The sequence below is a fragment of the Diadema setosum genome, chromosome 15, assembly GCF_964275005.1.
Source record: "Diadema setosum chromosome 15, eeDiaSeto1, whole genome shotgun sequence".
Classification (NCBI taxonomy): Eukaryota; Metazoa; Echinodermata; class Echinoidea; order Diadematoida; family Diadematidae; genus Diadema; species Diadema setosum.
Window position 1 is genome coordinate 31049789 of NC_092699.1, and position 56674 is coordinate 31106462.

At 37.9% G+C, this 56674-nt stretch overlaps 2 protein-coding genes across 2 annotated transcripts; both read right to left on the bottom strand.

Moving 5' to 3' along the window:
* Positions 1 to 443: 443 nt before the first annotated feature.
* Positions 444 to 9501, bottom strand: LOC140239105 (echinoidin-like). The gene is made up of 3 exons (XM_072318996.1): positions 9365 to 9501; positions 4906 to 5077; positions 444 to 683 (listed from the first exon to the last, which is right to left on the bottom strand). Exons 1-3 carry the CDS (start codon positions 9499 to 9501, stop codon positions 444 to 446), a joined length of 549 nt encoding a protein of 182 aa, XP_072175097.1.
* A 3568-nt stretch (positions 9502 to 13069) lies between these two features.
* LOC140239254 (echinoidin-like) lies at positions 13070 to 21744 on the bottom strand. The gene is made up of 3 exons (XM_072319131.1): positions 21620 to 21744; positions 16150 to 16321; positions 13070 to 13309 (listed from the first exon to the last, which is right to left on the bottom strand). Exons 1-3 carry the CDS (start codon positions 21742 to 21744, stop codon positions 13070 to 13072), a joined length of 537 nt encoding a protein of 178 aa, XP_072175232.1.
* Positions 21745 to 56674: the final 34930 nt, after the last annotated feature.

Sequence of the window (56674 nt, forward strand, 5' to 3'; positions counted from 1 at the left end):
AGTAAAGAACATACCCATAGCCCTATATCATCACTAATAATTTTGAATTTTGCCGCTTTCAGAGACTCTTAGACGGTTGAAAGATTAAAAAGGGCAATAAGATTTGTATCTTCAGGAAACAGACTCTGCATAATTAGCAGAGATGAATTAAATACTTTTTATGTGTACGAATTAACATTTTTCAGCAGCTTTTACACGAAGAAAAATAAACTTTTATATTTCATATTGAACAATAATTTTCATCTTAACAATTCATAGGTACACAACAAAAAGTCAACGAAAGGGTGGTATGACACAGTAGGCCTACAATAATATCACGTACTAGTATTTTATGCGAAGAATCGAAATCAATTTTACATGGAATGGAAATGCCCTTTCATGTTCCATGACGTCAACTCCCTTCCCCCTAATTTGTTTGTTTGTTTGTTTGTTTGTTGTTTTTTTCACCAGCGGGGGAGTTTGCAGATGAACGACTCAACGGTGAACTCGTTCTCAATCCCACAGTGGAGATCGTTCCACTTGTAATCGAATTCGTAGTTGAACGATGCACAGTCCTGATTGCCGCCATAGCTGTTTGGCTGGCCAGACCCCCATGAGGTGAAGGTGACGTCAGAACCATCGCTCCATCTCCATTCGCCCTCAACGTCTTCATCGGTAAGACCAATCCACACTCTGGTAGTCACCTGAAGAGGGGAACAATATTTATAGGGGAATTGCCCCACACATAATACACGAATTCAAATAGATGCAGAACAGCTGATGCAGAACAAACTAGAAATGTCGCTATGGCGACTGGTATGCCTCCGCCAAAATACATAGTTCTCCCTATCGTTCTCCCTATAGATATACAGTACATCTTGACAATGCGTGAGTCAGTTTGACAAAATTGGCCAAATATTAAAATTACATGTTTGTCACAGATGTTTGGAGTGTTCACTTTCCTTGGACAAGGTTTGATTGGTGGAATGGCTATATTGTCTACGAGAGCAGGTATTTGGGGATTTGAGGATTTTTACTTGACCTTTGACCCTTTTATAAGTTTATGCATTGAGCAATTTTTAAGGTATGGGGAAAAGAAGTGTAATTTCAGTATTAAATAGTAAAATTTTAGCATTTCAACCTGACCTTTGACCCTTGACTTTTGACCTCATGACCCTAAAATCGCAAGAGAATCGCTGTCAGGCAGTACATGCATGAATATTTCATGATACCTTGAGCCACTTCCGAGATATGGAGGAAAAAGTGATATTTATCATTTTTACTTGACATTTGACCTTTTGATCTTTGACCTTTTGGAAAAAAAAAAACTTTCCCAAATAATTTTTAATGGGTAATGCATGCATACACCAAGTCTCGAGAAAAATCCTTCAGGCATTGCAGAGATAGGAGTAAAACAGTGGCATTTTGACCTTGACCTTTGATCCCATTACCCACATTCCCCGAGATAAGCACTGCCCGTCAGTACATGCATATTTACTAAGTTCCAGAAAGATCCCTTGAAACATTTCCGAAATATTGAGAGAAAAAGTGGCATTTTAACATTTTCACTTGACCTTTGACCTTTGGCATCATGACCCGAAACTTTCTCTAGATAATTCTTATTGGATAATACCTGCATACACCAAGTTTCAAGAAAATATCTTCAGGCATTGCATAGATATGCCTTGGAGAAAATACTTAAATTTTGAGCATCAGATGTTGACATTTGATCTTTGACCTTGAGCATGTGCACCCAAAAGTTAATAGGCGCAACTTCGCCCATTCATACACTATACATGCCAAGTTTCATTAGAATACCTCGAACAGTAGCTTCATAAGGATACCTCAAACAGCTTTTTTTTTTTTTTTTTTTTTAAATATACCACAAAATTGATTACGGATGCCTCCGAAGGACGAACGGACGGACGGACAACCCGAAAAATGCCTCCGGCGACACTCCCCGGCGGAGGCATAAAAACACACGTATGACTTTAAATTTCTGGAATATCTGAAAATCCTTTAAAATTATAGTGTCTTTAAAGATTTGGCTAAACATCAATGTCCAGTAATCGCGGGATAAGAAGACTAAAAACAGATCGTGATGTCACAAAAGTGGAAAAATAGTTACAAAGAAAAGGTAAAGCGATTTCTTTTTCGTGTCGTTGTTTTGTTTTCAACTTCGTCGACAGCGCAGCAATGTTATTATTAGGTCTCATGACTATATAAGACCAATCACTAAACCAAATGTCATTGATAAAGCATATAAAAGCTGCTAATCAATTTCAAAGAGAACATGGCCACCAAATTACGAGAATTTTAGGAACACTGGTGTCATAAACTGTTAAACATTGGCATTATACTTATATTTATTGCCACTGTATTACATGTATAACCGTGTTGCTGACAGACTGTAAAAATTCAGCTAGATTGTCACTGATGGTGGCATGTTCATGATTTCAAAATGATGATTTGACACTAGGATTTTTTTTTTTTTTTTTTGGGGGGGGGGTATTTATTCTAAACATCGACTTTAACCCTATAAAGCCCAAGGGGGGGGGGGCACATTGTACCCCCCTACCAGATTTTCATTTGCCACTCCTTCGCCCTTTATCCGATTTCAACCAAATTTGGTGACTTTTCCTAAGATCTTATTGCAAACATTTTGATATATAATTTAGCTATATTTGATGTTGCTGGTTGCCATGGTAACCATAAACTGACAACCATGTAAGTCAGATTTTGCATCTTTTTTCTGTTCCCATTTTATTTAACAGCATTACAGTGGATGAAATGGGTGTTTCTTGGCTGAAATTTGTTGAAGGAGCAAAATTTGAAGTAATTATGGTCCTGGAAAGTTTTTCTTATTATTTCCTTTGTTTTTATGAGACAAAGGCATAAAACAATAGATATGATAGAGATAATTGAAAACAATAATATTTTCTAAAGATTGCCCTTCTATTTTGTGTTATTTTGATTCCATCACCCAAGTTATGCCTCTAATATGATTAGTTTAACATATTATCAATTTGCAATCTTGAAATTCCACTATTATGCAAATATGAAGTGTCATAACTATACATGTACCCATCCGAAACATTTCATCTCAGGTCTCATAATGTATTATTATGTTGACATGAATAGTGCCCCCATGTGGTGACCTTGAGAAATTTCAGCTGTAACAAGTCATAAGATTCCACTTATCATTTGTGACAGATATGAAAATGATTGGTCTATAATAAGACATATATAATGGGGATAAAGAAATTATACAGAAAAATCATGGTTTTAGCATATTTCCTATGTATTTCTTTATATTTTGGAAAATAGCGCCCTCCATGGGTGACCTTGAGAAAATTCAAATGTACGGTCATGTAGAGTATGAGTTACTCTACCCATGTGCCAAATATGACGATGATACATCAAATAACAAAAAAGTTATATAGGGGCACAATGTGCCCCCCCCCCCCCCCTTGGGCCTGCGAGGGGTCAAAATAGCTTGGGCTTAATAGGGTTAAAGGGATGGTACGGTATTGGTGGGGATGAGAATTGGGCTTTTAACTTTAGTACAAAGCATACCATTTTAAGAGGAATTCAAAGTTTATTTGATGAAAATCTGGTTTGGAATGACTGAAACACCTAAAAACAAAGTAAAACAGAGCAGTCGCGTGGGTCCCACACTTGTTAGAATCGCTCTGTTTTGGATATCTCAGCCATTTCAAAACCAATTTTCATCAAATAAACGTTGAATTACTCATGGAATTACATGCTCTTTCATATTTCATTAGAGGTTTCTCATTATCTCACCAAAAAATGTTAGAAACCTGAAATTAGGTCTCAACCAAAACTATACGACCCCTCTAAGGCAATGATTTCATGCTGTAAAGGTCGCAGTGTATTACTACAACAACAACACTACTACTACTACTACTACTACTACTACTACTACTACTACTACTACTACTACTACTACTACTACTACAGTGCACTCCCGTTATAACGAAATGCTCGGGACCGGCAGTTTTCTTTCGTTATAACGAAATTTCGTTATAACCGAACAATTGATACAATAACGAAAACAAGGAAGCCACGCATATATCATATTCTGTTTGTTGAATACTCGTCATATACTGGAAAGCTATGTTAACAATAAAACAAATAGTAAATTCAATTTCAGATTATTGTATTACAATAACGCAAGTTCCCCTCGGAAACTGTGCGTGACACACCAAGCGAACACACAGTGATGTGACGCGTTCGCCCATGCAGAGATGCTATAAATGCTTGTTCCACTATGTATTTTCGGAAGCGATCCTCATTTCGTTATAACGGAGCACATTTCTTTTGTTTTTCTTTGTCAGTGGTGCTCGGAAAAGACTTCGTTATAACGAAAATTTCGCTATAACCGTGTTCGTTATCAGCGAATTTTGTACCATAGACTTTAATGGCGATAATTTTGGGGCAAGACGTTTTACTTCGTTATAACGAAATTTCGTTATAACCTTGTTCGTTGTAACGGGAGTGCACTGCACTACTACTATTATTACTATTACTATTATCATTACTATTATCATTGTTATTATTATTATTATTATTATTCTCATTATTATTATTATCATCATCATCATTATTATTATTATTATTACGGAAGTATTACTGGAAGCAATTTGGGGCGCTTTAATAAATAGGAGAGTTGTCGACAATTCCATAGACCATAAGAGGGGACATAAAAACAGCGGACGGCAATATTAACATTAATAGTATGGTCTTATGTACCAGGGTAAAAACATCTCGTTCAAAGATTGTAAGGACGTGGGAGGACTCGAACTCGGGCCCTCCGTTTCAAAAGCAAGATTCCTATCCACTAGACCACAGTACACCCCACCTCCCCCCAACAAAAAAAAAAGAAAAAAAAAAGAAGATACTTACTCTCTTGTTTCGAGTGGTATCATAGAGTACTCTAAGGAAGTCGTACTCTTCTTGGGAGTGGATTGAAGTCAGATGCCCCAGGCTTAACGTCCTCGTTTCCGAACACGGCACGGAGAAGGAACGGCAGTACATCTCTGCAGCATCCCATGTCACGTTCTTGAAAGTAAAGAATCTGTAACAATTTAAAGAGGAAATGTACTCCATAACATCCAAAAGAAAAGAAAAACACACACACGCTAACTTTGAAAGTTGCTTTTAGGTTCACAGAGTGAAAGTAGTTCCTAAATAAACAGAATGGTGTACTTGGTTCGTGGCAGCTTGACGCACACTGCGACAGTTATGGGATTTTGAATTGTGATTATAATGTTTCAACTTAATAGTGATAATATGACATCATACAGTGCGTATCAAAAAAAGGTAATCCAATTTTGGAGGACTACTCTTTCATGATTGTCTGCTATGAAGAGCAACAAATTACAAATTACACTTTTTCAAAGTTTGCATTTCCGCAGAGGCAAATGCATGACTATTGTCTTACTGCATGAATGAGATCTATCAATGAAAGTGGCCAAATAGGCCAGCCTGTATACATAATGCAGGTTTGTGTTTAGGATTAACCATGTTCAGGGTTTCTCCTAACTTTTATCTTCCATAACTTTTAATAATATGGCCTTCTGCCTGATAACTTGGTCACTCTCACAGAGGTCAACCCACACAGTCCATTTTTTCTGCTCATTTTCATCACAAAGCTCGCAGCGACACACCATGTCTTGAATATGAAGAGAGACACATCGGTAATGGTTTAGCCTTTATGGGAAGGACCAAGGTATCGACAACATGGTCATGATGGTCATATTGAAGGTTACAAAGGTAAGAAACCCTTAACACGAACCTGCAGTCGTGCAGTCTGTCCTGATAATTTGACCACTTCCACTGACAGTTTTCATCCATGCAGTGAGATATGCATTGTTCCTTCACAATAACACACAAACTTGCAAAAAGTGCAGTTTGTCATTGTTGTCTTTAAAGTTCATGTGCTCAGTCATGCATGACGTTTGTCAACATCGCGATAGATAGATAATAAAATAGTAGCCCTCCAAAGTTGGATTACATTTTTTTTATATACTCACTGTAAAACAGGGCCATGGAAGGGGAGGGACTTTTAATTTTCTTCAACCTATACCTTTGACGCTAGAAATTAAAAAAAAAAAAAAAAACTTAGAAAGGAGAAATTTCGAAAAGAAAAAAGAAAGGAAAAAGCACTAGAAAACCTATGACCGTTCGAGGGCTCTACATTAACATTACTCTCATCAAAATATAGAGGGGGGGGGTTGTTGACACAACAAACCACGAACCGATGAATAATGCAAAATCTTTAAGATGAATTCCAGCAATGAAATCAATTACAAGAACCCTGTATGGTAACATTTGCATCTATCATGTCTATAGATGAGGAAGTGTGTGTATAGTTGTAGAATCCTATTCATCCCCCCCCCCCCCCCCGTCCCACGCTTCCGCGAAAAATGTTTTCATATGGTATACGAGATGACACAATTGTGTTTCTGCCTATAGTCTCGCTCTGGAACTTTTGTCGATTCTTCTTTCTCCAGCTATAAGCGTTAAGCCGAGTGATGGCGCGATCCCGAGATTACTGCTGCCCCGAGCGAGTGAGTGTGTGCCATGGTGTGTGTGACTCGGGGCAGCAGTTCTCGGTATCGCGCTATTACTATAGTTGGCGGAAAAAGAATAGATAGAAAGGATCCAGAGCTAGACTAGTTTCTGCCTTTCCTGAGTGGATGCTCAAATTTCAAGGGTGGAGCACTCTTCTCATTTATCAATGGCAACAGGGTTCACTTGCGTATAAGATTTCATGGCCATCCAGGCCAATTGAACCGTATTATTTCAATGACCACGGATCCTATCAGAATGTGTGAAGGAGTGAACGTACCTGCATATGATGAAGAAAATAAAAATTCTGCGTTTACCTGACCTACCAAACGCATTTGAAGCTCAGTTTAATGTTTCTCATGATATGCATAATTTGAACCCCGTGATCAGGTGTCAGACAACAGATGGCCAAAATTGCAAGGTGTGGACATTGTAGGGTTCCAGCTCTTTATTCTGAAGGCTCGTAATTACCGAAAATGGAATGAGGTTCGATATTGCGAATGTTCGTTAATCTGGAAATAAAGGAATGTTCGTCATTCGTTATTTCCAAATTATCGAACTTATGGAAAAACGCTACAAAATATCTGCGTTCGGAAAAATGAACACTGTAGCTTCGGAATTACCGAAGCAATTGGACCCTGTTGCTATTGATATGAGAAATGTGCCCGCCCTTGAAATTTGAGCATCGGCTTAGGAATGGCAGAAACACGATAGTGTCATCGCAGAATGAACAACAGGATGAGGGAATCTATTTCAAGCCATTACCATTACAACCATTTAAAGAGACATATTGCTTTCTGTTCATAAGGCAGCTCCTGAACCCACTCTATAAGGTCTTCCACCGCACTCCGTATAGTGATGTAATTTATTATGTAAAATATCATAATTGATGGTGTCGAAGGACTTGGTGAAGTTCAAGAACAAACCTATCAGATGAGAAGATTTGTCATAGCATGTGCCATTTTTTCTATATCTATATTTGCCTTGTCCGGCAAAATGTGACAGGGGCATTCGTATGCCGCTGTCACACTTTGCCGGAGAAGGCAAACGCACGAGAAACGAATGTCGATTTTTGGCATTTGTTGAAATCTTTTAAAATGCGAGTTTTTTTTTCCTTTTTATACTTTGAATGGACGTTTATCATCCGGTGATTTCCGTCAGAGAGGTCAAGAAACTCTCTCCAAAAACGGATAGCGTGAAGTGACCCTTGTTCGATAGTTGTACATTTTCTATACAACTATAAATTAATTTATTTTTTATATGAGTGTATCATTTTCCATCAGATGCACTGGTTGTTGCGTGGAATATGACTACGGGTCAAATGGCTTCCTGTCGTTGCAGTGAACATGTGTAGCGTTCTATATCTATATACATAAGTCTTGTATGTACGCCACTCTAGAACGGAAACTTTACACTTTGTCCACCGGTATAACGAATTGAACAACGGATGAGCAAAATCTCGCCCGTTTCTTTTACAGTGGGCCTGCTTCTGTTACAGTTGGCAAAGCGGCCAAACAGAACGCACCTTGGGCGATTGTGTACAGGAGAGTGGAACGCGCGCAAACGCATGAGAAAAGAATAAGAATCGCATGCCCACAGGACATAACGCATAAGGAACAAATGGGCATGAGACGTACATCGAACGTCAGAGATTCTTGCGTACGCGTTTGATGTGCTGTACATAGCCGTTCCATCCGTTCCATTTCTTGCAGCAATACAATTGACTCTACAGGAGGCCTACTGCGGATTGAAACGTGTGAAAAACTTTCAACTTTCAACTTTCAATTTTATTTTTCATTTCCATTAAATAAACAGAGAAAATTGTATGAAATGCATTAACGACAAAGTACAGTACAGATACACGAGAAAACGTACAACTATCGGGCAAGGGTCAGATTGCGGTATTCGTTTTTTGCGAGAAATAAACGTCCATCCAAAGAATAAAAAGGACATGAAACGCATTTTAATGCTTATCAACGGATGCCAAAAATCGACATTCGTTTTTAATGCGTTTGCCATATCCGGCAAAGTGTGACAGGGGCATTACGCATCTGAAGATTCTGTACATAATTACCTTTTGTTCCCTAGAAGGTACAGCAATATTTCTCTCATTTCGACATCTTTCTTAATCATGCAAACAGTTCACTGCATGTTTGTTTACGTCTATAAGTTTGAAAGCCTATATTAAGACTTAACCAAGATACTGATGTGTCACAGAAATAATTCTGACATGCTTTTGTTGAACTGTTACCTCTTTCAAATTATGTTATTAACTATTCTTTTTTATTCATGTTCCATATTCCACATTTCATACAAGTTTTATATTCCATTTGATTTGAAGCAGAAATGTTTTTTCACACAATGGTCAGTTTGAACCGATAATGCACAAAGTAATGTATAAGGACATATAATTGGCGTGTAATATGAGGAACCCACTAAAAAGCAAAGCTTGTAGAATGTGGGCTCCAAAAATATAACATAGGTTTTAGTACAGTATATCATTAGTATTGTATTCTATATGAAAACAATAAAAATAGTAAAGCATAAAACTTTACAAAAAAAGCGTGCGAGCGGTTTCGAGCGTTTTAGGGAGTAATCTGACTTGCGATTTCGGACGGTTCAGTCACTAATGGGATAACGAACCTCTTCTTATTTTTGCATTAACGAACCTTCGGAAATAACGAACATCACCCCATTTTTTTATGGTGTAGAAAGTAGGTCATATACCTATTTCAAAATATAACTATGATACCGCATGATTGTCAACAACAACAACAACAGCAATCCTCACCGATAGCAATTATCGCCAAAGGGGGTCCAAAACGGAGGGCACCCACAACCGCCTGCCTCCGACGACGGGGGAAGGATCACCAGCAAAGCCGCAGTAATGGCCAGGCCGCCGAAAAGGACTGATTTCAAGTTTGCCATGGCTGTAAGAAAATTAAACACGCACAATTTGAGACTGTAATTATCAGCTCGTCGACTATGTCCTTGTCACAATGATAATGTTGGTGGATCATCTGCCGATATCAGGAGGTAGAGTGCTATTTCAGACAGCACTACATTTTTTCTATCTTGCAAACAAACGAGAGCACATGTCACGCCAATCTTATAATTTTGAGGACTTTTAAAGAGAAAAGAAGAGAAAGCATTATGAGGTTACGCCAATCAACAAGTCAAGCACTGACAGTCATATTTCAACTCTAATGTTTCTCCACATCGTCTTAAAAGCAAAGAAAGAAACATACTTGCAAACAAAGGAGATCCAATTTTCTATCATATAGTTTTATAATTCAAGCTCTTGAGACGACACTATACGAACAAGGCGGCGCAGTAATAATCTTCCATAACTTAATCATAGAATGACATTATTTGCCATATGCACATGAAACAAAAACCCAGCTTTAGTGCTTCAGAATAGTTCTATAATGTGAGCTAGGATCGAAACAATCATTGTAAAAATCTGAATTAGTATAATCAATATCAAATATCGTAAAATAAACAAAATGTGAACAATAGTTATTATAAAAATGTTTCTTACACTAAACCGTCTGCAGTTATAATTTATTGAGAAAAAAAGTGTTATCTCATCATTTTTTTTTTTACCATTTATAAATGGAAGGAAGTTTCGTGATTCAACTTACCTACACATAATCATCATTAATTCTATGATTATAATACTATAACATTTTTAAAATCGCTCCTCCCAATGTAAAACAGTACCTTTAACCTTTAACGTATTGAAACGTGTCATTGCATAAAGCAGGCGTTAAACATATCATACAGACCATAATACAAACTCATCAACACGAAATAAAGCCCTTGCGGTTAGAAAAGAAGTTTTTTCCAGAAAAACAACAGAAAAAAAGTCTGGAAATACAGACCAACACGCCAACAGAAGTCAAAAGAGCGAGATTTACAGTCAGAACGAGGTGCAGTCTCTCCTCACTGGATGATAGTACCCCAACGGTTTGAAACGATTTCAACTCTGCTCTGGGATATAGGTCGCGAACTTTTGCAATAACTAGGTCACTCTCAACTGCCCACTCCGACCGTTGGTCCAGGTGTGAAATTCAATACGACATTAAGTGTTGAGATGATTGCATTACAGGTGTGGTGGTTGCAAAGGCGCTATTGCACGCTACACAAACAACTGCCAAACACAGAAATGATGTCAGCGAGATGTCATAATCAATGTTTTGTCCAATTCGCTCACTCATCGGGCTTCTTCACGGTTAATGTGCGAATCCTCGAAATATTTACTTTTATTATCTAAGTGTCCATAAACCCAACGTATCATGTGGATAAAAAGTTGATGTATAGAGAGAAACGTTGGATAACTATATAAGAGAGTGGATGCAGCATGCAATCGCGTGTTGATTCGACTGTGTAAACACTCCCTCCATCAAGACTGATAATAAATCATTATTGATGTAGGCCTATTGCGGAGGGGTGGGGCTCGGTCCCCATCTACTTTTTTTTCCCCACCATACACAGAAATACAGAAGGTATCACCACGTTGCCCCCCCCCCCCCTACATTTTTTTTTAAACCCCTGAAGGGTAGAAAGCTCGAAGTGTTTACGCTGAAGACCTTTTTTCTTTTCTTTTTCTTCGCTTGGTAGCTGATGAAACCCGGAAGTGGCACCAGAAGTCTGAAGTGCCCCCCCCCCCCCACCCCGCACACACACACACTTTTGAAATCGTGGCGCCGGCCATGTGTGTCTATAACTTGCCTGATGTTACACTCTTAATACGCCTTGGCAAATAAAGATCATTTACCTACCAACATAACCATTAGCGTATCGTGATATTTACTGTAAGTGCATATCAGACAAAATTTAGATCGCAGAGCTCAACAGGATATTACAGTCTGCAAACTTCCTGCTAACGGTATGTATAATAGTGATATGCCCTTCCTAATAATGTGAACTTCAGCTCCTATACACGTCAGTACATTACGTGCCATACACTTCCTGCCTCCTGAATAGTCCAATTCCCTATTTCAGCCATATTCACAACTAAACAGACATCTACACGTGTATTCTTGTACATTTTTATTCTTTGACATCATAACAATAAGTAACAGAATGTATCTACACTGGACAGCAAAAGAAAGTACCCACTTCTGTCGAAGGCCGCACACAAAAATTCATCCCCTAGAATATACAATTTTTGTACACCGGCAGGTCAAGTGAATATCTTCATAACAAAGAAGAACTTGACATGCACAGCATCTTGGTCACTGAATCAAAAGTCCCACACAACAGCACTTTCCACCATACAAAATGGCCACTGAATGGATAACATCTTTAAACAACCAATATGTCAAAGTGAACACCTGTTTTGTCAAAACGTGTATTCTGTATTCAGGGATGCTATCCTTCCTGATTATGCTAATTCTCAGAATAAAATCAGTTAGCTCTTTAGACTGGACATAATTTACTTTACTCTGCTCTAGGCAAGCTTCCATCAGGGAAATTATGCTACGTCTTGTCAGACTTGTAAGGCTCATTCTGTTACATTTTGTGACTTTTGATTCAGTGACCAAGATGCTGTGCATGTCATTTTTTTCTTTGTAATAAAGATAATCACTTGCTATTGGGTATGTGATTACTAATGGATATTGCAGCATACCTGTGTACAAAAACTGTTTATTTCTAGGTGGTAAATTTTTGTTTTCAGCCTTTGATAGAAGTGGGTACTTTCTTTTGCTGTCCAGTGTAGGTATATAATCATCAAGAATATAAGAACCCTCACGCGATTGCTATTACAAGACAGGAATACGTAATGTACCAAACATATTTCACGACTTTATCGAAGTGAAAATGAAATGAAATGAATGAAGTGCCACTGTCGTCTGTCCCCGAATTAATATCGAAAGCGATATATGACATTCTTTGGCATTAATGCTCTCGTATAATTAGAAGCGCAAAAGTTGTGTATCATCTCAGAATATAATAATAAGCTTTCTATACAATTTAACATTTCGCCGCTTTCAGAACTTCACAAGAAGTTTCAAGAGCAAAAGAAACATCAGGAACACATGGAACATTGAAATCGAACCTATATCTATGTAGGGAATGTAGTCTTTTGCAAAGGCGGCTCGCAAAGGACTCGCATAATGGCGTGCGTTGGACTCGCGCGCACACAGAGATCGGATGGGAGCGAACTGTGCGTGTGCTGAAATTATAGCGAGACGCCTTTGCAAAAGGCTATAGAGAATGTGGATACCACACAATGATAGCAGAGAGAAATATCCGTGTACTTGTTTGTATACGAACTTCTTTCAGCAGCTTTGACATAGATGAAAATACGATTTTATATTTCTATCAAACAATGACCTTCATCTTAATAATTCAGAGGCGTACAATAAAAAGTAAACGAAATTATGACGGAATTATGTCAAAAATTGGAAGAACCTATATCATTTTGAATATGGACTGAAAATACACTTTATCGCTCGATGCATGACGTCAAGTCCCATCACCCTTTTTTTCACCACAGGGGGAGTTTGCAGATGAACGACTCAACGGTGAACTCGTTCTCGATCCCACAGTGGAGATCGTTCCAGTTGTAACCGAACTTGGTGTTGAACGACGCACAGTCCTGATTGTCGTCATAATTGTTGGGTTGGCCCGATCCCCAGGAGGTGAAAGTGACGTCAGATCCGTCGCTCCATCTCCAAACGCCCTCAGCGTCTTCGTCGGTAAGACCAATCCACACCCTGGTGGCCACCTGACGATGGGGATAATATTCAAAAGGGAATTTACCCAACCCATGATGAATTCAAATAGATGCTGAACAAATGAAAGAAACTTATGCTTTTAAGTTTCAGAAAAAAAGAAACACACACACACATGATGTGTGCCTTTAAAGGGATCTTATAGTTCTGGTTGAGACCTAACCTCGGGTTTCAAACATTTTAGGGTGAGATTATGAGAAACTTCTTAATTAAGAAATATGTAAGAACATGTAATTCCAAAAGTAATTCAACGTGGTTTTTTGATGAAAATTGATTTTGAAATGGCTGAGATACCCAAAACAGAGCAATTGTAATAAAATGTGGGACCCAGCTTTTATTACGATCGCTTGTTTTATTTTATTTTTGGGTGTCTCACCCATTAAAAAACTGATTTTCAACAAATAAAGTTTGATTTCTTCTATAGAAAGGTATGCTCTGTACTATTTTACAAACGGTTTCTTGATATCAAAAAAAAAATAAATAAAAGCGCCAATTCTCACCTCTACCGATACTGTACCATCCCTTTAAGTTTCAGGAAAATCTGACAATCCTTTAAGAGTATGAGGGGTTTTTGAAGTTTTGAGTATAACATCCACGTTATCATGGTTATCAGTCATCACGGGATAAAAAAGACTAGAAAACAAATTGTAATGTCACAAAAGTTGAACAATAGATATGAATAAAAGATACAGCAATTCTTTTTCTTGTCGTTATTTTGTTTAAGACATCGTCGACATCGCAGCAATGTTATGGTCACATGACGGTATACGTAAGAATAATGATTTAACCGAATGCAATTGCTGAGGAAGTTCCAAAGTCAACATACATACCAACGTGGTGACCAATACAACACGAGAATTTCAGGACTACTGCTGTTATAAACTATTATACAAACCCGAGATTCAATTATGGCCCTTTTTTATTGAAACCACCATGTATATTATACGTGTTGCTCAGGACGAACTATTAGAATAAAATGAGCTAGATCGACATTGATGGTGAGATGTTTATGATTTTAAAATGTGATGATATGACACTTGGTCGCTATTTTTACCCTTTAAATGTCGGAGTTTTCCTATCATATTTGCATGCAAGAGTATTATTTAAGAGCAAAGCTGTATACTGTAAGCAATTTGGGCGCTTGGGAGAGTTATTCCACAAACGAAAGCATAAGCAGGCGCGGTGGAGCACCCCAATTTGCATCTCATTATCGCCCCGTTCTATTTGAATTTCCAACGGGCATCCACGGCTGCCCGAAACTGTGTGCATGAAAAAGTCAAATCTTTACCTTCTCCTTGTGCCGCTATGCGTGCCGCTAGTAAACTCAAACTTCCCACACTATCTAAGTTTTTAAAAACCTTCCTTTTGATGAAAAAATTATGAAATTTGCTGCTCTAGAACTTGAGATATTAAAGCGTTTTGAAAATCACCTCTCGCAAAACATGCTCTCTGTTTTTTTCCGACTGGACTATGGCCGGGCTCCAATGTGTCCGAAACTGGCAACATAAGTTCATCAGGCCTCAATCCATCTTATGGTGAAAGTTTTCGCTTTGTACCACCTGTACTTTTTGAGAAATCAACTTGTTTCTACAGGGTTTGGAATAGAAAATTGTAGTCGGCGAAACAATTGAAAATGACGTCATTTCTTTTCCCGTAATATTGGGCATGCGTGGTACGTGAGATTCAGGATTTCGTGCTCATTGTTGGTTTGCATGTGACGCAGTCAATTTTGCTGAGTGTCGCACGGCGGTGAATGCTGAGCTGCTGCCGCGCACGCTGCATGCAGCAATGCGTTGTGTGTGCTGTGACATGCAACGCCACAGTGACGCGATTAATTATACATGGGACCGACCTGTACGCTTTGCGTTCGTGTCATTTTTGACATCACCTTCTGTTTTTTTCCGACACAACCATGGCCGGGAATATTATGGTATGAAATTTAAAATGCAAGCAGATAAATAAATTTCGGTGTACTTTGTTTGAATGGCGCTTTTGTTCCGCAATCACACTTCGTGAATTTTAGGATGATTTTCGAGGCATATTTTTGGTAATTTTGCTCGCCAGGTTTTCGCTAAAATTTCACATTTTATCATAGTCAAATCCTTTAATATGTTATATGTGCATATTCGGACATGTTTTCAAATTCAAACTAACTCAATTTTAATCCGAAAATAGGTTTCCTGAAATTGTTATTAGCTTGAGAAGTTGTTTACTTTTTCTCAACTACGCGAGTACATGTTGTTTACTTTATGCAAATGAGGCTCGGCTGCCGATGGATTTCTGCGAGATAATTGGGGTGCTCCACCGCGCCTGTAAGAACACAGAGAGAGAGAGAGAGACATCGGAAGAGTAATTTTAGCAATTATAGTATGGTGTTACTTTCTCAAAGATGGCCCGGTCATCACTATTCTTTCCTGGTTTCATGACATCTGCCCCTGCAGCAGTCGCTCCCGTGAAATATCTGCACGCTATTAAAGCTCAACATAAATTCTATACCCACAAACATAACCCTATTAAACTCTAATCCCAATTCCCACATTAAACCAAACCTAAAACCCTATCACAACCCTCACCCTAACCCCAAGTCCTTGGAGAAAATAAGGACAGAGCAATTGCTACGTCACCTCTTTCATCGAAATGGTCCCTATCATCAACTCAGCATTGCCCGGCAATAATGATTTCTACACCGTCCTATGTCGAAAGGGACGTGATAATTATCATCGGTAAAAACATCTCAACCAAGAACGTAATCACAGGACTCGATCTCAGGTCCTTCGTTTCAAAGGCAAGATTCCCATCCACTAGACCACAGTGATACCCCAAAGAAACTTACTCTCTTGTTTCGAGTGGTATCGTAGAGTGCTGTGAGGAAGTTGTGCTCTTCTTGGGAGTGGACTGAAGCCAGATGCCCCAGACTTAACGTCCCTGTTTCCGAACACGGCACGGAGAAGCCACGGCAGTGCATCTCTGCAACCTCCCATGTCACGTTCTCGAAAGTAAAGAATCTGTAACAATTTAAAGAGGAAATATAATCCATGGCAACTAAAAGACAAAGGAAAAAAGAATACTGCATTTCAAAGTCGTTTTTACGGTTCGCATATTGAAATTATAGGTCCTAAATAGGCAGGATGGTCAAATACATAATTCGTGACAAACGGACGCACACTAAGAAAGTTATGGGATTTTGAATTGTCGCGATACGTACGGTTTAACAAAATAGTGCTAATATTTGTGATAACCACATAATAACAGGACCATGAAGAGATCAATCAATTCTGCGTCGTTGTTCTTTTAACGCTAAAAAATAACAGGGGAGAAAATTCGAAAAATAGAGATAGAAAGAAATAAGCGTTAGAAAAACCCATGACCGCTCGAGGGCTATACGCATCCATTTATTATTTCCATTAATAGAGGGGGATCCGATCATTGACCTTTGACACAACCAATCATGAGCCTTTGAAGAATGCGATTTTGAAAGTTTTATCAAAGCAATAACAAGAGTGTGTATTCTTCACATCAATGGAGGAAAAAAAAAAAAAGGTTGAAGTGGAAGATTCCTCCCCAAAGCCTTTTCTAAGCGGATGTTCAATTGAGTATATCATGAATATAAGAACAACCCAAGTCCATGGAAGAACATTTCGAGTAAACTAAAAAAAAAAAAAAAAAAAAAAAATCATATCTTTTTTATATGTCCAATAATATTCTATTTAACTGTGATGGGAAGGTAACATTGTATATACAAATTAGAACATATATCATTATGACAATTAACATTTACATTAATTCTGGAGAGGCCATTTTGTGTGGTGGACTTGGGTCGTTCTTTGATTCATATGGACTTGGGTCGCCAGTCTTTGATTCATATACATGATATTCTGCTATAGAGATGAGAGAAGGATGAGAGAGGGCGCTGTTATATGAATGTAAGAATGACCCAAGTCCTTCATTCTTACATTAATATAAGATTTAACTCATTCATTTCAGGCACTTCCGGGGGTAATTAGTATTTATCATTTATACACAAGATGAGTCCATGCATAAGCTACAATTTCCCATGTCAAACTGAATTTGGCCAAAAATTGGACTTGGGTCGTTCTTATATTCAGGTCTTCAATTTTCAAAGGCGAAGCACACTTGCCATATAAATACACTCAGCAAAAAAAGAAAAGAAAGTAAACACTTTGCAAGTTTATATTCCCCATAGAATTTTTGGCTAAATATTAATGTATTACATACCATATGAAAGGTAATTTAGGTGGCTATCAACGTGGCAAGCCAATATACGCTTGAGTGAATACTTTTGTTTTTCTCTTCCAAGGCACAAAAGGGCAATTCCACGATAACACCGTGACACTTTTGAGTATAATTTCACTGATCAAATGTAAATAATAATCAAAATGTAACACTTGAGAAAAATGTTTTAATGTGTATCTATGCATATCGTCATAAGCAATTTTGAAAGCAAATGAAAGGAAGAAAAACTGCTGTGGTAAATGAGTTATGCACGATTAATTACCACTGTAACACCGTGACGCAAAATGGACATGGGTTTTTGTGCACTTTGTTTACTGACAAAACTCTGTGAAGTTAATGAACATTTTGATAAGTGGATGTGTTCATTGGATGTACTAGAGACTCAATGATAACAATGAAATAAAATTTTATTAAAGAATCAATTGACAGGAAAACTATGACATAGATTTTAAATAGGTGCACCCTAACACCGTGACTGTAACACCGTGACCTCTGAAATGTGTGTAGAAAACCTATGGAGAATCCTGTTGTCTTACTTTCAGCTCATAGTGTTTCTCCATTAGGTAGAATGAAATGATGATTCATGATGAATGTTTGACATCACAGTATAACACTTCCAGATAAAACAGAAAATTATTGAAATCATAACATATAAACAAAAACAACAAAGTAAAAAAAAAAAAAAAAAAACTTTGCACTGTAACGCCGTGACATGTCATATACGTTTGTACACGTTACTGTCAGGAACACTGCTCTTTCAGTAAAATATACTTTATGTTTTGAGACATAATTCACTCTATCATCATTGAAAGCTTGTTAAACATTTCTGGGTGAACTTTTGGGTTTACAACTACTCTTTAAAAGTCCAATTTGTATATTTAAAGATGACATACAAATTTGAAACTTTGATTTTAATGCCTTTGGTCACAAAGCCAGGTGAACCCACTTAGCAATTTCAGTAGCAATAAAAAGAATCACTCAAGCAATTTGTGTGGTACAAAATGTACCATAATTATTCTTCTTTTTCGAAGATGTACTGGAAAATGAACATGTACATAAAAATGATTACAATGCAAATTCTCATTCATACACATAAATCCTAGTGAGTGTGGCTCTTTTAATGGTGAAACTTGTAAGATTGTGCACAGCACCATGCACAGGAAAGTAGTATTCCAGTGAGATTAACTTTTGGTGGACTCATCAATCTAGCTCCAGTATGCCCTTCTTTAGGATACCAGGGAAGCTGCAGCAAGATTTCAGACTGTTTATCATGTTAGGAACACATTTGAGTCTACAAAAGAAGAGTCAAACCATGTGATAAAATGGTCAATTATGATAAAATATTAAACAAAGGGTATCAACTCAACTGAAACTGTTGCCTTTACCATAATTAAAAGTTCAAAACCTTCAGAAATGTTTGCTCTGGAATATGAATCTGGTAGGTGGCACACTGTGAGTGGATTGCTTCCATTTTAACCCACCATTGTGCTCTGAGTGTTGATTGGCATATCAAACCCCACTGCACTGTAAACACAGTTCTCGATTTTTGGCACAGAAAGGGTTAAAATTGCATGATGTTGGCAACAAGTACAAGGGATAATCCTTGTGGATATAGCTTGACCCATCTGTTATGAACAATCCTTGAAAAACCTCTATCCTTTGAGTAAATGTGACAGAGAAATCAGATGGTCACTTCAACAGTTATTATCATGTGTAATCCGGTATGTGTCCTGTGTTATTGCAATGCAAGTCACGGTGTTATAGTCACGGTGTTACAGTTACTGTAACACCGTGACACATTTTAATCAGCTTTAATTAATTAACAAAATGAGTTACCATCAGTTTAGTACGTGTATATGGTAGCTGCATGTGGTCATGATTTGGGCTATCAAAATCAACCCTTTTGTGTTTGTCATTTTCAAACAATACTAAAAACATCAGTTTTTACCGTAACACCGTGACATTATTGATGATCTTATTTGCGATGTTCGCTGAAGCTTAACACATAGAAAATCTTGCACTTTGATGATTTGGTAATGATGTTCAACCCTTAAACTCTGAAAACAAAGGCAAAGTTTTTTATTCCTTTTTCATTTTCTCATGCTACATTCATTTAACTTCATTATATTTTTCAGATAATTATGTCAAATTTAATTATGCTGATTTTATGCACATATTTAGCAAAGTAAATGATGTAATTTTTTAACAAGATGGTCAAATATGAAAAATTCAGTCCTTAAGCTTTCATTTGATACCAAAATGAATGAGATTTGACTATTTTGAAAATTTGATGGTCATGTCCACTTTATCGTGGAATTGCCCAAAAGTAAAAATTGCAAAAATGAACAAGTTGTCATTCATGCGTAATGCTCTTCCATGTTACAATAAGAACAAAAGACAAATTTAACACAATAAAAAATATGAACTCAGTGGCAAAAATATATATGATCTCCGTATTATCTTTGAAGCTCAAAAAATCAATAAAGGCTAAAAATAATGGAGGAAAATGAAAAGTTATCTGTCAAATCCAAATTTAGATGAAATGAGAGAAGCAATTTTAAAAAAATGGTAGGATTTTGAATTGATTCATCTGAAATAAGGAAAATTGTAAATTATCTTTGGTTCTTGCATTTTTCTCATGATTTTTATATTACTAAATTGAATGAATGAAGTAAAGATATTCTTCTCATTTAATAATCTTTGTGCCCTTACTGTATATGTCATTTGAAGTTAGAGTTAACAGAAAATTCTTATTTTCCCCCTTAAGTTTCCCACTTTGATTTTGCTTAAGGTTATAAAGAGATAAAGACAACGAAAAACTTATTTTTACTATTTCATTCATGTCTCTCATTGTGTTAAACTGGTCTTTTGTTATCATTGCTATCTTAAAGGGCATTTGCAAATGAAAGACAATACGTCAGTTTTTGCAATTTTTACTTTTGTGCCTTGGAGGACAAAAAAGAAGTGTGTTTACTCATGCGTAAAGTTTCCCTTTATATTAACCTACTAGGTTAGATGATCAATTAAATTACCTTTAATATGGTATATAATACATTGATTTTCATCAAAATCTTCAATGAAAATTATGAACTCAAAGAAGTGTTTACTTTCTTCTTTTGCTTCTTTCTTTTGCTGAGTGTAGTATATTTTTTTATCTCGAGGCTGTACAATAAGGCCACATGCGTGTAATATTTCATGGCATTCAAGGCCAAACGGCGTAATAATATGCAGTGGTAGTACGGGTCCTATCTGTGGAGGACCTACCAGCATGTATGAAGAGTGATTATACATTGTAATTCAGTTGACCTGTCGCTCTGCTGAAGAATTCTGCGTTTTCCTTGATACCTACTTGAAGCATTTGAAACTGACATAAATGTTCCTCAAATATAACTATTCTAATCTAAATACGGTGATCAGGCGTCAGACAATTTAGTAACAGCAGGCCGAAATTGCAAGGTGCGGACAAAGCGTTACAGTAAATTCCGAACGTTCGTTATTCTGAAAAAAATAGAGAAAAGTTCGTTCTTCGGACTTTGATTTGTTTTCGAATTATTGAACTTTCAGAATAACTAATTTATTTCTGAAGGTTCGTAATTCCGAAATCGGAACGAGATTCGTTATTCCGAATCTTCTTTAATCCGAAAATAAAGGAAAGTCCGTTCTTCGAACTTTATTTTATTTTGGGAATATCGAGCTTTAGGAATAACAATTTCACTGTCGGAATAACGAACCTTATTTCAGGACATCGAACCTAGGGAATAATGCCAGAAACAACGAACCGTGTAGCTATTTCATTTTTCGATTCACGAGAATCGAGGTCTAGGTAATTTGTGTTCTTAGGAAGTAGGCCTAGGTCCTATAATACCTATTTCAAGATGCAGCTGATACCGCGTGAGTGACACCTCTCAACTATATCTCAAAAAAAAAAAAAAAAGAAGAAGAAATAATCCTGCTCAAAATACCCCTTGCCCATTGATTCTTTGATGATAAGATTTTACTGGAAAGAAAAATGACGGAAGATTATGTAGGAGTAAAAAAGAATGGCTCACCGGAAGCAATTATCACCAAAGGGGGTCCAGAACGGAGGGCACCCACAAGCGCTTGCCTCCGACGACGGGGGAAGCGTCACCAACAAAGCCGCAGTAATGGCCAGGATTGATTTCAAGATCGCCATTGCTGTAAGAAATGGAATTCGTTGAATAATGGTAGATCTCTGCTTATGTTTCAGACAGCACTATATTTCTGTATCGACAACTCACACATATTATGTCACGCTAATTGTGTATACATGTAGGCCCTACTCTAATGTTGAGTCATGCGGAATAAGCTAAAAGCATAATGATTATTATCCGAGCAAGGCATTCAAATCAAACACCGACAGTCATATTTTAACACTAATGTTTCTTCACATATAGTCTTAAAAGAAAAGAGAGATACAAACTTGCAAACGAGAGTCAATTCTGTATTAGTTTTATAATTAAAGCGATTCATCTGACACCATGAAGTGATAAACTTCGTTAACTTTAATGCATAAAAATGCGTATCATTCCAAGCCATAATACAAACTCATCACCACCAAAGCCCCGCAACGGAGTAAGAATGTTTTACAGAGAAACAACAGCAAAACATCTGGTAATACAAACCAACAGAATATTGATTCCGTGTGAAATTCAGAGTGAGAATGTCAGAACGAGATCCAGTCCCCTCTATATAGGCACCGAATGAGAGTACACATTAAGGAGTTAACTCTTGTAACGCAACGGTTAAAAAGAAACGATTCCATTTGCTTGGGCTTAGATATAGCTCGTTCGGTGAACCTTTACGTTAATTAAGGCTACTCCCGCGCCGATCGTGGGTCCAGGTATGAAATTTGATAAGACACTTTGTAACTGGCTCACGTGCCCATCGGTACAATGACCTTTTTGTCTTCTCGGTTGGTTAGGCACTTCACTGGTTTTGAAAATGACATGATGCATAAAGGCCGTGTCACACCTTTCCGGGCAAGCCTTGCGTGCGACTTGCAAAGAGCATTTTTGACTACCCGGAGGTCCCCGTAGATGATCCGCACATGACAGTACCTAGCATGTATCTCAACCGTAGGACCTTCGCCCGGAGGTGCGCACGCATATATTTTTACCCGTAACAGTGTTTAGGCCCTGTCACACCTTTCCGGGCAAGCTACTCGGGCTTGTTACGTGTAGGGATTTTCTAGCATACCGGACATTTCTGAGGGCGGAAAAGGATTTGAGCGAGTCAGCGCATGTGTCTTACTTGCTGGACGCGTTCTACTTAAATTATACTTGCGAGTATACTGTGTGACCTTTGTACCAGTCGCGTGGGGGCTGACAACTCAGTGAAGGAATTCCTCTAATGGAATGGCTGAAATCCCACAGAATTTCATTATCTTGGCTGCATACGGGACTGCGAAGTACCTGCGTGGGAGTTGCCTGGGAAGTGCTGCCGCTAAGGGCCTTCTACTGGCGTTCTGCGTGGACCTCTACGGGCATTCCCGCGACTCACCCGGAAAAAGTTTTGGTCATGCTCAAAACTTGGCTGCGGTTAAATCGGACTTGAGTGAGCACCTCCGGGCAACTACGCGCTAGATACTGTCAGGTGCGGACCAACTGCGGAGAGCTCCGGGGAGTAAATTTGTTTCCCCGCAAGTCAAGCCGCAAAACTTCCCCCGTACGGTATGACAAGGCATGAATGAAAATTGCAAACATTCTTGATCGCCCGCTGAAAATCTTCTACGTGCTGGAAACTACCTCCTCGCCACAAGCCCGCGTAGCTTGCCCGGAATGGCGTGACACGGCCTTAAGCTTATACCCAACGTTACAATTTATATGGAAGTCATGTTCAAACAAAGAATGAACTTGCGCAGGACGGGTACTTCGCAGCTGTAACGCAGGTACTTCGCAGTCCCCGTATGTCGCTCGTAGCTGAAAATGCTCTCACGCAGGTCACACGGAATACACACAAGTAGCAGGTAAATAACACGCGTCTCGATAGCAGTAAGACGCAAATACGGAACTCGCCAACATCCCTGCGTGCCCTGAAAATCCCTACTCGCAACAAGCCCGCGTAGCTTACCCGGAAAGGTGTGACAGGGCCTTAAAATGATGAAGCAGATCCTTGTTGTTTGATAAAATCCCGCTGCGCGAAATGAACTCATGAACAATGAACTCTCGCCCTTTCACCTAGGGCCTATTATTAGGCCTATATACCACGTTTTACCTCACACGTAATTCTCATTATGACCGGTCATTAGGAAAATTACGTGTGAGGCAAAATTAATGCCTGGTCACGTATACGCTCTCAACCACTGATTTTTTTAGAATCTGCCTTTGCATCGGACATAGATTTCTCATTTGTTGGTCTGACTTGTACGAAAATTTGATAATGATCTGTATGGGCTTATTCTTCTCATTACATTCAATGAAACACCGAAGAGAATTTACCTTCAGTAGGCTGAGGCTGATTAATATTCTCAGAATATTTCTGATAAATAGTAATCGTACATAAGTATAATCTCAGTGACAGGTACGGTGAGGTGGAAGAGATATCTCTCTTTCACATCCCCACTAATTGGTGTAAAGGGGAGGATGGATTCCAATGTCTTTTGTTTATCATGTTAGTTTATACTTAAGCAGTGAATGACAGATAATGCAAGTGGCAGAATCTTGGTCTTAAATTCTTAAAAATTTCACGTTTTCCCCACAAATAATCTTTGCAGTGCCTGAAATTATTTTCTTGACTAAAGATTCTCTAGGGAAAGTTATGGGCAATGGGATCAAAGATCCAAGGTCAAGTGAAAAGGCTAAAATTTCATTTTGTTTTTCCTCCACATCCTTTAAAAAAGAAATCCACCCCCAGAATAAATAAATTTCAAAAGTAACAGAAAAGTATTTCCTACAGAAAGACACAAAAATAACAAATATCGGATAAGAAATAAGCAAGATATGACATTTTGAAATTTCACAATTTTTCGGAAAACATTTCTTGACAAGTCCTTACGAATATTCCAATGAGCAAGTTGATGAAGTAAATACCCTCGCATTTTTTCATGTATGTTGTATATGAAATCTTTGGGGAAATTGTTATTTTTAGATAATATAGGTAAAAGCATGTTCTCATACCAAGATATATCAGAGTTAACATTTGTTCTTTTTTATCCTGGGTAATTTTAAGGCAAGTTTTATATCTATGCAGCTGAAATATGAGATTTTTTTTGGTCGATTCTGTATATGATATGAATAAGAAATTTTGAGAGCATGACATCGTCAACTTGAACATTTGAACATTCATAAGGATTGGTCAAGAAATGTTTTCCCCAAAAATTTGAAATTTCAAAATGTCATATCTTCTTGATTTCTTATCCGATTTTTGTAATTTTTATATTGTTCTCTAGGGAATATTTTTCTCTTTCTTTTGAAGTTTAGTTACTTTTGGGGTGGATTTAGTCTTTAAATGGTTTGAGGTATATATCCAAGCTGCCAGACAATGATTATATGACTTAAATGACAATGACACTCGAAGTCGTGTGCAAAGACACGTGACATAAAACAAAACACAAACATATACAACAACAACTAAATTAATTGATATTTGCAAGGAAAGAAAAATTATTATGATAATGAATCAAGAGCACTTTCGAAATTATTGCACTCAATTAGCGTGTGCAAAAAAAAAAAAAAAAAAAAAACCTCTCTCACACACACTATGCAATTAAACAAACATGGTCCGATAATATGAAAAGTATAATTTGTCAAACATTAAATTCAAGGCCAACTTTACCAGGTGATTACATTGAAAGCTTGACGGGAAGGACGATACGAAAGCCTCTTTAGGAAAAACCTTAAAAATGACATGCTATGTAAACCCTCTCTCTCTCTCACACATACACACACACACACACACACACACACACGCATGCACACGCACACACACGCACACACACACACACACCTCGAAGAAACGATAGTTCCGCTGCCCCCTGATTATCCAGGGCTCCACCTCCAAGCACTGAACTTTCCTATACAGCGTGTCCCAGAAAAAACGAAACCGGGTTTCAATGTACTTTTGTACTATCGAAATCATACATTTTCTTTATGCGATATATATCAATGGAAAGATAACTTTTCTTCTTTCATTTGATGCACAACTCATTGTTCAAAATTCGTGCATGACTGAGTTAGAACAATAGACAGTGATGCTACTAAATTTTCATTTGCACGAGCTAATAGTGACTTTGGATGAAGTTTTCAAACTTTTCCAGCAATCTTTTGCAAAAAAAAAAAAAAAAAAAAAAAAATCATAACCTTAATATCCATTCTTTTTTCCTTTCGTATGATATCCCAGGCATTAAAAAAATGATCAACGCCTGCTCGAGAAAACTTCATTTGAAAATATGCTTCCATTTTACCCGGATATAGATAGATAGTAAATAATGAGCCACTTAGCTTTCCCTACACCTGCCCAACTTGGCAGATAACAATGGCATTCATGCTTCAATGCATTTACACAAACATGAAGGGAGGGGTAAAAAGGATTGTTACAGACGGTTCGGTTGTGAATAGGGTCGTTAATTAGCACATGATCATGAGCTTGCCTGACCTTGCAGCTAACTACAGAACAAAGGGTGTTCATCAGCAGAATGTTTGGGAGGTGGGGTGGGAGTAACGTACCGAAAAAAAAAACCTTCCACCCCCCCCCCCTCCCAAACAAAAAGACTTTCTGCCCTGCTCTAGTACCTTTGAAATGTTAGAAGTGATGTACTCTTTCTTTCTGCTTCACCTCCCCCTTCGAAAACTTCAAAACCCTGCCAGTGATGAAGGACTAACCACGCGTAAGGGAAATGTGGGGAGGAATGATAACAGTGAAATAAGTTTGAGGTACAAAATCATCAAAATGTGTATCATTGTTGTAATGTTGATTTCCCATAGCCATTAGACTGCGTGTAGCCTGAAAATACTCACGACATTATTGGTTATATCTCATAGCTTATTCTGAATAAATGATAACAAAGGACTTTCCGTCTCATACAGCATTATCTGTAAATACCCCCCCCCCCTAACATTCATCGTAGCACTACGGTTGTTTTGTTTGAATTCAATGGTGCACATGAGCCTATTGTCTAATGCTAAGTCGGGAGAGCTGAATGCTCGTTTTTCGACTATCCGTAGAATTGGTAGAAATGAAGCATGTTTTCATGCAATTTATTCTCAAGCATGCGTTATTCATATTTGACGTGTAGGGTCTCACATGAAAGCAGAAAATATGAATATTTTGGTTATAAACTTTGTTTTTAAAAAACGTGACGTTAAAAGTTTGAAACTTTCACTTCAAGTCACCCTTTGCGCGTGCAAATGACATTTTGGTAGCACCACTGTTCATTGTTCTAACTCAGTCATGCATGAACAATGAACGTTAAGTTGTATAATGAAAGAAGAAAAGTTTATCTTTCCATTGATGTATATCTTATAAAGAACATGTATGATTTCGATAGTAAAAAAGTACATGGAAACCCGGTTTCGTTTTTTCTGGGACACGCTGTACATCGTATATGCGTTGTCTCATAGCAATAATGTCAAGTATAATGTGTGTTGTGATAGGTTAGATTGCATCACGTGATCGTGTGCAAATTTCGGCTTGGGGCCCTGCCGTTATATCCTATTCCGTTATTTTGGCACGTAGAATCATGTGTTTATATCAAATAGGAGAAGTGGATTCAAGATTTCATTGGAATTTCAGCGCTTCGAGAATTCAATTTCAAGTTTTTGGTGTTTAGAGTGTTCCGGGATTGAAGAGCTGACATTACTTGTATATTGGAGTTCATTTTGTTTTAAAGGTAAGAAACTTCTGTATCTGAATAGTTGAAGAATGGGAAACCCGAGTTTCATCCCAGCCATATTATTTGAGATAGGAATCTGCAGTGAAGATTGTTTGGTATTCGATCTGCAAGGGAATAGAACGAAAGGAACAGTAAACAAAATGTTGTCGCTCTGTTGCTAATAATTATAATAATGTGGATGGCATATGAATCAAGTAATACTCATGCATGCTTGTGTGATTATTTGCATTTCCTGACATGCATATAGAATTGGACATCTCTTGTTGGCATTGTGTCTCTTATTGCTTTTATAGTATCTCGTACCATATACACTACACTTGGATTTATATATCTCAGTTACATATTAATGAGCAACGAATGAATTGTCATGATTCCGTTGCACAGCGAAAATCAAACATTGAGCAAGCCCATTAAATGCTTAGAGCTTGCTACTATAACGATGGCTGAAAAATATACAAATTCTATCTATCTCACATGTAGTTTTATACAATGCACTGAGTTATCATGCTCATCTACATTTTTTATGTAAAATTAATCGAAGTACCGTTTATTTAGTATTCTTACCCAGCTGTATTGTGCATATTCTGCCTCACATGAACTTATGCACAAACATAGAATATCGTACAACTGCAAATACGTATACAGTCACTCATTTTAATAGTGACATGGCTTTATGCTCACAACTGATACGGATATGAAACTGATCTTTCAAAACAAATCACCCATACTCATTTACGTTGAATAGCATTTGCATGTGCAATCTGATTGTACAGTAGATTCTAATAATATCACACAGAGCTAAATAAAAGATGTTAGATATAACCTCTAACAATACAAAACAGTTCTATGATGATATTAGTCAACATCGTTACCTCGCGGTATCTGGTACTACATTATGACTGTTCTACCCCAGAAATGCAAATTAAACCTAACAGCTACTTATAAGTAGCTCCCGAAGAGGGATGACCTGTGCACGACATGTACGAACTACAGCCTTCAAACTACGGTTCAGTAATTGTTTCCCCCAGCATGTATGCGGTATGCCGAATTATACTTTGAATTCAGCAGCGTTACGATGCCGCCGCCGCCGCCGCCGCCGCCGCCGCCGCCGCCGCGTCACATTCTTGTGTGCACTCTAGCGGCCACAAACCTTAACGGATTTCTTTGAAATTTCGTATGGAAGTTTATATTGGTTATATCTCCACACCTATAACTCTGGGTGATGCTGCCCTTAGAGTTCCGTCTTTTATAGGGTCAAAGGTCATATTGTTGATGGATGGTTTGTGTGCGATCTATAGGCTACATTTGTTAACGGATTTTGTTCAAATTTGGTATGAAGGTCTACCATGATATATCTACAAGCCTATAGATTTTGGATCTGCTGTCCCCAGTATTGCGTCTTTATAGGGTCAAAGGTCATACTGTTGGTGGATGGCTTGTGTGCGCTCTATAGGCTACATTTCTAGACGGATTTTTGCTCAAATTTGGAATAATGAAGGTCTACCATGATATAATCTACAAGCCTATAGATTTTGGATCTGCTGCCCCCAGTGTTCTGTCTTTTATAGGGTCAAAGTTCATACTGTTGGTGGCTGGTTTGTGTGCGCTCTATAGCGCTACACTTTCTTAACGGATTTTGTTCAAATTTGGAATAATGAAGGTCTATATAATCGACAAGCCTATAGATTTTGGATCTGCTGTCCCCAGTGTTCTGTCTCTTATAGGGTCGAAGGTCATGCTGTTGGGGGATGGCTTGTGTGCCCTCTATAGGGCTCACACCCGTAAATACAATGGAATGTCCCAGACCCCTTCACAAATTCGTACCAAAGATACCAAAATAAATTAAGAAAAAAATTGATTAAAAATCAATGAAGTAGTTTGGCAAAAAACTGAATAGCTGTAGATACTGAGTATGAATATCTCTACAAATTGCATTTTGGTTGGAAGATGAAAGCTTTTTTGGTGGAATTTGAGGGGACTATATTTCATTGGGTACGTGTACGGAAAATGGGTGATTTTTTGAGTGACAAGAACTCGTAGTCTGGCTTTGCGGACCCCTGGACAGAATTTGAACTGATTTATCCACCCTGAGAATTTGATGGATGAAAGGGTATATCTAACTTATCCAGGTAAGTGAAGCTGAAACACCTCATTTCTCCCAGCTATTTTACAGAATTTTTTGAAATTTGATTTTTAACACACATCCCTATGGGGAAATATTTATGGGTGTGAGCCCTATAGGCTACATTTCTTGACGGATTTTTGTTCAAATTTGGTATGAAGGTCTACCATGATATAATCTACAAGCCTATAGATTTTGGATCTGCTGCCCCCAGTGTTCTGTCTTTTATAGGGTCAAAGGTCATACTGTTGGTGGCTGGTTTGTGTGCGCTCTATAGGGCTCACACGGGTAAATAATTCCCCATAGAGACGTGTGTTAAAATTCAAATTTCAAAAAATTCTGTAAAATAGCTGAGAGAAATGAGGTGTTTCAGCTTCACTAACCTGGATAAATGAGATATACCCTTTCATCCATCAAATTTCCAGGGTAGGTTCTTCTGCTCAAATTCTGTCCAAGGGTCCGCAAAGCCAGACTACGTGTTCTTGTCACTCAAAAAATCACCTATTTTCCGTACACGTACCCAATGAAATATAGTCCCCTCAAATTCCATCAGAAAAGCTTTCATCTTCCAACCAAAATGCAGTTTGTAGAGGAATTCATACTCAATATCTACAGCTATTCAGTTTTTTGCCAAACTACACCATTGATTTTTAATCATTTTTTTTCTTCATTTATTTTGGTATTTTTGGTACGAATTTGTGAAGGGGTCTGGGACAGTCCATTTTATTTACAGGTGTGAGCCCGATAGTGGAGGTCATATTTCTTATTTGACTTTTTAACATCATAAATGTGTTTTTGATGATATTTGCCCCTACATCATATGAGAAATTACACATTCAAGGTTTATAAAGCTTCTCAAAGGGACACTTTTGAAAATCATGCCCTTTGGGGTTTTTTTCTCAAACATAAATCTTGCAGTGTTGATCAGTTCTTCACAAGATGAATACATAGATGCAGGCAGTTATCCTTGATTATGGGGGTGTCATCATCACCTTATTGCCTACAAAGTACTTTAAAAGACTTTGTTTTGTCAAACAGACTAACTTTATGTATTTTGAGCTGTTTCAGTGGTAGCCAAAACAAAGAAATATATTAAAATAACACAGTCATTCAAAGTTGTGTGATACTGATGACTGCTATGTACAAAGATCTAGTACCACAACAACATAATAAGAAAACAAATTGTAGCCAAGCAGAGTTGGGGGGGGGGGGATAGAGGAGGGGGGGGGGGTAGGAAGGAGAAGGGGGAGGGAGGAAGAGATCTGACACGATAGATCAACATAAACCAGCAGAGCTTGTATGGCATGAATACTTCCCATAGACTTGTGTGCATTGCGCGCATTCTCTATAATATACGGTTCACACGGGTAAATAATTCCCCATAGAGACGTGTGTTAAAATTCAAATGTCAAAAAATTCTGTAAAATAGCTGGGAGAAATGAGGTGTTTCAGCTTCACTAACCTGGATAAATGAGATATACCCTTTCATCCATCAAATTTCCAGGGTAGGTTCTTCTGCTCAAATTCTGTCCAAGGGTCCGCAAAGCCAGACTACGTGTTCTTGTCACTCAAAAAATCACCTATTTTCCGTACACGTACCCAATGAAATATAGTCCCCTCAAATTCCATCAGAAAAGCTTTCATCTTCCAACCAAAATGCAGTTTGTAGAGGAATTCATACTCAATATCTACAGCTATTCAGTTTTTTTGCCAAACTACACCATTGATTTTTAATTATTTTTTTTCCATTTATTTTGGTATCTTTGGTACGAATTTGTGAAGGGGTCTGGGACAGTCCATTTTATTTACAGGTGTGAGCCCGATAGTGGAGGTCATATTTCTTATTTGACTTTTTAACATCATAAATGTGTTTTTGATGATATTTGCCCCTACATCATATGAGAAATTACACATTCAAGGTTTATAAAGCTTCTCAAAGGGACACTTTTGAAAATCATGCCCTTTGGGGTTTTTTTCTCAAACATAAATCTTGCAGTGTTGATCAGTTCTTCACAAGATGAATACATAGATGCAGGCAGTTATCCTTGATTATGGGGGTGTCATCATCACCTTATTGCCTACAAAGTACTTTAAAAGACTTTGTTTTGTCAAACAGACTAACTTTATGTATTTTGAGCTGTTTCAGTGGTAGCCAAAACAAAGAAATATATTAAAATAACACAGTCATTCAAAGTTGTGTGATACTGATGACTGCTATGTACAAAGATCTAGTACCACAACAACATAATAAGAAAACAAATTGTAGCCAAGCAGAGTTGGGGGGGGGGGATAGAGGAGGGGGGGGGGTAGGAAGGAGAAGGGGGAGGGAGGAAGAGATCTGACACGATAGATCAACATAAACCAGCAGAGCTTGTATGGCATGAATACTTCCCATAGACTTGTGTGCATTGCGCGCATTCTCTATAATATACGGTTCACACGGGTAAATAATTCCCCATAGAGACGTGTGTTAAAATTCAAATGTCAAAAAATTCTGTAAAATAGCTGGGAGAAATGAGGTGTTTCAGCTTCACTAACCTGGATAAATGAGATATACCCTTTCATCCATCAAATTTCCAGGGTAGGTTCTTCTGCTCAAATTCTGTCCAAGGGTCCGCAAAGCCAGACTACGTCTTCTTGTCACTCAAAAAATCACCTATTTTCCGTACACGTACCCAATGAAATATAGTCCCCTCAAATTCCATCAGAAAAGCTTTCATCTTCCAACCAAAATGCAGTTTGTAGAGGGATTCATACTCAATATCTACAGCTATTCAGTTTTTTGCCAAACTACATAACTGATTGTTAATTATTTTTTTTCCATTTATTTTGGTATCTTTGGTACGAATTTGTGAAGGGGTCTGGGACAGTCCATTTTATCTACAGGTGTGAGCCCTATAGCTAAGGCTGCATTTCTTAACGGAATTTTTTCAAATTTGGTATGAAGGTCTACTATGATATGCGCTACAAGTCGAAATATTTTGGATGTGTGCAACTTAAAGTAATGCTTTTATACATCCACTTTTTTACAGGGACAAATATCACATTTTGATATTTGCCTTGCTTCCTCTCCTGCAATCAACTTTTTTTTTTTTATGAGAGAGAGAGAGTAAGCATATTCTACCATACTCTCCTATAAAATATATATCTTTAACATACAAAAAATGTCACGCATTCAAACCGCATTAAACTCCGTTTGGCGCCGTGTATCTGATAGCCTGTTATACAGACATGTGATTTTGGTTCTTTCATTCTTTCTTACACTCCTATTTCTTTTCTTGTTCTTTTTTTTTTTTTTTTGTTTGGAGTGTGATATCATGCATGACTTAATTTGTGTGCTTGAGTGCCTTGTTGTACGTGTTGTATGTTACCGTGTGCGATTTGGGCATGAAATGATGGGTGTTAATATTATATAATGTGGTTTAATTTCTTCTACCAATCAGTATTCATTTGTAGATGGAGGCCATGAGGCACTATACTTTCAAATTAATCAAGCGTTTGTGGTGATGCATGGAAACTCGCCTTTTAATTTACGTGCGATGCGCATGATGGATACATTAATCTAGAGGACACTAATTAGCTTGATGTTGCCTTTCCGTGACATTCCCCGTCTACTTTCAGGATGTATCTCAAGTAAAGCTATGTATATTCCATCTGAATACTAGAAACACTCAAGATTTCTATAAAAGTGACGTAAATACACCCAAAATAATGACTGAGAGGTATGTCATAGAAAAAAAAGAAATACATGATTATGTTTCAATTAAGATACACAGAATAATCTCCATAGCGACAGAGTGAATGCAATATAGAAGATATCAATGAACATGAGAGCGGGGTGATTGGTTCAACTGCTATAAATCCATGGTTTATGTCAATATCGATCCTATTTACCTCATGATGGGTTGATGAAAGACTGAATAAGAGTCTGGCGCGATATATAGGCAGCCACTGCTCCATACAAAGAAATACACAAGGTGTCACCACTTTGCTCATGAAACCCGGAAGTGCCCCCCCCCCCCTACACACACACACACACACACGCATTTGAAAATGTGGCGACGGCGCGGCGGTGTAATTAGATGGAGTGCGGAAATTATACTCTCTTGTTCGATTTTTCTTAAATATTCTATTAGTCTACTACCGTAGGCCCAAAACAAACACACACGCACGCACACACACACACACACACACACCGTCTCCGGCTTTTGGAGTTCATTAAGACTTTAATACTGAAAGCAATCTTCTTGATTGCTGATTAATATTGTGGCGTCGCACAACAGTCTATGTAATTTCTCCTCTTTCTTGTGTACGTGGAGGAGTGTGTTGCAATGTTAATTCCTTTCTCCCTCTCGCTCTCTCTCTCTCTAATTACCCAGAGTCCCGGAGTATACTGCAGTTTTCGAGATGCAAGTTTTTAAACGACTTCCGATCGAAATGGTGATATGCATCGTCGCATTTCATGGAGGTCAGTTTGTTAACTTTTTTTTAATAGCTTTGTCGTCAAAAAATAAAAAACAAAACAAAAGGAAATTTCTAAACGCGCTAATGGTGCTATTTATATCAGAAAACTAGTAAGCACGATAACATAAGAACGATTCAAAGCCAATGTAACAGTCAAATAATAAGATAAAATTAACAATTACATTATAGACAAGGTGTTCTCTAAATAATCATATCAAAAAGTTGTACAGTTTCGACGACGGGCTGTCATCTTTCTCTAACGATGGCTTATCGGCCGATTTGAATGTGTTAAGGGAACTCTTTGTCTATATTCATCAACCATGCATCCTTATGAACTTAATTCGCAACAAAATTAATACATTATGCACTAAAGACTGTGCGTGCCTCGGAAAAAATAGAAAGATCATCACTTTTGCAAGGTAAAACATTCATAATTTTCCTTGAGTGAATATGTAGTCAAGACTATAATACCCTGCAAATTGGAAAGATGATGTTTGCACAACTATAATGCAGAGCCCACTTGCAATATGTGGACTCGCACACTGTACAGCGATCGTTGTTCTGTTGGCTCCGCTCGCTATGACTGTGTACGTCCACGATGAGCTGCCTTTTCAAAAGGACGCCTCACACGCACCTCTCTTTTCCCCCCAAAAATATGTATAAATGTGTGTGTGTGCGTGCGTGTGTGTGTGTGTGTGTGTGTGTGTGTGTATCAATATGCGTATGTATGTATAAGTATATATATGAAATTTTGATGTGCGCATAAACATCAATTCTTATAACATAATGTATTCTAGCCTTAATTGTATTCAACAACACCGGTTGACGACATCTTCAACGGATCGTCTTTCACATCAATTTTGTTTGTTCATTCCGGTCAATTTTTTTTCTTTTGTCATATTTCTTAGCAAGTTCCAATGATTCTGAAGGCATGCTTACGTTAAAAAAAAAAATCACGTATGAGGAAATAGAAATAAATGGTCTACCATTGACTATGTGGTTTATATTGAAGGTTACTTTTCACATTAATTTTGTGGCTATAATTACAATAGTGGTCTTCTTTACACAGGGTAGCCTTTTCAGTGTCAACACTAGGCGCAGTCAGACTGGCAAAAGTTGAGAAGTTTCGCGGAAGTTTGAGGTCAAACTGGCAAAATTTAGAGATCTTAAAGATCGCGATCTTTAAACTTTTCGATCTTTTGCCAGTCTGACAGCGCCTGGTAACCATTAAAGACATGATAACCATTTATACATCTAGGTCGAGAGAGACATTGTGGGTAAAAATACCGTGTCCAAGAACGTGAACTATTGGCTGGATTCGAAATCGGGTCCTCCGGCTATCATATTCAACAACTATACCAGACATTAAATCGGTGTGATGAAAAAACTGCAAAACTACTTTAACATTAAGGAACTTACCATTCTAAAAATGCAAATATTGTATGACTAATATAACTGATGTTTCACATTTCAACGTGTTGCTGCAAATATCCTTCACGAATTATATAGATTGCTGTGCAGAAACCGGGGAAGACACATGCCGGAATGTGAAATTAGCCGCTGAGGATCTCTGTCCATTCATTTTCTCTGAGGAAACGGGAGGTTTTGTCCGGTCCGTGCCCAAATACTTCCCACGTGACCATCCTCAGTATGACGTCATGGTTCCCGAGGCAGCAAGAAGAAAGACCAACCTATACTGTGCCCATCCTGGTAAATTGTATAGCTTGTATATTTTGTACTCATACTATACGAGAGCAAAGAATACTCACATACATGTTTTCTCTTTTTTTTTTCAGAATCAGATATTTAGTTTATAATCCCTATTTTGAGAGTGCTGAACACGAATCTCGTTGGCGACAAATTTAGAAATGCCTTCCTTGGCCATTGCCATTGAAATGAATTATTTTTGTTGTTGTTGTTGTTGTTGTGGGATTTTTTTTTAAATTATGCATGAGATTATAAGGAAAGTAACTAAATTATACACTTCTAGATATAGAGTTATCCGGTCAGTAATATAATCCTAGTTATTCAGGGTCATGGGATGCTCAAAAATGGGTTGACGCGTGTTAACGCTTGGATTTCCTGAAATTTTTAATGGGAAAATTCAAAACATAGGTATTAAAAAAAAGAAAAACATAAGTATTATAGGCCTATATTATTTATCTGAATATTTAAAGTTACAACTTTACTGGCCCGAATCAAATCTCGCCCATCAACAGATCAATAAGTCACATTCCTACTATAACATGGTGGTTGTTATAATGACAACGACTTTGTGGATTATGTCTATTTGAAAAAAATAAAACAAAACAAAACTAGAGAGGGGCCGTCAAAGGCGGCAGACCCACGCCTATAAGTACAAAGTCGGGGTAAATATAATGTGCATTCGGTCATCTACCAGAATTCGGCCACTTAATTGCCAGTGTGCTTTATCACCAGCCAGTAAGTTCTACCAAAGATCGTACACTGAAGTGTACGATCTTTGGTTCTACAGTCACATCACACGCAAATCACATCATTACACATACGGTATTAACGCTCATTCACGTACAGGAAAGTCCTTAAGTCTCCTCCAAAAATCCATCGAAAATCCCAAATTCTACCGTCAACAGTGCAGAATCGGAACTTTTCCAAGCGCGCGCGAATTAAGTCCAGTTTTAAGAGTATTGTCTACGCGACGGGTCGCGGAAAAAGCGCTAAAAATCGAGAAATACGCCGTTTTCTTGCGGGATATTTTGATTATAGCAAGCCGAGAGTTAACCCCGTCGCGGGGCGCTGTAACACAGCCCTTTACGGTACGTATTTGTCCGTATGGGGTCGCTGCTGCGGTTGGTTAGCCGAGAGTGTGATGATATCAAAGGTCGTACATCGTATGAGTGTACGATCTTTGATGGTATCCACAAAAGCGCAAAAGAAAAACAAAATTTACGTACACCAGTACCCCCTAGGCAATTACCCCCATGATTAGTGTCTACGGGAATCATAGGCGTACCCAGGATTTTTTAGAGGGGGGTGTTCAGTGGCGTACCGTGGGTCAAGACATTGGGGGAGGGGGGGGGGGCGGACCTCATGGAAGCAACATCAGAATTGCATAACTGTACAATTAAATGCGAGCGAGTGGAGCGAGCGAGCTTGAAAATTTTGACATTTTACAGTCCCCAAACTGCCGTTTGTAGCTATATATAATAATATATGTATATATATTTCCTTTGCAAATTAAGGGGGTTGCACCGGGTGCAACTGCTGGCAGTTGCTGGCAGTAACATCAGGAGAATGGCATAACGATTAAATGCGAGCGAGCGAAGCGAGCGAGCTTGAAAATGTTGACATTTTAAGTCCCCAAACTGCTGTTTGCAGCTATATTTTTTCGCTTTAGAAATTAAGGGGAGGGGGCGCACCGGGCGCAACTGCTGGCAATTACTGACAGCAACATCGGGAGAATTGCATAACGATTAAATGCGAGCGAGCGAAGCGAGCGAGCTTGAAAATTTTGACATTTTACAGTCCCAAAACTGCCGTTTGTAGCTATATTTTTTCGCTTTAGAAATTAAGGGGAGGGGGCGCACCGGGCGCAACTGCTGGCAATTACTGACAGCAACATCAGGAGAATCGCATAACGATTAAATGCGAGCGAGCGAAGCGAGCGAGCTTGAAAATTTTGACATTTTACAGTCCCCAAACTGCCGTTTGTAGCTATATTTTTTTCGCTTTAGAAATTAAGGGGAGGGGGCGCACCGGGTGCAACTGCTGGCAATTATTGACAGCAACATCAGGAGAATTGCATAACGATTAAATGCGAGCGAGCGAAGCGAGCGAGCTTGAAATTTTTGACATTTTACAGTCCCCAAACTGCCGTTTGTTGGTATATTTTTTCGCTTTAAAAATTAAGGAAAGGGGGCGCACCGGGCGCAATTGCTGGCAATTACTGACAGCAACATCAGGAGAATTGCATAACGATTAAATGCGAGCGAGCGAGCTTGAAAATTTTGACATTTTACAGTCCCAAAACTGCCGTTTGTAGCTATATTTTTTCGCTTTGGAAATTCGGGGGGGGGGGGCGCACCGGGCGCAACTGCTGGCAATTACTGACAGCAACATCAGGAGAATTGCATAACGATTAAATGCGAGCGAGCGAAGCGAGCGAGCTTGAAAATTTTGACATTTTACAATCCCAAAACTGCCGTTTGTAGCTATATTTTTTCGCTTTGGAAATTCGGGGGGGGGGGCGCACCGGGCGCAACTGCAGGCAATTACTAGCAGTAACATCAGGAGAATGGCATATAACCGTTAAATGCGAGCGAGCGAAGCGAGCGAGCTTGAACATTTTGACATTTTACCGTCCAAAAACTGTCGTTTGTACCTACATGTATATTTTTTTCGCATTGGAGGGAGGGGGCGCCCGGTGCGCCCCCTGGATCCGCCACTGGTAGTCAAGGGTGTCGGTTTATGTTCATGATTGGGGGAGGTATGACCAGCGAGGGGGCGTCGAAGTGACCAAGCGGGAGAAGTATGTCCAAAATCTGCACTTTATATAGAGCATCCCCTAATTTGTTTGTGTTTGTGAGTGTGTATGTTTCAAATAGATGGAAAAGTTAGGAAATAGCCAAGGTCAAGTCTTATTATTGGTAATGCAAGGCATTTTAATATAGACTAGTATGTAAAGCAGCACTGCAAAATCAATGATCAAGCTTTGATAGCAAATGTGTACAACCTATCAAACATTGCGCAACATTGCAGCGACTCTTTTTGCCATTCCGATATTTTGAGTACACTGCGCACATCCTGCTTGTATTCAAAATGCCAACCAGGAATCACGCTGAATCACAATCCTTTGTCGTCTCCGGGCTTTTTGAACAATGTTATACCTCTTTAATTATATGGTTAAAAGAAATCTTACAAAAATATCTTTTTTTCTTGATCATCTTTTCATGTCGATTTTAAAAGCAGTTTACTAACCCTTGAATTACCATTTTCGCAGGTTTTTTTTTTTCTTTTTTTTTCTTTTTTTTTTTACCAGCGGATGGGGGGGGGGGGGGGGGGCACGTGCCCTCCCCCCATGCCCCCGTAGTTACGCCACTGTTCCTAGACATAGATATCTAGTGAATTTTAGGCGCAATAAAGTCATCCAACCACAATTTGTAGACTCACACTCAGTTATCTTTCAGTTTTAACTTTCAGTCATTGAAAAAAATTCATATAATCTACTATTACTAAAGATTACCAAGTCCATACATGTGCTATTACTAATTACATTGAGTAGCAAGTAACTTGCTACTCCCAGAGCTTCCAGAGCTTGCTGCTTCCAGTAGGCTACTATACTGACTGTACTTGGTAGTCAGTGGCGTATCTAGGGAAAACGGCGCCCGTGGCAAGCACGAAAATTGCGCCCCTAATTTCTGAAAAAGTGTTCAACCCCATCCCGGTAAGGACTTTAAAAAAGTCCTCATGGTATGCTTTTTGAAGCACTTAAGAGGGGTCTTTTGAGGGTGATTTAAATGTAATAGGCAATCCTGAATTTTGATATATTTTGGCGAGCGAGTGCAGCAAGCGAGCCGAAAATTTTTATATTTCAGCTTTATACATAACATGGAATTCTTGTCATTTTTGGTTATTAAATCTTCGAATTACAACTCTAATCATAGTGACGGCCTTTTAGATAACGATTTATACCAACAGTGTCCAACCCCATCCCGGTAGGGACTTAAAAAAAGTCCACATGATATGCTTTTTCAAGCACTTAGGAGGGGTCTTTTGAGGGTGTTTTAAATGTAGATATTGAAGAATTTTTGCGAGCGAGTGCAGCGAGCGAGTCGAAAATTTTTGTATTTCAGCTTACAAAACATGGAATTCTTGTCATTTTTGGTTATTAAATCTTCGAATGACAATTCTAATCAAGATAGAGTGACGGTCTTATAGATAACGATTTATACCAACAGTGTTCAACCCCAATCCCATCCCGGTATCGGACTTTAAAAAAGTCCACTTGATATGCTTTTTCGAGCACTTAAAAGGGTTTTTTTTTTGAGGGTGGTATAGAATCTGATAAATTTTGATAAATTTTGGAGAGCGAGCGCAGTGAGCGAGCCGACAATTTTTGTATTTCAGCGTTACAAAACATGGAATTCATGTTTTGTTCTGATCAAGATATAGTGACGGCTTCATAGATAACGATTAATGCCAACAAACTAAGGACTTGGAAATTACTACGAGTGAGTGAGCCGAAATTTTTATATTTCCACGTCATCATTACTTTTTGTTCTTCTTATTTTCTTTTTTTTGGATAAATTTTGGCGAGCGGGCGCAGCGAGCGAGCCGAAAATTTTTATATTTCAGCGTTACAAAACATGGAATTCATGTTTTGTTTGTTTGATCTTGTTTGATTTGGTTTTCTGCCCCCCCCCCCCTCTTCTTCTTCTTTTTTTTTTTTTTTTTCACGTGCCCCCTTGCCCCCCCCCCCCCCCAATACGCCACTGTTGGTAGTTGATACTATAACTTAGCATGCAATGTGCCTATTAATAGGCTGCAGCGCAGCATGCATTGTACACACATAATATTATGCATCATACACAATTTACGGTATCGCGTACGGTATAATACCGGTAAACGGTGAACATTATGCGGAATGTATCTTCGCGGTTCGGTCAAAAAGCAAAGCAGGGATCGGGAATGTCTACTGTTTGCGCGTCAGCTTCGCGCGCGGTGCAGTGACGTAGTATTAACACTACTGTACACGAGTTCTTTAGTGCGTATGATATTATGTAACTCCATAATGTATCATCATTCACACAAACATTAAAACAAGGAAGAGAGAGAGAGAGAGAGAGAAAATAACGCAAAAGAAAGGAAAGGCGGAATTCAAAACGGAAACTAGAGAGGGGCCGTCAAAGGCGGCAGACCCACGCCTAAGTACAAAGTCAGGGTAAACATAATGTGCATTCGGTCATCTACCAGAATTCGGTCACTTAATTGCCACTGTGCTTTATCACCAGCCAGTGAGTTCTACCAAAGATCGTACACTGAAGTGTACGATCTTTGGTTCTACAGTCACATCACACGCAAATCACATCATTACACATACGGTATTAACACTCATTCACGTACAGGAAAGTCCTTAAGTCTCCTCCAAAAATCCATCGAAAATCCCAAATTCCACCGTCAAAAGTGCAGAATCGGAACTTTTCCAAGCGCGCGCGAATTAAGTCCAGTTTTAAGAGTATTGTCTACGCGACGGGTCGCGGAAAAAGCGCTAAAAATCGAGAAATACGCCGTTTTCTTGCGGGATATTTTGATTATAGCAAGCCGAGAGTGTGATGATATCAAAGGTCGATACGATCTTTGATTGTATCCACAAAAGCGCAAAAGAAAAACAAAATTTACGTACCCCCTAGGCAATTACCCCTATGATTAGTGTCTACGGGAATTATTCAATGCAAGGGTTGAATGCAAATGTCTACTGCACCAGCATTCGGCCCCCAACGAGCGCCGCAACGTCCCCGGTGCAATTTTGCACCAACAGTATAGAGCGCGATGCATTTTCAGCGGCCTTGCACACGCATTGACATCGAGCACGCATATCGTGCAGTGTGACTGCGACCGAGCAAAATGCTCCTCCAACGAAAAAAACAATCAATGTTAATTTGAAAAATCATCAAAATACGGGCCAGTTTGTGATGACGGAGAACGAACTTTCATAAATCTAGAAGGACATAGTCCCTCAAATAGGCCTAAACGTAAATTTCGGAATTCTTACGAACATTTGAGCAGCGAAGTCGGATCGTTGGGGAGTTTATGTTTTCGTATGGTAGCGGAAAATCGCAAAGTGAGAAACGGGAAATTTTCGGAATGGTCACTGTACCATGGGGTCAAAACTTCAAGGTCACACAGAATTTGCAAGGGTCAACCGATTATCACCAAAATCTAATCGATTCTTTCCTGCCATTATCCAAACATCCCCATAACATTTCGTGCAAATCCGTTTACCCGTTGCAAGGGTTGAATGCAAGGGTTGAATGCAAATATCTACTGCACCAGTATTCGGTCACCAACGAGCGCCGCAACGTCCGCGATGCAATTTTGCGCCAACAGGGTAGAGCGCGATGCATTTTCACCGGCCTTGAACACGCATTGACAATGAATGCGCATATCGTGCAGTGTGACTGGGACCGAGCAAAATTATTTCATGATTGAGGAATGCTCCTCCAACAAACAAACAAAAAAGAATCAATGAAAAATCACCAAATACGGGACAGTTTGTGACGACGGAGAGCGAACCCCGAACTTTCATAAATCAAGAAGGACATAGTTCCTCAAATAAACGTAAATTTCGAAATTCTTACGAATGGTATTGAGCAGCGAAGTTGGATCGCCTTACGAACAGAGTTGCATGCAGCAAAGTCGGATCGTTTGGGAGATACGCTTTTGTATATGGCGCGCCGATCGACCAACAACACTGTTTATCGGCGATAAACACTGTTTATCGAGCGATAAACTCTGTTTATCGAGCGATAAACTCTGTTTAAAAAATCAAGATGAAGCTCTGTTTATCACACCTTTATCAACTGATAAACAGAATTTTTCTCGATAAACACCGTTTATCGGCGGTCGATAAACAGTGTTTATCACAAAAAAAAACTCTGTTTATCGGTCGATCGATAAACATAATTTTTCCTCGATAAACACTGTTTATCACTTGGTCAATAAACATAGTTTTTCTCGATAAACACTGTTTATCGCCGATAAACAGTGTTTTTTCAGTGTTTATCGCCGATAAATAGTGTTTTTCGGCGATGAACAGTTAATCGGCATTATTGATCAAATGGCGCGCCATATTTGTATGGTAGCGGAAAATCGCAAAGAAACGGAAAATGTTCGGAGTGGTCACTATACCATGGGGTCAAAACTTCAAGGTCACACAGAATTTGCAATGGTCAACCGATTATCACCAAAATCTAATCGATTCTTTCCTGTCATTATCCAAACATTCCCTGAACATTTCGTGCAAATCCGTTTACCCGTTCTCTTGTTATCTTGTACACAAACAAACAAACAAACAAACAAACAAACATACAAACAAACAAACAAACAAAAACAAACAAACAAACAAACAAACAAACAAACAAACATACGGAACCCTTTAAATAACCCCCTGCCGATTACATCGGCGTGGGTAATAAAAGCGGTAAAGACAGCTTTTGTTTCATTTGTCAACATCTAAACATTGCTGAAGAGGGGTGTTGAATAGCTCAAACACCTCCCTTTTGCCCAAGGGAGGTGTTTGAACACCTTAAACACCCCCCTTTTGGCAAAGGGGGGTGTTTGAACACCCAAAACACCCCCCCCCCCCCCCCCCCCCTCGGTACGCCGTTGACGGGAATTATTCAATGCAAGGGTTGAATGCAAATGTCTACTGCACCAGTATTCGGCCACCAACGAGCGCCGCATGCAACGTCCCCGATGCAATTTTGCACCAACAGTGTAGAGCGCGATCAAAGAGATTATACCACAAGAGGGCGTAGTCCAGTGGGGAGGCAGCCGCGCGAGGGAGCTGCCATTTTGCGTTGTGGGAGCCGCCATTGCACGGATCCTGTACAGTTATTAATCAGTAGGTGGCAGCGCACTGTGTAATGCGCTCGACTTCAATATTCGGCGCAGTGACCTTGCGTTGTTTTATTGTGACGTCACAATGGTCATGTTGAAGCGTCATAATGGTGCTGATGTTGTTTGATTTTATGGCGTGAGTGGGAATGTACGCGAAACAAACGTCATAATGCTCAAGTACTGTCTAGTCTACACCCAAGTTCCCACTGTTTATTTTGGGAATAACAAAAAGGTCTGGACTCTACCAAATGGTTCAAATGATATGATATCATCGTAGAAACTAATATTTAAACAATTAACCACATTGTGATTCTGGAAATGAAAATGTGTAATGAAGAATAACATATAATTCCAGATATGATATGAGAAGATATGACTTGAACGTAGACTTAGATCCAGTGCCAGGAGCTGAGTGTGCGCTCCCTCTTCAATTGTGGACGCACTATTTGTACGCACGCGTATGGCGACTACTTACTCTATAGGTATAATCTCTTTGAGCGCGATGCATTTTCAGCGGCCTTGCACACGCATTGACATTGAGCGCGCATATCGTGCAGTGTGACTGCGACCGAGCAAAATGCTCCTCCAACGAAAAAAAAAAAAAAACAATCAATGTTAATTTGAAAAATCATCAAAATACGGGCCAGTTTGTGATGACGGAGAACGAACTTTCATAAATCAAGAAGGACATAGTTCCTCAAATAAACGTAAATTTCGAAATTCTTACGAATGGTGTTGAGCAGCGAAGTTGGATCGTCTTACGAACAGAGTTGCATGCAGCGAAGTCAGATCGTTTGGGAGATACGCTTTTGTATATGGCGCGCCGATCGACCAACAACACTGTTTATCGGCGATAAACACTGTTTATCGAGCGATAAACTCTGTTTATCAAGATGAAACTCTGTTTATCACACCTTTATCAACTGATAAACAGAATTTTTCTCGATAAACACCGTTTATCGGCAGTCGATAAACAGTGTTTATCACAAAAAAAAACTCTGTTTATCGGTCGATCGATGAACATGGCTTTTCCTCGATAAACACTGTTTATTACTTGGTTGATAAACATAGTTTTTCTCGATAAACACTGTTTATCACTTGATAAACAGTGTTTTTCGTTCGATAAACACTGTTTATCGCCGATAAACAGTGTTTTTCGGCGATGAACAGTTAATCGGCATTATTGGTCAAATGGCGCGCCATATTTGTATGGTAGCGGAAAATCGCAAAGAAACGGACAATGTTCGGAGTGGTCACTATACCATGGGGTCAAAACTTCAAGGTCACACAGAATTTGCAAGGGTCAACCGATTATCACCAAAATCTAATCGATTCTTTCATGTCATTATCCAAACATTCCCTGAACATTTCGTGCAAATCCGTTTACCCGTTCTCTTGTTATCTTGTACACAAACAAACAAACAAACAAACAAACATTCAAACAAACAAACAAACAAACAAACAAACATACGGAACCCTTTACATAACCCCCTGCCGATTACATCGGCCTGGGTAACAAAACAATTTTGTCATATGTGACTGGGATAAGTCGCGGAAGAAACAACAAGTGCTATAGTACGTGCGATTAACGCTAAATTCAAAGGTAAGGGAAAGGGAAGTATATACTGAACGCATGCACGTATTAAATGCGTTGCACCATGTACGAAAAATCGAGCTATACGGTACAGGCAACCAGAAGACACAATGCTATCCAACAATGCATCTGTGACAATTGTATATAGCGCCCGCACACATGTCTGGTCAACATAATCCAGTTTACAGTTCCGATTTTCACGCGAGCAGAAAAAAAAAGGGGCATTTGTACAATATTATGCATGTTGGTTTTTAAATTCACTGAGATGGATATCCGTGATGTAATCATTATTCATATTATCCCTATAAATTATGCTTGTTAGCACATCCACTTGACAGCAAGCCTGCTGTTTTGGCACTAACCCATTTCGTAGATCGAATATGCACATGAGCAGAAAAAAAAGTCATTTGCCAGAATAGGCGTGTTGGTTTAGATTCATTGAGATATGTAATTATTATCCATGTATTCGTAATCCGCAATAGTGCCTGCCAATATAGCCATCTGACAGCACCAAAGTGTTCATTAAAAGCCTTATTTGGTGATAAATAATAGAAATAGAGTTTGTTACTCTACACACTTTAAAAATGGTAAATCCAACATTTTGGCGGTTAAATTTCACTTTGAGTGTTCAATTCAACATTTGCTGAAGATTCGAGGAAAGACAGCATCTAAATTGTTGGATTTACCAGGTAGGCTCACTCCCTGAATTTACTATATTTCATTTTTAAAATGTACAATGCATGGTGCTTCGCGTCCCCAATTGCAGAGGCCTCTTTGATCATCAGCGCCCAATTTCATAAAAAGTTGATATGATGTCAACTCTTGTTGGAATGTCAATTGTCATGGTAACGATGAGAATCCAGCTTTCTGATTGGCTGTTGTTATTGGAAGTTGCCATTCCAGCAATAGTTGACATCGTAACATCTTTTATGAAATGGGGCCCTGGTCTCTGCAAATTCATTCTTTGTGTGAACATGAATTCTACAGATTGTTACGTCTGGTATCCTTATAAATTGTATGTCTATTTGAAACTGATGAAGTGCTTAACCAATCGAGAAAAAAAAGAAAGGTTATTTTCCCCAATGTGCATAATAACCAATTACGAAATGGTCTAAAGAAAAAGATTGTCAATGCACTCAATACAAAACGATGAAGATGTCTGCCGTAGTGTCAGTATACGGTGTTGGCAGACCGATTGTTTGGGTCCATTTTGGTCACATGGTCCATTCCTCATTCTCCAAGTTCATTCTTAGTTTTAGCATATATGAATCTTTTTCAATTGTTGATACGTCGGGCAAGCTTATGCATTGTGCCGCTTTGAAAATGAGTGCAGCACCGATATAAACCAACTGAGAAAAATAGAAAATGTGCACATAGGCTTATTGTAAACTGCCTCATTACAAACCTCAGTAAAAACAGAGTTTTGCCCGACGTTCATTACATGAACAGATTGTGAACCGAATCCCTGTTTGAATGGAGGGACCTGCTCGGAAACTCTGGAGGAATTCATCTGCAGATGCCCAATGTTATCTGTTGGAAAGCAATGTGAAATGGGTATGTTTACATCAATTATAATGTTGTTATAAAGGGTGTAAAACTTCCTGTAATTAGGAGGTTATCTATTGCATATTCTATCGGTGTGTGTTATGTATGCACATTTTGTTGTATACAAATGATACGAGAATTTGTATGTATATATATGTATACATATACCATATTATATTTGTATGAAGAATTTGAATTAAGAAAAATTGCTAAAATCCATTTTTTGAAATGTTTGAAATTCAATGTGCTAAAACACGTAAAATATGAAATATATGTGAAAATCATAACAAAAATCTTCAAAATAGTTGTTTTATAATTATGTAACGAGTGCAATGTCATGTTTAAGATTTGATTTTGTCTGTTCAACGATGCATGACCTTACTTTAACACATTTGGAAATATCATTCATCTGCTTTTGCATTCAAATTCCACATATTCCTTTATACATGTTGCGTCAACCGCGCTGTCTATCTTAAAAATTAACCAAGCCTTCGAAATGGACGACTGGCACTTTCATGACAATGGCTGGCAAAATAACAGTAAAGTGATTTAATAAAATGCTAAAGAAAAGTACCATTATCATGTCTTAGCTATTACTATCAATTTTGGATGTACACGCACTCTATACACTTGGTAAAAAAAGAAAGTTAAACACTTTTTTTTAGTTGTTAAAAATCAATGTATTATATATCATATCAAAACTTTACGCATGAGTGAACACATTTGTTCTTTAGTGATCATTTAAGTAGAAACTTAAGGGGAAATAAGAATTTTCTGTCAACTCATGACATGGGGAGTAGGGGCACAAAGATGATTAATAAACAGAATATCTTTATTTCATTCTTCATTTTAGTAATTTAAGACTTCATTAGACAAATTCAACAACCAAGTATAATTTACAATTTTCCTATTTTTTTTTATATTGCTTCTTCGCTCATATCATTGAATTTGGATTTGACAGGTAATTCTTCATTTTACTCCATTATTTTTAGCCTTTGTTGATGTTTTGGGTTTTAAAGATATTACAAAGATTATAGGTATATTTTGCAACTGCATTCATGTTGTTTATTGTGTTAAATTTGTCTTTTGTTCTTATTGGTATATGGAAGAGCATTAAAGGAAAATCTCACAATCGATGCAAACGTTATGAATATTTAAAGATTATAACGTCATGTGTGGACAACAATATAAAGAAAATATGAAGGGAATTCCACAAAAATTCATTTTTCTAGCATATTGAAAAACAACTTGACTAACAGCTTTCAGAAAGCAGGGGGAATAAATTGCTACCCTTAATATGTGTCAGTATCAAGTTGATGACATGTGTAATTTTCATGAAAAATGATTTTTTTTTTCTAAATTCCTTTATATTTCCTCTTATTGTTGTCCACACATAATCTCCAGTAGTCTCCTCATCCAGCGGTTCCAACACCAAAACTTAAAAAATGCATAACTTTTGCATCGATTGCCTGATTTTCCTCAAACTTTCACTGACGTGTTCTACTAATGTCGCTGCTTTCACTCAATCCACATTTCTCTTTGGGTTTTGGTTTCCTTTAACGCATAAATGACAACTTGCTCATTTTTTTGCAATTTTTACCTTTTATGCCTTGGAAGAGAAAAATGAAGGTGTTCACTCATGCGTATCACAAGTTTCCCCTTTTATTGACTTAACAAGTTGATAACAAATTAGATCACCTTTTTATATGGTATATAATACATTAACATTTAGCCCAAAATTCTATGAGAAATATAAACTTCAAAAAGCGTTTATTTTCTTTTTTCCGGAGTGTATATTCATAAAATGTGAGCGTTTCCATCCGCGTGTATGTTTTATTTTATCCCGTGTGTAATCTATAGATATCGTCTGCCCTGATGATGTGTCGTCACCAAACTCCTGCTATCTCTACCGCCAGGACCGCCAGCCCTGGGAGGTGGCGCGGGATGAATGCGTCAAACTAGGGGGATATCTGGTCGCTATAGAAACGCCAAGTGAACTCTCTAGCATTCGACGGGACGTTCTTATCTCGCACTACGGGATGAGGACTCTCCCGTCGATGTGGGTAGGCCTGAATGACAGATCTCGTGAAGGAGTCTACACTTGGGAGGGAGTTGGTGGCACCTTACCCCTCTCAAGCAGTATGTGGAAGCCAGGGCAGCCTTATTGGGTCAGCGCTGGCAAGGAAGACTGTATATTATTCGATGGGTATAGGCTGCAGGATGGACCATGCAGGGGTGCACTGAGGTACATCTGCGAATTCGTGCTTTGATTTCACAGTGTCAGAATCAATAGATACATGGGAGAAAGTATCTTTCAACGGTTTCTGCATTGGATTCAATTACAACTTTCCTCTCTCTCCCTCTGTGTGTGTGCGTGTCTATGTAACCCACTCTCTCCCTCTCCCTATCTTTCTTTCACCAATCTCTTTCTCTCTATTTGTTTGCAAGTCTCCTTGTTGTTTGCTTTGCTTCTTCAGAAATGTTGAAGATTGGAGATTGTAGCATATCCATCACCATTTTCTCCCAACAGCAGTGGTTGTTATAGGGCTTTGAAGACTCTAACAATAGAGTTACAAACCCTGATAGCTGGGCAAACATTCGTTGAAAGGCATTTTTGCTCACAATGACCCCCTCCACAACAGCCTTTTTGCTCAACGATATCTCCACGCTATATACGTAAGGGCCTAAGAAGTATATTGTAACAGTGAAGTTTTTTTCTCTCTTAGATTGAGTAAACCATAAATAAGAAATTCTCAATTCTCATGCGAAAAACAGGTTTCAAATGATATTTCAAATGTTTGAACTTCATTCTCATAATACAGATATGCTGATACATATCAACATTGATGATAAACCATTAGAAAAGAAAACATTCAAAAGTTTTTGAGAGTATTGTAGACGAAACTTTGACTTGGAATGAACATTTGCATCATGTTACAACATGTTTTTCCTACAATATAGGGATTATTTCCAAACATAAGTTTTTCGTCCCTCATTCAGCTTCATATTTATTATAATTTATGTGACCGTGCATCACACAGCAAACAAAAAGTCGCACCCCTTGATTTTACGTGAGGACTAAAAAAAAAAAGGCGAAATGGTTCAACCAAGTCAATCTTGAGTTCTTCATATTTTCTGAAAGTGCTATCCTTCTGCTACATTATTCTTCAGTTTGGGATCCTTACATGAGTGGGAAAGTGTGTTTTTAGCAGTTTTTCTACAACCCTTTTTGGGGAAAGAGTAGAATGATCAGGTATGTCCTAGAGGCCGCTTTTCATGTCTTGAAATCCTTTACACAGTCCTCACTTTAAAGCCTTATAAATTTTGAAAGGATGATGCTACTGCTTTGAAAGTTAGCACTAATCATGGGCAGAATATTATTTAAAAAAAAAACATGCTCAATTTCAACTTAATCTGATAATCCCTTCATTGCTGTTGCTCCGGTAGTTTACATGCTGTGCTTTGTCCCTTTCATGGCAAAGCTAGCACGGCTTGGTAAAGATTAGGCGCTTGAATAGACCGTGTACTTCAGAGCCTCTTTTCTCAGTTCACAGTCTTTTCCAGAGTGTGTCCTTCCTTTCCAGTATTAAGGTAGGTTAGGGGAGCCCATTTGAATTAAGTCATACATCATTTTTAAGCTTAGAGTCTATTCTTTTAGAATCTGCCCTTAACTAAAGTCAATGTCTGGCGACTTTTTGTTTGTTTTGTGGTGCAAGGTCACATATAACTCCTTAATTTTCCGATATATAAGTCATTGTAATATTGTTTCGGGAAATTGTGGCTCTACCAAAATAAATTCGATTATCAAAAAAAAAAGAAGAAAGTTATACGTTTTTGTACTGGATCGCATTTGTTAGCTCGTACTGATTCCTTATTTCATGAATTCAAAACGCTGAAAATTTCTGATTTGAATAAGCTCAGCAAAAAAAAGAAGAGAATAAACCCTTTTTCGAGTTCAAAATTTTCATAGAAGATTTTGATGAAAGTCAGTGTGTTACATACCAGATTAAAGGTAATTTAATTTGCTATCAACTTAGTAGGTAAATATAAAGTTTTTTTATCTACTTTTAACCTCCAGCAAAATGAAAGTGGAAAACTTAACCAGTATCGGGCCAACGCCCTGTGTACAAAACAAACACCCAAGTGGCCCAGCACCGTTCGCGCACACACGCCGACAAACAGACAACTCTCCAAACAATCGCTCTTCATTAGCAAGCAATGAAAAAAACATAGACAAGTTATATATCATTTGAAAGAAGAAAAAAATCTCTTTAATATGGTATATAACATGCTACCATCCAATGCCTAGTACAGTCATAGTACTCAGCGAAAGTGAATGACGTCGTTCATATGTCATTTCATTCACTACGTGATATTCCGTATGTGGCCCCTGCGGCGTTCGGACGAACTATACGTAATATCCCGTAGATGGCCCGATATGGGTTATGGGCGGAAAATAAGAACTTTCTCTCAACTCACACTTCAAATGACTTAGGGAGTAAGGGCACAAAAATGATTAAGTGAACAGAATATCTTTATTCATTCATTCAATTTAGTAATTTAAGAATTCATTAGACAACTTCAAGGATCAAATATTATAATTTGTAATTTTCCTAATTTGAGAAATCAATTCTAAGTTCTACCATTTTTATAAATGTTGCTTCTTCTCTCATTTCATTTGAATTTGGATTTGACAGAATATTCTTCATTTTCCTCGAATTATTTAGCCTTTATCGATCTTCTGGACTTAAAGAATTTTATAGAGATCATACGTATATTTTTGGAACTAAACTATTGTTCCTTATTGTGTATTTTTTTTTCTTATTTTTACATGGAAGAGCATTTACTCATGAACGACAACTTGATCGTTTAGGTAATTTTCATTTTTGTGCCTTGGAAGAGAAAAAATAACGTGTTACCTTATGCGTGAAGTTTCCTTTTTTATTGACTTACCAAGTTGAAAGCCAATTAAATTACCTTTCATATGGTATATAATATGTTAACATTTCGCCAAAAATTCTATGATAGATATAAACTTTAAAAAGTGTTTACTTTCTTTTTTGTTGTTGTTGTTGTTGTTGAGTGTATCATGCACGTAGCAGTTATTATGGTTTAAATATATTCTTGATCAACTTCCACCATCTTTCAATAGCATGTTTAGGTTTAATACTTCTGTCCATTCGTACCCTACTCGCATATGTAGAAATGTCCATCTTTTGAATCTCAAACTATGAGTAACACAAAAATCTATCAGACATACGGGTCCGGATATTTGGAATAACCTTCCGGACAGCATAGGTATACCTTCCTCATCTATTTCTTACTTGAAAGCTTCACGTAAGCGGCATTTGATTATAATAACGCTCCCCACTCATTATGCTAGGATAACATATTTTTTGATTAATCATTTTTATTCTTATTCAATCTCTATTTTTTTCCTTCAACTGCATTTTGCACCCACACTTGCAACTGCACAACACCTACCTGATAACTTGATTTCCTCCAAGAGATTTGTGTCGCCGGATAGTCTTAATCTAGCTTAATCGCTCACGATGGCGGTCTTCTGCATTCATTTATCTCTGTTTTTTACTGGAAAAATACTGTATATTTTACTCTACGTTTCTGTGTATGTATACTGCTCAACACAATTGATTATTTGTATCTGTTTGTGTATACCGTTATATTAGCGTTTTATATCACTGCACTTTTTATTCTTTGTCATTGCGTTTTCGAAATTTGTATTCAATTTGTATTTGATTGAATGCAGAAATAAATCAAATCAAATAAAAATCAAACCAAGCAAAAACTGAAATTTTGCATAATGGACTCAGAAAAAGAACCAGGCGTTAACTGGGATATCCCCCATAATACATGCATGAGAACCTGTATTGATTTAATTGATATATTTGTGCTTGTATGAGCAGGTGTGTATACGTAAACATTTACCTGAGTAATATATCGTAGGAATACTTGGTATTCCTTTAATGTACATATTTATCTACTGCATTGTCCTATCTCAATATTATAGCATTTCACCATCAATACAAATTATCATTGCTCATTTGCATTGTCCTATCTCAATATTATAGCATTTCACCATCAATACAAATTATCATTGCTCATTTGCAATAAACTTGAAGTATGTACATATGAAAAAGAAGTGAAATTTGATGGAATGAAAATATGACTTACTTTGTAGAAAAACACATATAAACCGGCCTGCTGCCGTGTCTTTCACTGCTTACCGCAATAAAGTTTGACAGAGGAAATAGGTGATGAACATTTTGTTGAAGATCATCATGCACTTGTGAAACGGGATAATGTGTGATGCACGGGCGGGGGGGGGGGGTGGTCATGTTGACTTTTGTTGATTTGATTTTTCATGTGCAAATTTAAGATAATTTATCTTTTCTCTTTGCATATTACTGAATTATTTTGTTAGTTTGACTATGTTTGTCTTTTGTCTTATCTGGCGTGTACCCTTGCTCATGATTAATTAGAAAGTCCCAGAAACCAACACTTTTTATCGTTCTGCATTGTGATTGTCAAAACAATTTTTGCCACTCATGGTTAAAGTTTTCAAACATGATAGAAACAATAAATGTTTACACGATAATCATGGTTTATACTTCTTAGAAATTTAATTTTCAAAGAAGGAGAGTATTTGATACCCTCCTTTCTGCCTCTTTTATCAGGCTGCATTTTAAGGTACATCATTACTTTTCACTCTTTATGACTTATGACGTACGACAAAGTATATATGTATATACATATATATATATAAGTGCAATTTTGGATCTATTGTATATTTATATATCTAAAGTCTTTTTAAAATATACTTAGTGATATTTTGAAAGTAATGAAGTATGATTGTACTATTGTGTACTCAATGTATGTTGTAGTATTATAGACTTTGATATAAATATATGAGATTTATGACGTCTGCACTATGTATATTGCACCGCGTATTATCCGCTCTTTTTTCATTCTGAAACTACAACACAGTAACTGGGATATGTAAAATTTGATGAGATATTATTATCTAATGCGTTTTTGGTGTTTAATAATTTCATTGAACATCTTTCAGATTTTGGATATTTTAACTGAATGGTTGGTAAAAAGCCTTATATTCTTTGTGAAATGGTGTCTCCTCCTCCCCATCCCCTGTGTATTTGTTTTTATTTGTGTTCAGATAAAGGATTTTTTAATTTAATCCAGTGCTGTAGAGATAAAATGTTAATACTTAGTGGGTTTTCTTTTGTTGTTGTTGCTGTTGTTGTTGTTGCTGTTGTTGGGGCATTGGGTTAGATTGATGTATGTATGATTTTAAGTGCAGGCTGCGAATGTGCTTATTGTAAACACCTTATTATTTCCGAGGATTTGTAATTTTTACCTTCTTCTGTAACCTAAATGTATTTCAGCCTCTGAGCAACTTCAGTAATAATAGACCTCATCAATTCAATTCAATTCTAAATATAAATAATTGCATTTTATACTTTTTTCTTACCTCCTATAGTCAAAACAAGGTATTCTTGAACCTCGTTGAGGCCCTTTATTATATCGTATGCCCCCACACAACAACAACTACAACAATGAAATACAACGGTCCCCTCAGCAATTATAACTTTAAAGATGACGAATCAATCCAAATGCAATTTCAGGGTATGAAACTATAACGTATTACCCACATCTTACTGAAAAACTCATCCGATTTGCTTCAGTGGTCAAAGAGAAATGAGGATCTTTGTATAGAACATGCCAGGAATCCCTTGCCTCCAAGTTCGGTCCATTGTGTTTACACATTGATATGCAGTTCCGACAGTATCAGAGTGCTAAACTTGGAAGGAATAGATCCATGACATGCTTTACAACAGTACAGATTTTTCTGTGAACATTTTAACCTAATTGAACGAGGTTCTCTGCAAATTATATCTAATATGTTATATTCTTAGACCCTGAAATAATATTCAGACAGTTTAATCATATTATTGAAGGTTATCAATGCTGGAATCCGATTGTAATTTTAGGGGGGGGGGGGGGGACATACTGTACACATAACGTGGAAAGTCCCAGATTCCAATTAGAGTTTACTGTTTGTCAGTGTATTTTTCATTACAATTTTTACTATTCATGATCATTTTTCCAGACATTAAAGAACTTTGTTGTGAAAATGTGTAACTTCATAATTCAGTAGCAGTAATGTCAAAAGTCTTACAATCATTATTTTATTACAGAATTTTAGCTTGAACACGTATTCTGAAAAGTTAGAGCTATTACTGTTGTATAGATGACTCTATCTCTCTTTTTGTTCTTGTTCTTTCAGTCCTCGGTTTTGTATTTCTACACTCTAAAAAGACCCAAGTCAGAACTGACCCGGAACTGGGTCCGTTGGGGTCATACACCGTTCCGGGTCAGTAACTTGGATTTTGGTCATGAAGACCCCGAATGGGGTCATCCTTACACTTCAATTCGTGACTCTGAATGGGTCATATCTGACCACATTCCTTGTCATTTCTGACCCGGAACGGTGTATGACCCCAACGGACCCAGTTCCGGGTCAGTTCTGACTCGGATGTTTTAAGAGTGTATGTACGATACGATACCGGGGATTATGTGTCTGTCATACTCATTTATGTTAAAGGGGATGGCTAGTAACTGATCAGTGGGAATCAGTGGGAATGCTGGGGGATGATTGTTCCAATTCTTGTTGGATTCATGTAAGAGTAGGGCCTACATATATAAAAATATTGTTGTGTACAAATTATTTGCTCCAGAATGGTCTCATATTCAAGTAATGTGCAGTTTAATGTTTCCAGGTTAGCATGCCTGTATGTACAGTGACGGGGCATTAAACTGCACATTACTTGAATATGAGACCATTCTGAAGCAAATAATTTTCACACAACAATAGATATATAATGTAATCTTAAATGAATCCAACAAGGATTGGAACAATCACCCCCAAGCATTCCCACTGATTCCCACTGATCACTTTAAACTAGCCATCCCCTTTAAGGGCATTCTCGACACAAGTTTCTGTACTTCTAGAGATGAGCCCCTGGCTTTTCAAATTGATCGCATGTAACTTATACTTAAATATTACATATTTACATTTGTTGGAAATAAATGTCATCGATCCTTAAGAGCCTCAGAATTCCCTGTCCTTCATATTGACATGTGTCTGTGTGTGTGTGTGTGTGTGTTTGAATTTTCCCTGATTTTACTCAGTTTAAAGTATGTCTTGAAATTCACAGGGCTGCTGTAACAATGACAAAATATTGATGTCTTCTGCGGCAAAATCCCCCTCCGTTTTTTATAGATTAATGATTTTACGATCACAGTACTGTATACACATGTGTATATTATATATATATATATATAAGGGGCGGATCCAGGAATTCCGTCAAGGGGAGGGGGGAGCATGCCCCCATTTTTTTTATTTTTTTTTTTTGAGCCCCCTGGATCCGCCACTGCATAGTAATGTCATGATACGTAAGTACGTAAATTCTTTCGATGCCATAAATGTATGTTCTCTTCTTTATACGGAGAAGTGGACTGCTTGCAAGCTGCTTTTTTCTTTAATCTGCCATCATTTCAAACATCAAATTTTGTTAAAAAAACATATATACATATATATATTTACTGATAAGCGCTGATTTTTCAGTCACTAAGCATTCATAAAGCGTTGATTTTCAGTCACTGTTATGTGCTTATTTATAAGCTTGTTTATAAGCAATATATGCATACTATTGATAGTGTTTGAGCTATCATTTCAACACTACAATGACTAACCGTCATCATGCATCACACACACACACATACAAACATGCACACACACCTACTGTTTCGATAACCACTGCGCTTTTTCTTCGAAATGTATGAAATCGCATTATAGGCCCTACGGTCGACTTGGCTTCTTTTGATGTGTGTGT

Coding starts and splice junctions, on each gene's coding strand:
- LOC140239105 (XM_072318996.1), bottom strand. CDS start 9,501: ATGGCAAACTTGAAATCAGTCCTTTTCGGCGGCCTGGCCATTACTGCG. Junction 5,078..9,364: donor TTTGGCGATAATTGCTATCG/GTGAGGATTGCT, acceptor AAATTGTTACAG/ATTCTTTACTTTCAAGAACG. Junction 684..4,905: donor ATACCACTCGAAACAAGAGA/GTAAGTATCTTC, acceptor TCCCCTCTTCAG/GTGACTACCAGAGTGTGGAT.
- LOC140239254 (XM_072319131.1), bottom strand. CDS start 21,744: ATGGCGATCTTGAAATCAATCCTGGCCATTACTGCGGCTTTGTTGGTG. Junction 16,322..21,619: donor TTTGGTGATAATTGCTTCCG/GTGAGCCATTCT, acceptor AAATTGTTACAG/ATTCTTTACTTTCGAGAACG. Junction 13,310..16,149: donor ATACCACTCGAAACAAGAGA/GTAAGTTTCTTT, acceptor CCCCATCGTCAG/GTGGCCACCAGGGTGTGGAT.